The 60948-nt window shown below is 44.9% G+C and overlaps 3 protein-coding genes across 4 annotated transcripts in view; all 3 read left to right on the top strand.

Moving 5' to 3' along the window:
* Positions 1–12270: 12270 nt before the first annotated feature.
* SPO11 (SPO11 initiator of meiotic double strand breaks) lies at positions 12271–26621 on the top strand (the record flags this gene model as incomplete). 2 transcript variants are annotated; one of them, XM_081149231.1, is made up of 13 exons in its annotated part: positions 12271–12401; positions 14532–14645; positions 15886–15974; positions 16372–16438; positions 16671–16779; positions 17139–17222; positions 17891–17927; positions 18268–18377; positions 22084–22183; positions 22486–22523; positions 23672–23748; positions 25897–26008; positions 26502–26621. In XM_081149231.1, the coding sequence occupies 13 exons, from the start codon at positions 12271–12273 to the stop codon at positions 26619–26621; spliced, it is 1188 nt and encodes a 395-aa protein (XP_081005357.1). The 2 variants fall into 2 exon arrangements, with proteins under 2 accessions (XP_081005357.1, XP_081005358.1); XM_081149232.1 differs by lacking the exon at positions 14532–14645.
* A 6279-nt stretch (positions 26622–32900) lies between these two features.
* On the top strand, positions 32901–48403 carry RAE1 (ribonucleic acid export 1). Its single transcript, XM_081148634.1, has 12 exons — positions 32901–33105; positions 35630–35726; positions 36260–36364; positions 38133–38225; positions 41389–41475; positions 42418–42504; positions 42601–42672; positions 43646–43753; positions 45740–45846; positions 45929–46004; positions 46582–46776; positions 47286–48403. The coding sequence occupies exons 2-12, from the start codon at positions 35637–35639 to the stop codon at positions 47370–47372; spliced, it is 1107 nt and encodes a 368-aa protein (XP_081004760.1). The 5' UTR covers positions 32901–33105; positions 35630–35636; the 3' UTR covers positions 47373–48403.
* A 9594-nt stretch (positions 48404–57997) lies between these two features.
* RBM38 (RNA binding motif protein 38) overlaps positions 57998–60948 on the top strand; it is a 14069-nt gene continuing 11118 nt past the window's right edge. Inside the window, exons 1-3 of the mRNA XM_081149055.1 lie at positions 57998–58423; positions 59164–59287; positions 59747–59801. Coding sequence (XP_081005181.1) covers positions 58187–58423; positions 59164–59287; positions 59747–59801 — 416 coding nt within the window. The 5' untranslated portion in view covers positions 57998–58186. The remainder of the gene's footprint in view (positions 58424–59163; positions 59288–59746; positions 59802–60948) is intronic.

Below are 60948 nucleotides of genomic sequence, written 5' to 3'. Positions count from 1 at the left end.
GATGTCTCCCAGTAGGCTGTCCCAGTCAGGATCGGTATCCCTGATACCTCTTCAAGGACCCAGGCATCTTCTTCCTCCCCCATCTACTGCAGGCCAGCTTGTCCTTCATGGTCACAAGATGCTCCTGCAGCTCCAGGTGTCCCGCACAGATGTGACAACATCCTGGTGAACGGTGTTTGCTCCCGTCTGGCTCTATATTAGGGAGGGATGCCTTTAACCAAGATGACGGTGCACGGGCCCTTGGGTGTCATCTGCCAGGACTGGGGCATAAGCCCTCCACTGAGCCCCATGATTCCATAGCAAGAAATTAGCTGCAAGGTTCACCTTCCATGACGGGAGTTGGGCTTTGCCAACAGGGAGAATTGGGAGAGGGAGGCAGTCGATAGCACTTTCTAAAACGCTGACCCACCCTTTACGAGGAGCAAATTGAGGCACAGAGAGAAGCAGCAACATACCCAACATCACAGGTGGCAGACCTGGGATGACTCCAGACCCACAGCCTGCCACCCTACTATTTATTTTCTTTCCCGAATTTACCTTGTCTGGACAACATGTTAATGAGTTAACTGAGAAGGTCTGAATTGATGGTAGTGTTTCTTAATGAAATGCACTTGCTCATTAGTAAAGCAGGCACTGGTGAATAAACCTCAGTCCCAGGACAGGGCAGGGATGCTATGGCAATGAAATAATTCATTTCAAGGGGCTGTCCAGCCTCCAGCACCACCTCTATATGCAGGATTAACAAAACAGTTCCAGGGTATGTGGGCATGGTTTTCAAGGTCATCAGAAGAAAACAGGACATGAGGTAGGGAAGATACTGCTTCATCTGCTCCTACCTCCACACAGGGGCTGGAGGATGACTCCCACTTATGCCATGAAATAAGGTGGTAACGTTTAGCAGATAAAATGTGAATGGAAGTGATAGGTGTCACTTCCAAGTGGAACTGCAGAGCCACTAAGTAATTTACCACATCCCTTCCCACGGCCACCACTACTGCGATCATGAGAACACAGATAGAGATGGAGTCTCAGTCAGCCTGGGCCTCTTAGTATCGGAGGCCCGGCGATGACACAACACGTATCATGTGCGTGAGAGATGGACCTTTGTTGTGCCCAGACACAGAGAATTGGAGTTGTTTGTCACTGTAGCATAAATGAGCCTGATTCCAAAGTTCTTTGCCTCAGAGGTGCCAAGGAAGTGAGGGAGTAAGCCACAAGTTTCCATGTGTGGGAAGAGTGCTGCAGGCAGAGGAACAGCAGGTACAAAGACCCTGAGACAGGGGTGAGCATATTGGTGTATTTCAGTAACAGCAAGGAGGTCCGTGTGGCTGGAGCAGCCCCCACAGCAGGAGGGTGTTAAGAGATGTAGTTAGAGGAATTTGGTGGTGGTGGTGGGGGGGGCGACAAGACAGATAATATATCCCTGCAGACCATTGTAAGGCCAAGCACAATGATTATAGGAGTGCGGGGAGGGGAGGGTCTCCAAACCAACCAGCACACCTGTCCTCTCAGGCCTATATTGCCTTTAAAAAGTAACAGGGAGCCTGGCCAGTGTGACTCAGTGGTTGAGTGTTGACCCATGCACCAAGAGGTCACCAGTTCGATTCCTGGTCAGGGCACATGCCTGGGTCCCCGGTGGGGGCCGTGCAGGAGGCAGCCAATGGATGTTGATGTTTCTCGTTCATCGATGTTTCTCTCTCACTCCCTTCCTCTCTCTAAAATCAATAAAAAATATTAAAAAAAAGAAACAAAAGAAAGAAAAAGTAACAAGGAGAAGGTGCAGAGAAGGTGCAGCCAGTGGCACCCACCCCATCCTCTACACAAGCAGTAGGCTGAGCATTGTTCCACCCTCCCCCACCCCAGGGTGCTCCTCCTCCCTCGGTTAGGGACCTTCCAGCTGGCCTTGAATTTGGCTGCAGGTCTTCGTTTGTTTGGGGCTTGGAAAGACTTTCTAAGCTACTCTCGTCGGTGTCTGTCTGTTTATGAAGATGATTCTTGCATGAGCCTCCCAGGGCTGTTCTGCTGATCCAAGCATCTGTTCAGCTGAGTCTCTTTCTCTATTTATTTCTCCAGTAAACAACCAGGGCAGAGGCAGGGTTCTGTGGTATTTCCACAACTCCCACTGCCAGTGCCAAGATCTAATAGGATGCAGAGATGACAAGGGCAAAACAAGGGCCCGGGGTCTGAGAGGAACAGTGTCAGGCTCTGGAATCTCCAGGCAGAAGCTGTATCTTTGCTGCAGGCACCCATGGCACCAGAGGAATGGACAGAGCTGGCCACTCTAGTGGACATCTGCTGGCTTTGTCCCACCAGCATCTGTTTCCTCTTCTGCTGCTCACAGTATCCTAGTGACCCCCTTAGGGGCCCCAAAGGACCATCCTTCCCCTTTCTCAGTTCAAGGAGTTTCAAGGTAGGCCTGAAGCCACCTGCTCCCCAGCCCCCACCCCTGCATCCACAGCCAGGAACAGGTACATGGCTGAGCCCTGACAACTGAATTTATTCTACCTCCTCTGGCCTTTATGATTGGCTCTGCAGCAGTCATGTGACCCAAAGTGGACCAATGGGGGTCATCCCAGGACTTTTAGGGGAACAATGCAGAAAAAGTGAGGTCTCTTGGTTTAGATTGCTAAGATGGCAGGATGTGTGCTCACAGCTGCTGTTGACCATCTCAGCCACCATGTGGGGGAAGCCTGCATGAGAATAAAGACAATACAGAAGAAAGTAAAGTGGACAGATAGAAAGGCACAGATTTCTGAAAGTAATAGTTGAGCTCCAAGATCCAGCCAAGCCTGAAGTCCATGGATGTGGGGGTCAAGTAGTTTGTGTGGTTTCCTATCACTCACAATCAACAGCATCCCAACCTATTCACATACACACATCAGTAGATCGATATAAGGAAGTGGGGTGGGGTGGTGCAATAAACACTGGGCAGGATGGAGAATGAGAGAAGGCAAGTGTGTGAGCAGAGGGCAAGGAGGTCTGCAAGTCACATGCTTGTGGTGGTTTTGTGTCCCTCAGCATAAAAAGCAAAGTCTTCCCCACAGTCAACATGGTCCTGTGGGATCTGGCTCATGACCTCTTAGGCCTCATTTGCTCTTTCTCCCTCTTGCATCCTCTGTTCTAGTTACGTGGCCTCTATAGCCATATTCTATGCTGTATAATAAATTACCCAATTTAGCAGCTTAAAACGGCACCTATTTATTAGCTCACAGTTCTATAGGTTAGAGGTCCAGCACGGTGTGGCTGGCTTCTCTGCTCAGGCTAAAATCAAGGTGTTAATCAGCTGTGTTTTTATCCAGAGCTGAGGGCTCTCTTCTGAGCTCATTCCTGTAATGGGCAAAATCCAGTTCCTTGTGGTTGTAGGACCATAGTGCCCATTTCCTTAATGGCTTTCAGCCCAATGCAAGGGGAGGCAGCTCTCAGCTCCTTGAGACAACTTTGTCACATGGCTCCCTCTGTCTTCAACCAGCAAACAGCACATCAAATGTTTCTCATGCTTCCAGGCAGAAAAACTCTCTGCTCTTAAAGATCTCACCTGACTAGGTTAGGCACACCTGGCTCATTTCTGCATTGTAAGGTAAGCTCACTGGGGACTTCAATTACAAATGCAGAGTCCCTTCACAGCAGCACCTAGATTCATTTGGGAATAACCAAAGGATGAGCATCTTAGGGGCCAGCTTTAGGATTCTGCCTACTGCAACTTCCTTGTTCCGCAATCATGATCCCTCTCAAAGCCTGTACTTGCTGTTCCCTCCTCCAAGAAAGCTCTGGCTGCAGGTGGCCTCCTGAATCACCCCCTCACTTCATTCTGGTCTCCATACAAATGCCCTGCCCTGTCCTTGAGTAGCCTCCACTGACCACCCAACAGAAACATCGTCCCCAATGCTGTCCAGCCCCTTATGCTGGCTTTGTTTTTCTCCATAGAGTTTATGTGTTATTACAGATTAAATGAAGACAGCTCTGTCTCCCCTGCTGGACTGTAAGCCCCAGGGACAGGGACTTTATTTTGTTTGCAGAGCCTGGCACAGAGTAGATGCTCAATAAATATTTGTTGAATGAAAGGATGAACATGTTTCTTAAATTTCTTAATGGTCTTAAACAATCACCCTGAGGTCTTTCTCGTGTTTATCTGCCAGCCCTGGGCTCCATGGGAGGCAGAGTAAAGACTAAGAGTTCAGGCATCGAGCCAGATGACCCGAGTTCACGTCTTGTGGCCCTCCCCTTTACCTCTCAAAGCCTGGGTCTTCGGCTACAACACAGGGTGACTATTAGGACCTACCTCAAAGGGTGGCTGTAGGTGCTAAATGAAATAATCCAGATAAAGTGTCTGGCACCCAAATCAGAACCATAAGATGACACCGTTTCACACCCTCAGATAGTCAAAAAGTAAAAAACAGTGATATCAAGGGTGGGCAAGGATGGGTGCACTTCCCCTGGGAGTGCACATCACTGCAAACACTTTAGAGATTCCTTTGGCAAAATCTAGTGAATGAAGATGTGCCTGTCCTCTGTCCTGCCTAGGAGACAAGCACAGGAATCCCTGTCACACGCTGCTTGCAATTGGATACACCATGTCTACCAATATATAATGCTCTTATCAATAGGATCTTACAATACAGACTAACAGATACAACCAGCAATAACACAGCATCAATTGACTGACTGCCAGACACTAAAGTAAGCACTTTACATAAATAATTTCATCTCCTCTTTCTCCTCACTTTAGGGGTGAAAGTGAAGGCTCAGCATCATGCAAATTATTTGCTCAAGATCACACAGCTAGGAAGCAGCACAGTTCTCACCTGCGCCCTGGGCAGATGATAGGGTGGGGGGGAGGAAAAAGGAAAATGACAGAGCAGACAAAATGACATCAACACACCTTAAAGGGTCCTCTCTCCTGCAAAATGCTACATAGAGCTGCCACACATGACCCAGAATTCACTCCCAGGTACATACCCAAGAGAAGTAAAAACAGATATCCACCCAAAAATTGACACATGAATGTTCACAGCAGCATTATTTATAAAAGCGGAAACAACCTAAGTGTCCATCAACTAATGAATGGATAAATAAAATGCGATCTATCCATACAGTGGACAATTACATGGCCATAAAAAGGAATGAAGCAAAGATACATGCTACAATGTGGATGAAACTTGAAAACATGATGCTAACTGAAAGCAGTCAGCAGTCACAAAAGGTCACATGTCATATGATTTCATTTGTATGAATTGTCCACAGTAGGGAAATCTATAAAGACCGAAAGCAGATCAGTGGTTGACAGGTACTGAGGGAAGGAGAGAATGAGAAGTGAGTGCTAATAGGTACAGGGTTTCTTTGGGGGGATAGAAGTGTTCTAAGTTTAGATTGTGATGATAGTTGCATAACCCTGTGATCACTCTAAAAACCACTGAGTTGTATAATTTAAAAGGGTGAATTTTATATGTGCAATACATCTTAATAAAGCTGTTTTTAAAATATGTTCTAAGGATCTCTCGTTTTCTGAGTGGTTATGAGGAGTATTCATGAAAAAATAAGTTTGGCGAATGCAGGTTAAGCAAGTTCAAATCAGTAAGGAAATCAGTTTGCTGCAGGACTTCTCCAAGCCTTCAATTTGTAGCAATACGTAGTAATGATCCTAAAGGGAGCATGTTTTGATAATAACATTTACTAGGTATTCACAATGTGCCAGGCAGCACATATTAACTCATTTACTCTGCACACTAACACTATGAAGTATCCCCACTTCACAAACAAAGAAACTGAGGCATAGAGAGGTTGAGGATCTTGCCCAAAATGATACAGCCAGAACGTGGCAAATGCCAGGATTTGAACCCAGCTAGTCTTGCTCTAAGATTCACGCTTGATTCCTCATCTTGATGTAGTATACAGCATCTCCAAGACATGTCTGACCATGACTTACTTTAATAAAAAGAATCCTAAAATACGTGCCTTCTCTGCAGCTTTGAGGACAGTGCCCCAGTCCCTTGTCACCTAGACAAGTCCAATTCCTTTTCCCAGTCTCGCCTTCTCCATCCTCACTCCCTGCAATCCATTCTCCTTTCTTAGCACAGATTACATCATTTCCTTGCTTCAAACTCTCTGCTGCCTTCAGATCAGGCTTTCCCAGCCTCGGCACTGGAAACATTTGGGATTGGCTCACTCTGCTGTGGAGCTGCCCTGTGCACAGATAAGAGGTTTTAACAGTCATGGCCTCCACCCACTAGATGTCAGTAGCTCTTCCTGCCCCCAAGTTGTGACAGCCAAAAATGTCCCCAAATATTGCCAAGTGTCCCATGGGGACAAAATTGCCCCAGCTGGGACCACTGCCTTAGAAGACAGTCTCAATTCCCCACCCTGGCTGATAGGCCCTGGTGTGGCCCTTGCCCTCCTCCTCTCTGACCACCTTGTTGTACCCATGCCTTCTGCAGCACTGGCCTGCTCTTGGATCTTTAAACTCTCTAAGCATACCCTCCTCAGGACCTTTGCATGTGCTCTTGGCCCCATCCCATGGCTGGCCCTTCCTCATTATTCAGACTTCTGCCATCTTCTTTGCTGTTTCCTGTCCACTCACTCACTCTCCTAACACCGATTCGTTTCCCCTGTAACACATCCTTAAAAACACTGAATTCATGCTGTGTATTTAGTTTTTTCTTTATAATCTGACTTCTCCACCAAAACACCAGCAACATGTGTCTGGGCACTTGGTGATCTTGTTCTTTGTTGAATCTCCAGTGCCAAGAAGAGAGCCCTGGGCACCAGGGTGGCTCTGTGCACTGGATGAATCACAAATTTGTCACTAAGTAAATCGTAAAGCCCTGTGGTGTGTGCCTGTGCACAGTATAAAGATGGGGAAGTGGAGGGGGTAACACCTCAGGAGTTCTTATCACCTTGGCTTTGGGCACCAAACATGTCTTCTGGTCTTTTGTAAAAGGTCTCTTTCTATCAAAACCAGTTGCCAAGAAGTTTTTAAAATGGGAAACAAACAAAAGAGGAAAAAGAAGGGGGGTAGGAGGACAAGAATGACCTGCAATATATATATTTTACATATCTATATTGATTTCAGAGAGAGGAAAGGACAGGGAGAGAGAGATAGAAACACAAATGATGAGAGAGTAATTGGAGATCGAGCCCTCAACCCGGGCATGTGCCCTGACAGGGAATTGAACCTCGATCTTCTGGATCCTAGGTCGACCCTCAACCGCTGAGCCACGCCCAGCCAGACAATCTGCAATATTTTCAAGTCTCCATCAAATAAAGCAAGTCTCCTTTTAGTGTCCACTGATTTTTCAAATAAAGCAGAGACTAGACACTGGAGCAGGTATGGAAGACAGTTGTGAGTAGGGAGTCTCTAGACCATGGCTTTAGCAATTCCAAAGGGGGGGGCTGGAGGGGGACAATTAGCAGCCCAGTTGGGGTGTAAGGAAAAGAAAAAGCAAAGAGGCTGAGTAAGGCTGGTGGCAAGAAGCCACCCAGTGTGCTAGCAATCAGAGGGGGAACCTTCCCTGACCACTGTAAAGCTCTCCCCAGATTGCCTCCTCTGGGTTGGTCTTCTGTGCAGGGATTTTGCTGAGCATGACTGAACCACCCAGGCTTGGCTTCTCCTTCTGTTAATGAGAGGTTCAGGCTCACTTGAAACTTCTCAACCTGGAGGCCCCAGCCATAGAGGTCCCCTGGAAGGCTCCACTGGAGGTTGTAAATATTTCAAACCACCTATGAAATATTTTTACTAAAGGAAAAAAAAAATCAAATGAGAAACAGTCAAGATCCTAAATCTAACCACCAATTTACAGGAACTACCAGGCATGAAAAAACATGTTAAATGACACCACTGGGTTGCAATCCACAAACTCTTCATTGCACAAAGCATTCTGGGAAAATGAGCCAGTGTCTTCAACAAATAAGTTGCAAGGAAAGAAAAGAAGGGGAACCTATAGAATTAAAGACACTTAAGAGACTTATCAACTAACAGGCATGAATGGGTGGACCTTATCTGCACTTTGACAAGAACAACCTATAAAACAATTCATGAAATAATTGGTGACATTTCAACAGTGATGGAATATCTGGTGATATTAAAAGATGATTGTGGCCCCACTGGGCATGGCTCAGCAGTTGAGCATTGACCTAGGATCCAGGAGATTGTGGTTCAATTCCGGTCAGGGTACACATCTGGGTTTTGGCCTCTATCCCCAGTCTGGGCGTGCAGGAGGCAGCTGATCAATGACTCTCTCATCATTGATGTTTCTCTCTCTCTCTCTCTCTCAAATCAATAAAGATTTTTTTTTTTTTAAGATGATTGTGAACATGTTTTGATATGATAATGGGATGATGGTTATTTTTCAAAGAGTCTTTTTTAGAGATGCATGTTCAAATACTTATAGATGAAATAATAGGATGCCTAGGATTTGCTTCTAAATAATCTAAAGGGAGGGTTTAGCCTTGAGTTGACAGTCATGAAAGCTGGTGGTAGGGCCATAGTGATGCATCAAAGTACTTCTATGAAAACAAACAAATACACCTTCATCAATAAGATGACCCACAGGCTTACAAATATTTTGGTGATCTAATGAAATTCAATTTAACTTTCTTTTATTGATTTGCTTTATATCATATGTCCATCTATATAATCACTGGTTATGAAAAATGGGTAAATTCATCCATCAACACTAAATTATCCTAACTCTGAGGCAATACCACATGGCAGCTGATGGCAGAAAGGCTATTCCTGTAAGTACTTTTTTGTCTGCATCTCTCTGACACTCAGCAATTTTATTTCTACTTCTCAGAGCCTTAACTTTCTCACCTGTAGAATTGGGGGGGGGGGGTGTAAATAAGTGTGCAGCGCTTGGCCCAGTGTCTGTCAGCAAACTGCAGTTACTATTATGATAAGTGGCAGCAATACCAGAAGAACATAGAGTAAGGCATTATTCATATAAAAAATTATGCTTCTGTCCTGGCCCATGTGGCTCAGTTGGTTGGGCATCATCCCATGCACTGAAAGGTTGCCAGTTTGATTGCAGGTCAGGGCACATGCCCGTGTTTCAGGCTTGATCCCCAAGAGGGGCCATGTAATATGTAGCCAATTGATGTTTCATGCTCACATCAATGTTTCTCTCTCTTTCCCCCTTCCTCTCTAAAAATCAATTTTAAAATCTTTTATAAAGTTATGCTTTTTCAGGCATTGTAGAAAAATGCCTGGAATATGACAAATAGGTAACAAAAATAATCCCATGGGAGTCATTCATTAAATCAACAAACACAACTGAGTGCCCTCCGTGTACCAGGTGCAGTGGGCCTGCGGAGCAGAGGATGAGTCAGCCCCTGCTCTCCTGGGGCTGACAGGGTGGAAGAATGCAGGCATGCTGAGACAGGGGAGACCAGGGGTCAAGACTTCCTTAGGGGCAGTCCAGGGAGACATGTAGATCAAGATCTCAAGGATACAGGAGAATGAGCCAGGCTGGATGTGGGGAGGGAGGGCAGAGAGTAGGGAGAGAAAAAGGAGAAAGCATTCCAAGCTGCTAAGGAAAGAGCAAGTACAAAGGCCCTGGGGTAAAAAGGAATAATTCCAGGGTCTGAAGGATCGCCAAGTCCAGAAAGGACAAATCAAGGTGGAGTAGTGAGTGGCTACAGCGCCGGGGGGGGGGGGTCGGGTCTTTCACTTTTACTTCATGCCTTCTGAATTCTGTACTTCATGAAAAGTACGCATCATTCTTATAACTTTTTTTAAAAGCTAAAAACAAAAACAAAAACAAAACCCACCAAAGAAAAATACCTCATAAAGCCTCAAGAAGAAAAGAAAGTATTGTGGCATTTTCTCTCAAGCATCTATGTTAAAGTTCACTTACGTTTGCTAAGAAAACCACCTTGTTTAAATGTAACAAGCATGACATCCTCTCCTGTCTGGAGCTGCAAGGGCTCCCCATCCTTCCTTTCCTACCTCCTTTCCCTTTTTTGGTGAGTTAGACCTGGATACAAGAATTATGACTAATTTAACTGATGCTCTTTCCAACCTGCTCTGGCCCTCAGACAAGTTATAGGACACCAGGTTGAGTAAGAAGTGAGGGTGGGGGAAAAGCTTTTCATTTTCCTAACTGACTGCAACTTGAGCACCATCTCTGTGCCGAGCACAGCTGGCCCACAGGAAGAAAGAGCTCAGTATCATGCAAGGACTGCCCTGCAAGTTAGCATCTACCAGGTTCATCTGCAATCTGTTGCTAGGGGCAGAATATGTTTTTCTAGTTTCCTCTCAGCCCTGGGCTGCGGCTGACTTTGATGCGGAGGTGATGCACACATTGTATGTAAAGTTACCTGAGTGGGGCTGGATACCTGGAGGCAGAGCCACAGGTTTCTCCTGCAGGAATGCCAGGTTTATGATGCGTTTGTTCCCTTCACTGTTTTGATCCCTTCCCTGTATCCCCACCCAGCTCAGGACCTCTCATTTCACGTCAGATCTAGTGAGGCCACTGGCTCTTGGCTGAGTGTAGTGCCATGTGCTACAGAAGCGTCTGTCCTCATAAGAGACAGAGACAAGTGGATGAATGGTTCTGGTCCCAGAAGAGAGGCACCTCCCAGCGAACAAGTCTTATGGATGCCACTGACTTGGCCTCTCTCTTCAAAGGCCTTTATTTGTTCCTCGCTGATGATAATAAAGGAGAGCCCACCTGTTGCAAATCTGAAAGATGAGAAAACTGAGGCCAGAGGCATAATCCCATCACAAAAGACACCCCCCAGAATTATGACATGTTCCCAGCCAGACCATCAGCAGCGCCCCACATCCTAGTAGTAAGAGCTCAAATTTGGAGTCAAGGTTTGCCTCTTGACTCCATCACTTACTGTGGTACAATCTTGCACAAAGGACTCAACCTCTCCACGCCCCAGTTTCTTCATCTGTGAAATGGGGATAAAAATTTATACTGCTTAGGGTTGTTCCTTTAAATCCACTTCTGATCCTGCCACTTATTCCCGTGTTCGCCTACTAATCTCAGCTCCCCCCTCCCTCCTCCTGCCTTGCTCACAGCTGTGTCCTCAGTACCTTACACTTCCTCGGACAGGGTCGATGGTGAGCAAGTACCTGTGATAACAGCAATGAAGGCGGTCCGCCCAGTGCTTGGCACCGGCAGGCAGCCATCATTGTGAACGGAGGATGCCCACTATCACTGATGATGGGAAAGCAGGTTTCATTTCAAAACTATCCAATAACCAGGAGCTGTGGTAACAAAATAGTTTTTGCTGTCAGGTGGCTTTTCTGGGGCAAAGTCCCCAACCCCCACCAGGCAGGACCAGGCCCCTCAAGCCTGGGAGCCAAGCTGCTCCAGGGTCTCCCCTACCGTCCTCCCTCAAGGACATCGTCCCCCAGACTCAGGGCTCTTTCCCTGGGGCTTCAAACTCCCTCTCCTCTGCTCCGGGAGGCTGGCGGACGGCAGGGCGCACCCAGCCCGCCAGGGTCCGGTGGCAGCATTGCTAAAATACCTGACGCCAGCTAAATTCGAATTTCAGAACAACACGCCTTTCGTAAAAGTATGTTCCGGAGATTGCATGGGATCTTGCTGCCCTAAAAAAAAAAAAAAGAGAGAGAGAGAGAGAGAGAAAGGTATTAGGTATTAACCTGAAATTTGAAATTCACGGAGTGTCCTGCATTTTAATTTGCTAAATGTTCACCCAGGCCTGCCTGAACCTGGGGGCCTCACTGTCCTCTCACGCGCAAAACTGTGACGAGCACGCAAGGAACCTACGGGGCGGCTGGAGACCTAACAGAGGGGGGCCGAGCGCGCCGCTGACCCCGGACCCGCCTCAGCGTCGGCAGGGCAGGGGCGGGCTCGCTGCGCGCACAGCCCAGTCGCCATAACTATTTGTGCGAATGACAAATCTCCAGTACTACTTTCCCTAAACTGCCAATAACAACAAAACAACATGAAACCACTTCAATGAGATCTAGCGTCAGCACCCCAAGCATATGCCCGCTGGTCCCGTTGACGGCCAGACCGCGCTGCACGACGACCTCAACACAGGCCTCCAGGGTCTCCCGCCGGCGCCCTGCGGGTGCGTGCGCAGGCCGCTCCAAGGGCGGCGCTATGCGCATGCGGCTGCGCAGCCCCGCCTGGGTGGGGTGAGGGTGCGCATGCGCAGGACGCCTCGTCCAGGAAGCGCGGGAAAAGCCTGATCCGCGAGCGCTCGCGCTTCGAACTGCGAACGAACGAACGCGGGGAAGAGCGGTTCCGGGGCAAGTGGGATTCCTAAGCCGGGCGCTTTTCATCGCCACCTGTCTTCATGGCCTTTGCGCCTATGGGGCCTGAGGCCTCGTTCTTCCAGGTTTTGGACCAACACAGGGCTTCCCTGCTGGCTGCCCTGAGGAGAGGCGACGGGGAGCCTGTGGGTGGGGGGACGCACCTGGCCTCCAGGTATAAGGGCTCCTCCCGGGCTCCTGGGTGCGGAGGGGGAAAGAGAGAATGTTCCATGACCCGGCGGGGGCTGGAGGTGCTCTGTGGGGACATGTCCGGTTGCATCTTCTGGTCTTTACCGTTTAGAGGCCAAAGGCGGCCTCCCCGGTGTGGAGACCACCGGCGGGAACCCCTTGGCTGGCCAACCGTGAACCCCGAAGGCGCCTTCCTCAGCGCCCATTCTCTCTAATGCTTTTAATTCATAGTCTTAACTGCAAAAAGCCTAGTGACGTTTCCCACCCAGCCCCCACCTTCTAGAATGTTCCGCGTCTAGAATGTTCTGAGAGGATCCCCAAAGCTGGGCTCGCAGGTTTCCTGAGATCCTTACGGGCAGAGAATTTGGAAAAACAGTTAAGAAAAACAAAACAAAATTTTTTGGGTAAAAATTTTAATTTGAGTTTTCGGGATTTATTTTTTAAGAGAAAATGAATGTTGTGAGTTCTCAATTGTGTTTTATCGAAATGAACAAAGAAGTCAACACATTTTAAGTGGTTTTTAACAACAGTTTTCTTGACTTGGAAGTGCAGACAGTATATATTTTAAATGATTTCTTTAATATCAATAAAGTTCACAGTGTGGTGCTGATAAAATCAATTACAGCGATTCTGCAGCTACCCAACTTGGAAATAACTACAGAAAATATGTTTGTTATTGCCAACTTTTACTTCAAATGCTCTGTTGTTTTGTTTCCTTGATCTGCTTTTCTGGTTTATCACAAAGTTTTTCAGCCTAAGCAAATGTCTGTTTTTTATTTTTAAGCCAAACCAACTCTCAAAAAAAAAAGAAAGACCCGCAAACAAACAAATTTTTACATAAGGATTTAATGTGAGGGAGAATTTATGAGGATGAGGGGAAAATGGGGTGGAAGCCCCTTGTTTACATTTCAGACGTAAATGAACCTGACTGTACCTCAGAGCTGATCACAGTATTGCCCTGCAACTTTTTTTTCAAACTGGAAAAAAATGAATGAGATATTCGAGTCAGTTTTTACCTGTCACTATTAGAAAATATTAAATGTTTTAAAATTTATTCTCTGATGCATGTGTTTCCAAAGAAAGCAAATTCCTGTGGAAATTAGAAAAATCTACATATTGCCCATTGGCTAGATTTGATTTTCCATCCTAGGCAATGTGCTAACGGTGTTTATAACTGAACAGCATTTTTTGAAGCTGATGGCGTGTGAAATTAAAAGTCAGCTGACAGAAAACTGGGTTAAGTCTTAATAGTTTGCTGTAAAGTGGCGTAATAGTTGCCAAGTCTTTTCATGGTAGTGATTAAAACTTTTTTTTTGGTATCACTAAAATTCAAAAGGGCTGATTTAAAGCATGAGATCAATTAGAGAAATATGCTACAAAAAGAAGCGTGTTTTTTTTTTAACCCTCACCCGAGGATATTTTTTCCATTGCTTTTCAGAGAGAATGGAAAGGAGAGAGAGAGAAACATGGATGTGAAAGAGACACATTGATTGGTTGCCTCCTGCATGTGCCCCAACCTGGGCCAGGGACAACCTGGGCCAGGGATCGAGCCTGCAACTGAGGGCACATGCCTTTGGCCGGAATTGAACCCAGGACCCTTCAGTACACGGACTGATGCTCTAACCACTGAGCAAAACCAGCGAGGACAAAAAAAGTGTTTCTTTTGAAACACTTTTGCAAAGCAGTTTTGGGAAAGAAATTAAATTCAAAGCCAGTCTGACATCATTTTTAATTGAAACAGTATTTCAAGCCAATGAGTTTGTATTCAAGTAGGTTAATATGAAAAGTAGGCTAAAATATATTATAAATTGTATTGTCTAGTCATTAATCTAAAAGGGAGATATTACTTCAATGGGTAATTGTTTGAAAAGTAAAATTACAAGCAAATGAAATTTCTCATAAGTAACCACTATAAATACCGTTGTTTTAATGCAGTACTGATGTCAGAATTTAGTGAGATATCATTAGTGACATGAATTACCTAGTCTTAAAAAACAACCAATGAAACAAAAAGTTATTTCAGTGTTGATCTGGGGAAATGTTACATATTTACCTAATGTTACATAAAGACCTAATTTAGAAATAAGATGGAATCACAGTATGTTTATTGTTTCAGTTCTGAGGTTCTTGCATCTATAGAAAATATTATTCAAGACATAATCACAAGCTTGGCAAGAAACGAAGCACCTGCATTCACAGTAGACAAAAGATCAAGCTGGGAAAATATAAAGTGGGCATTTAAAAAATTTTAAGTACAGTATCTATGTCATAATTTGAATTTATTCAAGTTAAAGTTCTAGCCTGATTTCATCTTTTATTGCTTTTACCCTGTCAAACAGATTTAAGGAAGTTTGCAAATACTAGGTTATATAAACTAGAAGTAGGCGTGAAAGATAAGGCAAAAGGAAAAGAATGCTAGGAAGAAAGAATGGAGCTCTGAAAGAGATTTGAATTCAAAATGCATGTGATAAGGCCTTACAGTGCTGCTAAAAATATGCTACAAAGTTAGATCTAAGCTTTCTAGCACTCAAGGGGGGAAATTGTCATTTATACTGAGAAAGCAAACTACTTGTCCAGGGGACCTACAACCAGCCTGATACCAAGACCAAAATAAATGTGTCCTGAACATAGAGCACCTTTCAAAGGTTCTTTCTCCCAACAGAGCTTCCCCTGCTAAGTCATGTGTCCAAGAGGGTAAAATCAGTGAACAGCTTTATCAAAATCTTGGCACCTAGATACATAGTTTGTTTTTCTGAGATCCTCAGCCTATAGAATCTTTCCACTAAATAATGAAAAACACTACAAAAATAGTTCTCAGTGAGAGTTATAAAACAGAATAAAAGCAATTTCGAGGCTCAGAATCACTAAGTATTCTTTTATGATCAGTATAATTAATATAAAAAGGAAGTTTTTGAATCATATTTTGCAAGATGAGTATCTCAAAGCTGCTGACAGCTGGCCTATTTACCTGGTGCCTTCTGCCCCCTTTAGGACAGGCTTGGTAGTTCAATTTAACAGCAATATAAATGATTCTATTTAATGTAACTTTGGAGGTAAATTAGAAATTAAATGTTTCACAACTTACTAAATCGAGTAAAGTTATTAAATGAGTAAATTGTTAAAAATCACAAAATGCCAATAAAATTGTGAAATATTTGAAAATAGTTCACATACACTAAATGTCTTTCCAGGAAAGAAATACACAGACTCACACACATAATCAAAGGTCTGTAATCAATTTATTTTAAACACTTTTTTTTAGTGCTTCTATATGTCACAACACTAATTACCCAATTATCACTTGGAATTATCTAAGCTTATAACTGAGGTTATCCTAAAGCTTTAGTGCTTACATTACAAAGAAATATGGATTTAAATGATATGCGGACGAGGCCATTAAGTGTATATTGTTTGGTATTCAGAAATGAATTCTTTTTTATTTTATTCCCTCACTTTAAACAAAATTACAGGTTTGAAGAGTCTGTGGGTCTTCACATGGTACCTCACTGTACCACAAGGAAAATCAAAAGTGATTCACCAAAATCAGTTAAAAATTTTGGTAAGTTGATCTTTCTTAGCTTTTAGGGTTAAATTGATTTGGTTACCTTCCAGGTTTTCATTGTTCCCAATTAAGCAATTTTACATGTTTTTTAACAGACCACCCTTGTACTTGAAATAAATTTATAGAATTTTGCATTGTCATTAACCACGGAAGTAAATTGTAATTCCAAAATAAATTTTCAAGGTACATGATTCAATGGAAAAGCATTCTCTCAGTTTTGCTGTTCATTGAACAATTAATTTTATCTGATTCTTGAGGCAATTATATTCTATACTTAACACTTCTGTTTGGGAAATATTAATTCCTGTAATGTTATGGAAAGTAAGTGGGGACAGTTAAATGTTTTGAATTAGAGAAATGATGAGTAACTTGTTTATTGCATCTTATTTTCCAGCTCTAATTCTTAAAATATTGTCCATGATTTATAAATTAGTGCAGAGCAACACTTACGCAACTAAAAGGTAAATATATTATTCTGGTAAATCACTCTTTAAAATGAAATGTGAGATTTAGTTAGATTAACTTTCATTATATGTTTTGAAAATTTACATCAAACTAGACTATAGGTAATAGGTTACTTTGTTTACATGTGTGTTTCATCCAGTTAAAACTTTCTTCAAATAATACTCCAATACTTGTCATATTCAAAGAGAATATGGTTAATTAAAAAATATATTTTTAATATTTTCATAGAGACATATATTACACCGACAGCCAACTCTTTGGTAACCAGACTGTTGTAGACAACATTATCAATGACATTTCCTGTATGTTAAAGATGCCAAGGAGGTGTCTACATATAGTAAGTAGCACTTAATACAAAACGTCTTATTTTAAGACAAAATGTTGGTATAAAAATTGTAATAGAAGAATCAATTTGATCTGTGCCGCCTTTTGATAAATGTTGATACTATATTTTTCTCACTAAATTTAAATATCTATTCTCAATATTTTCCCTTGGATGAATGAACCCAAAAATAGATGAATTAACAAATACTTTTCATTTTTAAATACTCTTACATATTTTCTCTTTCACCTCTTAAAATATAATCTGAACTTAAAACATATTTTAGCAGGTGTACATGAAGAATGACTTTGCAGCATAAGATATATTTGTGAAAAAATTTTCAAATATGTCTTTTTTTTTTTTCTTTTTTTAAGCTATCTACATCAAAAGGTTTACTTGCTGGCAATTTAAGGTATATTGAGGAAGATGGCACCAAAGTGAATTGTAGCTGTGCAACAGTAAGTATCATTAATGTTTTTACATATTTTAACTCCCTTTCAGATTCCTTGTTTTAGAAATGTATTTTATTCCCTTGTTATGTAGTTTGTAGCTTGAGATTTTAAAATAAAACTGAAGAATGAATAGGTATATGAATAGGCATAGTTTTAAAATATGCCATTGTTAAATGTCTTTGAAATAAATGTACACATTTCTTTTTAAAATGTACTGTTGTTTTCAGATAGAGTGTGGCTTGATCCTTTTAGCATGGTTATTTAGGTAATCTTCATATAGTTTTCTGGTTCTGAAATTAACGTATAAACCTAAACTGTTATACTCGGCTCTGGTGTAGAGAAGGCCCATAGTAGTAAGCTAGCACAGCAGTTTGAAAAGGGCCAGCTCACCAATTTGAAAAGAAGGAAGCTGATGCCTATGAGGTCCTACATGACAAAGTCTTTCCTTCATCCATTTCTGCTCTTTAAGCCACATATCTGCAAAGTTTCCAAGAAATTCTCACCTGCCAGGAAGTAGTTCGGGTTGTGTGTGTATTTTCTTACTGAGGCGTAAACCTCTGATGATAGGTATATATTTTTTAATGCAAGTATATAGAGTTTTTGTGATAAATTTTGAAATGCGATTATACTTTCTTTTAATCTGAAATAAAAATTGTCTTGTTTTGTTAACTTAGGCTGTTGCTGTGCCATCTAATATTCAAGGAATTCAGAGTATCCTTTGGATGGGAAAACTATTTAAACTTCTAAAATGTTCATTCATTCATTACTTTGATAAATCAAACCTTCTGATGTGTAATCAACAAGCTAGACCCTATAGTGGTCAAGATGAACACTCCATAGTCCCTTCTGTAGGATTCTTTTAGGAGTTCATTATTTAGTAGGAGAGACAGGTAACTACATATATGAACAGAGATATCCATTACATATTTCCAGGTAAAAATGAAAATACTATATCTGTAGCTGCTTTTGAAAGGATCTGTAGGGCACCATTATTTGGCTGGTAGTTAAATTAAAATATTCTTGCTTTAATTTGTCTGCCTTAACTTCACAGATTTAATTACCGATGCGAAATTTCTATTAATTGTAGAAAAAGATGCCACATTTCAGCGACTGCTAGATGACAACTTTTGCAACAAAATGTCTCCAAGCATCATGGTTACGGTATATTATCCACCTTTAGTACTATTCCAAGATTAATGTAGTACTTTGGTAATGTCATCTGTACAGCTTGGACAGCATTCTCTTATCAATAGGATGCATCCTTTGGAGTCATAAAACAAAATTTCCAAGGTGTGCGTTTAAACATCCTCAGTTCTGACTAAAATGAAGGTGATGGTCCTGAATCATAAATATCAGTGATTTTCTAATACCATAGGGAGGGTACACAAGCTTCTGGTGTCACCCTCACACCATCCCCACAGGCGCTACTTGTCTGGACTATAGTATGGTAACAGCAGAGCTTTGGGCAGGGTTAAGTGGACAAGAGCTGCTCCTTGTTTTTGTCACACAGGTTTGTATACCAGATAATTTCATGAAGTCAGTCCAAAGGAACCTGCTTTTTTTTTTTTTTTTTTCCAGAATCTGAAGTGAACTTTTATTAAAGGTTATCATTGGAGGTATATTTAACTGCAGTGTTTGAAATGTACAGATTACATTTCTTTGGACATTTGCAGGAGAAATGCTGTGGCAGCATATACTTGTTTTGAAAATGTAAGTTAGAAGAACACACCAATAACGTTGAGCATATGGCACAGACTTTAACACACGGACACACAGATGCAAACCAAACTCCAAAATATCAGAAATACACATACAATTTGACATTCTACTTATTACTTAATACATCATCTCATTCTTCCTAGACACTATGAGAAACCAAAGTGTACAAAATTAAGGGTAGTCTCTAAAGCTGTTTATGATGTGTCAACTTGGTTAAGCTAGTTCTTTGGCCAAACACAAGTCTAGATGTTGTTATGAAGATAGCTTTTAGATGTGATTAACATTTACAATCAGTAGACTTGAATAAAGCAGATTACTCTTCAAATTTTGGGTGGGCCTTATCTAATCAGTTGAAGGCCTCAAGAACAAAGACTGAGGTTTCCTGAGGAAAAAACAATTCTGTCTCAAGACTGCAGTATCGACTTTTACTTGAATTTTCAGAGTGCTGGCCTGCCCCATGGATTTCAGACTTTCCAATCCCCACAATTGTGTGTGTAAATTCCTTAAAGTCTCAATTTCTTTCTTGATATAGATATAGATATGAATACAGATATAGATATTAGATACATAGTTATATTTTCTATTCAAAGGAACCTGCTTTTTAAAAAAATATATGTTTTTATTGATTTTAGAGATAGAGGAAGAGAGAGATAGAAACATTGATGAGAGAAACATTGATTGGCTGCCTCCTGTACAGCCCCTACTGGGGATCAAGCCTGAAACCTGCGCATGTGCCCTGGAATTGAACTAGTGACCTCCTGGTGCATGGGACCATGCTCAATCCACTGAGCCACACTGACCGGACAAAAGGAACATGCTTTTTAAAAAACCATAAGTGTTTAAAGAACAGCAAAGAACACAGGAGAATACATTTAGATAACACACAGGGCACTACTGGCATCAGTTAGCAAAGGGTAATAAGCTTCTTACTACAGGGTAATGTGGGAGGAGTTCATAAAACTGAAATGATGGATGACATGGGCTGGAGTAGGAAAGAAAGAGGTGGGAATAAAGGAAGCTTGGGGTGTGGGCAGGTGGAATGATGACAGAATAACAGAATGGATCAGGTTCCCCTCTTCTGCCCAGCTTTCTTTTACTTTTATAGATCTTTATAAAAACCTAGGATTATAAAGGAGAGAAGCTCATCTACTTTAAATTATTCTGGCTTATTTGGTCAACAATATCACTATAGTGTTTTTGAGCTGTGTTTGTGGGAACAGTGAGGAGAGCTGCCCTGGAGAGGAAGCAGGATGTTGGGCAGCTATAGGGAGTCTTGGAAGGCCTGGCCACGCCCAAGGAGGCATCCTGATTTAGTGCGGAACTATCAGGCACTAACAGAGGGTTTGGGGTTGGTGAGAAAGGAAATCACAAAGATCAGTGTGGCAGTGTCATCAGTTAGATGGAGAGGGAGAGCTCTGAAGTCAGGGAGCCTGTGGGGAGGCTGTTAGGTATCAAGATGAAAGAGGAACGGTTAAGGAGAAAGGACAGAAACAAAGGACATTTCCAAGGCCAATTCAAAAGGACTTGGTGACCACAAGATATAAGGAATGAGTCAAAATGACCCTGATGTGTGATGTATGGGACCCACAGTATCAGTTGACAGCGACAGGACAGATGGCAGGAATGCTCAGTTCTTCGTAGAAAGAAACACTTTGAGTGCAGTTTTAGAAATATGAGACGATAGCAGGGAGTCCTAGTGGCACCTAGTTGAAGTGGATGTGTAGAATGCAGACTAAGCCCTCATAAACAATAGAGGTTGTCTTTGAACCCCTGGAGTGATCTCTTGGCAGGGGTGTTCTGTGGCTCACTCTTTGGCCCAATCCTCTTCCTCTTTCACAACTTGCTGGGCTGACTGGAAGCCAATCTGTTGCAGACAGGGTCTCTGTTCAGCCCTTGGTGATTGAATTGTATCTGGTTCTACTGCTTAATAGATGTATGTAAATCCTAGCTCTCTGTCACATCTGGGTTGAAGAGAAGATCTAACAGTGGTTGTAGAACATATATTTAAAGAGGGAAAAATCACACACAATCCTCTTTTTCTACTTTGTCTTTCTTCGTGCAAGCTGCCTTCTAGTCCTTGCCTATCTACACATTGGTGCTGTCATGATGTCCATTGGTAAGTGCTGCTATTACTCCCAGGAAACACCCACAGGTGGACACCCATAGTGGTTGCCTCTGAAGCGGGGAGCTGAGAATGGGGGTCAAGCTAGGAAGGGGTCATTTTTCACTGGATCCCCTTTGGTAGTCTTTGACTCCTCCACCACATACCTGTGTTATCTTTTCCTAAAGGAAAAAATAAAAATACTCTACCATTTACTGAGTGATCCTGGTGGATCAGGAACTCTGCTAAGCACTTTACATAGAGTCCACATCTATCGCTATTTGTCACAGAGCAACTTGTAAAGTTTCTCAACCAATTTATGAGGTAGGTACTATCATCACTCCATTTTAATATTAGGGCACTGGGATGCAGGAAGGTATTTACCACAAGGCTATGGCTGGTCAAAACCAGGACTCGAGTTCAGACAGCCCAGCACCACTTTGATATAGTGCCATAAGTCTATGTGGCAGGCATATTTACCCCGATGTTATAAATAAAGCTACAGCCTAACGAGACTAAGAAACTGGCCCAGTGTCACCCAGCAATGATTGGCAGAGAGGGACTTCAAACTCAAAGCTGCCAATGGGAAGCCCATTCTTAATCTCTACTTGCTTCCTTCTCTGTCCCCTTTGGTTTTCTGCTTCTCTCTCTTAACAGTATTGTGATGCTTAGTAAGTTACTTTCCTACATAATTATTGTTTTAATGACTTCATAGTATTTTCCACCACTTAAGTTTATTAAATCCTAAATTTTAACCATGTTCTCTTCTAAGTGCCTTATGGTTACTAAATAATTTAATTCTTATAATAACCTTGTAAGGTGTTACAGAGCCCTCAACTGCACAGGTTTTGGGACTCATTTAGGTTCATGCTACTAAGAAGTGGCAGAGCCAACTTTGTGCCTTTTTTCACGGTCAACACCAGTCTTCCACCACCTGAAATTTAAGGTGAGGGAACCTAACATTTACATTATTAATAAGATAAGGATATTGTCTTATCTGTTTTATTCTACTGTAATTAAAATGCATAATTTTGCCCTTGCTTTTAGGGGAAGGGCGTGCCTGATCTGAACACCAGGCTTTTGGTCAAGAAGCTGTGGGATACATTTCACATCCCCATCTTCACCCTGGTAGATGCTGACCCGCATGGTAACTTAGCATTTACATTTCAAACAATCCTAATTAGATTATATCTGCAGTTTTGTGTTTCTCTGCTCTTAGAACACTTCCATAAATATTTTAAAAGAATAGATTATTAGAATAAAGTTAATGACTATCATCATTTGAGGTGATTTATTGTTGTTTTAGCCATATTAAACCGAACCATAAATTTTTCATTGGTAATGTCTGCAAAAATAAAATTTGCGGCTGTTAGACATAATTTAAGAGTGCAAATTATCTGACCTATAATATACAAGAAATCTAATTTTAAAGTTAACTCTTTTTAACAGGCATAGAAATAATGTGCATTTATAAATATGGATCTATGGTGAGTATAGAAAAGTATTTTTCTTTTTCCACTATTGAGATAGTTTAATTCTTTGGGGTTATTTCTGCATTCACTTATCAGCCCCTAGTAAATGGAGAGCCCTCAAAAGTTTCCAGGGAAGCTACCCTCCGAGTCTAGGGCCAGTCTGTTTCTGTGACTGTGATTCCAGCTTCCAGCATGACAAGTGTGACCACAGATGACAGAGTGGGGTTAGCTGTGGGGAGGAGGCATTAATATCCTCCACTCTCCTGGCTGCTGAAGTAACCTTGGGCCTCAGGGTAACAACATTGTCTGATCTCCAAATATACTCTGAACATTGTGTGTAGCCTTGAATGCTGACTTTGCCAATTCCCTTTTCTCCTACCGTAAGGAACAGTTTCACCACTCAAGATGCTATGGTCCTGGACCAGAGCATCAGTGTCACCTGGGAACTTGTTAGAAATGCAAATCTCAGTTCCTTTCCAGACCTAATGAATCTCTAGGGGTAGCTCCTCCAAGTGGTTCTGACGTATGGTCAAATTTGGGAGCCACTGGTATGCTCCTTGAGTGTCCCTGATGCTTGTGTTTGGAGCAGATGAAAAGGATGATGGTTGAGCAAGGTGTTGAGATATGGAATCACAGTACTACAGTAATAAGTGCAGGTCAGGGGGTCCCTTTGTAGTTTTACTTTGTAGAAAATCAACTGAGAAGTACTGCAGAGCAATTTGAAAACCTTCGCTTTAAGCCCTGCCGGTTTTGCTCAGTAGTTAGAGCATTGGCCCACAGGCTGAAGGGTCCTGGGTACAATTCCACCCAGGGGCATGTACCTGAGTTGCAGGCTCCATCCCTGGAGCCAGTCAGGGGGAGTGCACGAGGCAACCAATCGATGTGTCTGTTTCACATCCATGTTTCTGTCTCTCCCCCTACCACTCTCTCTGAAATGCAATGGAAAAAATATCCTCAGGTGAAGATTTTTTAAAAAGGAAATGAAAAGAAAACCTTCACTGAAAGTCCAGCTTAGCAAAGCTCTCGGTGACTTTCTTCTGTGGGCTCTGGGGGCATGAAGCCTTTAGTACTTATTCATAAGTAAAAAAAATCAGCTACAGAAACAAGTGTCCTATTTCTCTGCAATTTAGCTTTACCTAATATGCTTTTGCTCTTTATTTTAGTCTATGTCTTTTGAAGCCCATAATCTCACAGTTCCAGCTATTAGATGGCTTGGTCTCCTCCCTTCAGATATTAAAAGGTTAGACTGTTTAGTAGAATGGGGATACTTAAAATAATGAGTCATCGTAATATGTCACAAGCCTAAAAGTCACTGCAAGGGAAAGCTCTTAATGCGACTTATTTACATTGTTCACTGTGATTCAGGATTACATAGCTATGAATTAAATTCATCAGTGTTTCTGTTTCAACTACTAAAATACCTAAATGAATTTAGTTCATTGAACTTTTGTCTAGCTAGGAAACATTTTGTTTTACCTTTACCATTAAAATATTTTGAAATTTACTATACTTAGAAAGTATAATACATTGAATTTAGGTAAGTGGACATTATTGACAACATCATTTGACATATAAATCAATTTTATCATAGAATTAAAATTTTAATTTCATTTAAAAATCTCATTTTAACATTACATAAAGTTTGACATGTCTAATATATACATTCATTATAGAAAAATATTAAATAACAAGGTAAAATCACCTATAGATGAACAGCTTTACCCTTGTGGATTATTTTCTGTGCATAATCATAGCTTTTCACAAAAATGGGCTCATACTCTAATATAATTTTGTAATCTGTTCTCATACACCATGATGGGATCATTTTTTCATATCAATAAGTACATTTATCTTCTATAACTTCAGTTTAATGTCTTATATTAGTTCAAATTCTGGATGTGCCAGTGTTTGTTCAGCCAATCCCTCAAAGTCAGACATCTGGATGGCTTCCAAATCTCTGTTCTAATTGATAGCACTTTGATGGACCCTCTTGTAAGTGAGTCTTTGCCTGCAGCTTTAATTAGTCCTGTAGGCTGAATTCCCATGATGGCTGGGTCAAAGGGTGTGCACACTGTCCAGGCTTTCACTGCCCTATGGATAGGTTAATTATTTTGCTTTCCCTGGAGAGTAAGACCCCACCTGTGCATCAGCACAGAACATTACTTTTATTCACCTCTGCTATGGGATATTTAAAATATTATTGCTGCAATTGCCAGTGAGAATGAACTTTAACGTGGTGATTGGGTTATTTAAGCAGTGAGTGAACTTTGGTAATGGGTGCTTATTTCCTAAATATGGAATGTGAACAGGGTTTGGGTGATTGCCACTTCTTACAAGACGATGGCACAAGAAAAAACATTTAGTTTTTGATCTTTGAATATTTACTTTCTGATGAATCAAAGTTTTTGTTTAGTTTAGCGTTATGTTCATGGTTCAGATTCCTTAGGGGTGATGTAGTTGTGTGGATACCATTTCTAACACAAATTCAGGACAAATGATCTGATATGCATTAAGGTGTAGGGCTTGCAGAAACTCTCACTATGACTCATAATTCCATTAGTGCCCTCAAAAGCCACTCCAGATAAATGTACAATCAAAAAATAAAAACAACAGTGCGGTAGCTACACAAACATGGCTTCAAGGGAAATCCTTTAGGCCCCCCTTTCAATCAAATTGTCACCCTATCCAGGAGCTGCCACTGGCAAGTGGTCATAATTATAGGGACATTGGAAAAGACTGAAACTGGAGATCTCCTGAGAAATCCAGAATTTGTGATTTTAAAAAGTAGCCCACACCATAAATCCTGGACCTCTCATGTTATGTTCTATTTTTAAAACACATACCAAGATAAAATTACATTTTACTTTTTTTAAATTTAGAACTAGATAGGTGTGTGTGTATGTGCATGCACACATGTGCGTGTAAGTGAAAAGTGATAGACTAATTTCCATGGCCCAGAAAATTCTCAGTGAATACAAAGAATTAAGTACTCAATGGAACCTAAAATCCCACGATGGATCTCAATGTGGCTACACATACTGGACCTCGCTGCTTCAAGACTGTGGAGCTCTGGCACTGCCTTAGTATGGGTATATGTGATACTGGTGCTATCACCATTAGTTTTATAACCAATGTCTGTCTTCCTATCATCGTCCTATGAGTATGACGTGAAGAAAACCAACAACTTATAATAGGCTTCCACTAGCAACTTGATCACTTGTTGGTCTAGGACATGCCAGGTCCCCAAAATTCTGGACCTATACTAATTTTCTTATCTGTGACTTCTGAGTTTCTTTGAATAGTACAATAAATATGAATGAAACATATGTGACCTTCAAGTTATAGGAACACTGTTTTTACTAATTTTTTTTCATCTATTTTTTTCCAGGTTAAATATACCTAAAGATACTTTAATTCCACTGACAAAACGGGACCAAATGAAACTTGACAGTATTCTGAAGAGACCTTATGTTACTTGCCAACCATTTTGGAGAAAAGAAGTATGGTGTTTTTTTAAATTCAAGTGTTATATATTTGATTGCCTTTTACTTTAATAGCAGCTATTCACGTAATATTTTAAAAACATCCTCCTTGAAATTTTATGTAACCAACAACTAAGGTGGGTGTTGTTTGGTAGTACATGGTTGCTGACACATTGAATCATGGATACTAATAGATAAGATTACCTGGATGGAGCTGGTCTGTTTTTATCCTCATAGTTATATACCCATTGTCTAGGGCTGTATCATAGTTTATGATGGGAAAAAGAAGAGAAAGTAATTATAAAGACCCCAGACTATTCCTGGTTATTGAAGGCATCCAAACTGGGTAGTCCCCTGATATTCTTAGCTGTTGCAGCTCTAGAATGTTCTGGCTGAACCTAAAGACTATTGCCCATGGTTCTGGAGAATAAAACAAGTCTAGATTTACTAAATTGTTGACAGAACTGTAGCAGAGGACTCTGGTATGACTAAATTTTACTTTTATTGACAGATGGAAATAATGGCAGACTCTAAAATGAAGGCAGAAATTCAAGCTTTGAACTTTCTATCATCAGATTATCTTTCCAGAGTATACTTACCTAACAAATTAAAATTTGGAGGGTGGATATAAAAATATATCACGGCCTGACCAGCCTGGCTTAGTGGTTGAGCGTTGACCCATGAACCAGGAGGTCACAGTTTGATTCCAGGTTAGGGCACATGCCCAGGTTTTGGGCTCGATCCTCAGTCGGGGGCATGCAGGAGGCAGCTGATCAGGGACTGTCTCATCATTGATGTTTCTCTCTCTCTCCCCCTCTCCCTTCCTCTCTCTGAAATCAATAAAGACATATTATATATACACATAATTATATATCAGAATATATCTTGTGATTTCAAGAGGATCCTCAGGTGTTGCTTTTTTTTAGTAGAATACCGTTGTGAAAAAAACTTATATTCTTAATTTCATAGAGGTAAAATAATTTTTCATTAATTATATTTTCAGTCAAAACAAATGCTGTATTCTAATTTTTTTAGAAGCTTTATTTTACCCATTTCTAGAGAGTGATTTCTATCCTATGTTCTAAATTATAAAAGAATATGTTATTTCAACTTTTAAATTTTATTTGAAAAAATGTTATACATGTCATCAAAGTCTACAAAAATATTTTACTTTCTACAATACAAATATTAAAGCAGGAAATACCTTATTAGCAACAAAATTAATTATAACCTAAATTTGAGAGGTTGCAAAGGAATTATGGTGTCCAGCTGTTTCTTCTTAGTTACATTTCTCTTTGCCTTCATAGTATAGGGGTCACACCTCATTCATTCACTTGTGAAATTAGTACAGTTCATTGTGAATAAATTCTTGGGTGTGTGTAGTCTTCAGTGCATTTTTCTTTTGAGCATACTTTTATTAATAATATATTTATTTGAAAATGTTCTCAAGGGTTTTACCAATTCTTACCCAAATTCAAGTCAGCTGAATTCTTCTCTTGTCTAGGTTTATAGGAAAAATAATTTCTCCAGTTTTAATGTTTACAGAAGCCTCAAATTTTAATAAGTCCCTTCTGTAACAGTCAAGATGTGATCTTTCAACCTCGTAAACCCATCTTAATTTTTCCAGATGAGTTTTATGATTTTCTTCTGTACTTTCAATAAACTGTTAACTGCACTAAAAAGTATCATGTAATTGTGAGCAAGAATATGTATTTTTAGAAGTACAGAAATGTTGGGCTACTTATTTTATCAAGGTAAACGTTAATAATAATAATAGATACCATTTCTGAGAACTCATACATGCCAGTCACTGCTTATACATTACCCTACTTAACTTTCCCAAAAACCTTGTCTCCCAAGAACCTATTACACCTGTAGTTCACAGGTGAGAACACTGAGGATGCTGCTTGTCCAAAGCCACATAGACAGAACGTGGCTGAATGGGGATAATAACCCTATTTACCTCAAGAGAAGGACTAGCAATGGAATGTGCAAGGGCCCCCAATGCAAAATGTAGGCATAGGGCCCCTTGTTCAAAAGTTATTAAGAATTTCAAGATAAAATTAGCAGAGAATTAAACCAAGCATGAGGCCCTTCTTTGCATGAGGCCCTGTGAGACTGCACAGGTTGCACACCCATGGAGCTGGCCCTACTCCAGAGGTTCTAGTAACTATTAAATAAGATAATATAATAATACTAGAAAATACCTTCTATAACACATTCTGTGCCAGGTATTTTTCTAGTTGCTTTATAAACATTAATTTCATCATCACAGCAATCCTGTAAGCTAGGTAGTTTTCTTACTCTTATTTTACCAGTGAGACAACAAAGGTACAGAGAGATTAAGTAACTTTACCAAGGCCACATAACTGCTCAGCAATGGAACTGGGACTTAAACCCAGAGAGTCTGGCCTCAGGGCTCATGCTTTAGCCATGACACTGGGACACATAAAGTGCTCCACATGGCTGGGTGTGCACACTGCTCAGGAAAGGTCTACAATTCTTATCATTGGCTAGATGTTAAATCAAGGCCCCCCCATGCCAAGCCTGTGGTGTCAGCAATTGTTATATTCCCTGGTCACATTAGAACTAAATACTTCATTTTGATAACATTTTGGTATACTGTTAACTTGACTAACTTGAGACATCAAAATTTCTATAAAAAATTTTTATAAATCACAATTTTTTCTTTGAATTTATATCATACATCTTCTGCTAACATCTAATTATATCATTAAACTTTGACAAGTTTTGTAAAAAAGATTACTAACTTAGAAATATGTAGGTAAGTCTCAGAATCTCTGGATCAGGATGTACTGTCAAAATGGGGAGGAATGAAAAAGCTACACTAGTCATGAAAATTCTAAATTTGAAAAAGGCTTGCAGATACATTCAGTTAGGATAATTAAATTCATCTCAAGTTTATGATTGGAAATTTACTTAAAATAATCTTTATTGCCCTGATCAGGTGGCTCAGTTGGTTGGAGTGTCATCCCATACACCAAAAGTTTTCGGGTTCAATTCCTGGTCAGGGTGTTTGTACGGGAGGCAACCAATCAATGTTTCTCTCTCACATTGATGTTTCTCTCTCTCACACTCTCCCCTCCTCTCTAAAATCAATGAAAACATATCCTCCAGTGAGGATTAAAAATAATAATAGCCCAGGAGACGTGGCTCAGTAGTTGAGCATCGACCCATGAACCAGGAGATCATGGTTCAATTTCTAGTCAGGGCACATGCCTGGATTGTGGGTTCGATCCCCAGTAGGGAGGAGGCAGCCAATCAAAGACTCTCTCTCATCATTGATGTTCCTATTTCTCTTCCTCTCCCTTCCTCTCTCTGAAATCAATAAAAAAATAATAATGACCTTTATTGGGAAATGAAAATAGAAAGAGAAAAATACACTATAGTTTGGCATTACTGCCTATCTTTATTAGATGCAAATGAAAACTTAATGTTAGTAGCTATTTGGGAATCATCTAGAATTCTAATTCTTAAGATTTGTTTCCAAAAAGCATTATTATGCCCGGCTGGGCGTGGCTCAGCGGTTGAGCGTCGACCTAGGATCCAGGCGATCGGGGTTCGATTCCTGGTCAAGGCACATGCCCGGATTGTGGGCTCGATCAGTGACTCTCTCATCATTGATGTTTCTATCTCTCCCTCTCCTTTCCTCTCTCTCTGAAATCAATAAAGATATATTAAAAAACAAAAAAAAACAAAAAAACACACACACCAAAAAAGCATTATTATAAAATAGGCAGTTATTTAAAATGACAACTGAGCCCGGCCAGGCGTGGCTCAGCGGTTGAGCGTCGACCTGGGATCCAGGTGATCAGGGTTCGATTCCCAGTCAGGGCACATGCCCAGTTGTGGGCTTGATCAATGACCCTCTCATCATTGATGTTTCTGTCTCTCTCTCCGTCTCCTTTCCTCTCTCTGAAATCAATAAAGATATATTTTAAAAAATAAAATAAAATGACAACTGACATCTCTTCTACCATCATCTACTGTATTTATTTTAATATTTCCATAATTTAAATCAATAAAGAACATTTGAATTGGAATCTGTTTATAATTAAAGTAATAAAAACGCATGCAACAAAAAGATGTTCAGAGAATCTTTTTTCCTTAAAGGCTCATAATCACCCTAGTAAAATAAAAGCTCTTGTGTTATCCTCAAGTTTCTGGGGAGTTTAACTGTCATCATTGAGGATGCTAAGTGATTTCAGAAGTTATAATTTCATGGGGGGAAAAAAAATTGCACTTTCTACAAAATGGACAAAAAACACTCCAGGACTTCCATCTATGACTTCGTTTAATCAGAGTGTCTAATTGAGCTATTTGATGTAGATACCTGTTCAGTGATGCTGAAAAGAATTCTTTCAAAGCTAAGCCACATGTACATGAACGCTAAAAAATATTTTCAACGGAATGTTTTTGTAGGAAAGTATTGAGAAACATTACTTCTGTTCACCAGTAGAAGTATATATCCCAAAAAACAAACCGGTAAAAACAAGCCAAGGTCGCCCTCTGCTGGCAGAAGCTCTACTGTTCTCTCAAATCCTTCCACTGCTTGAGGTGGACATTTCTTTAAAACATTTTCAAGTTACTTGTTTTAAGGAATGGGGTGAAAGAGTCTGAGCCACAACAAAAGAGGCTGGGGAAAACTGTGAGGATTTGTGTGTGGGACTGAGTACTTGGCGGGGATCCATTTTGTACCTCCACTTTGGATGTCCCCATTTCCTGTAAAGCTACACTTAATGTGTGCCTCTGTGCAACTGAGCTACATTTATAAAACCTTAAACAACATATAAAAATGTTTTAATTAAAATTTAAGAAGTAAAGATCACTTCAAATGAAAAGAAACTGACACAAAATTATAAACATATTCAGTTTTTATTCACCTACCAATGGAATATAAACTGTGCAGTCATTTGTAATATCCAAGTGTAAAGGGTTTGTTTACCAGTGTGAATGGTAGCTATTACCAAAATTTAATTTTAATTCTTTTTTACTTTTAATAACTTTTCACCTATAATCTATGGCTCAATATCATACCCACAGATGCAGACTGTAGTGATCCCCTTTCTTATTTCTAAGAGGGAAAAGTGTGATGACTCACCACAATCTGCCATCTGTGGAGGTGTAGGGTCAGATTTGGGGGACAGGCTGCTTGCATCCCAAATCCAATTCTACTCACTCACTCTCTGGCTGACACGAGTTACCACCTGGCCTTGGTTTCAAAGAACTATAAAATGGGACAGCGATAATACCTCTCCTATTGAGTCATTGCAATGATAACTGAGGTAATTCATGAAAAGTGTGTGTTTGAATAATACCCAGGAAAGGTAGTTACTATTCTATTTCAGTGAGCATGCTTGCTGCTGCTATTGCCCCACTATGCAAAAGCAGCATGTCAAATAGAACCCTAAGTAGCAGAAAGATCTTTGAAAGTATGCTGAATCACCAGTATTATACAAGAATATGTACCATAATAGATGCTCTGGAAGATTCGTTGTGCATAGAACAATACCATTCAACAAATATTAACACTGAATATATGTAAGACCCTGTACTTGGTGCTGCAAAATATGTACATGGAAGTAAGATAGAACGTTTAAGGTCTAGGAAGCTAGACAACGCAAATATACTGTTTTATGAGGCCGAATATTACAAGCATTGAGAGCTTTGAGAAGGCGCTGTGAGTTTAAAGGACAGATGGTACAAGATGATCCATCTGGGAAAGAATGAGGACAGGTGTCGTTGAGGTCAGAGGACTTGTCAGAAAAGATTCTGAGGTTTCGTAGGTAGAAGAATTAGGCACAGGACAGACGTCATTGGCTCTACCGCTTAACAGCTGTGTCATCTCTGACAAGTCATGTCACCTCTCTCAGCTGCACTTTCCTTTTCTATAAAATGGATATTATTACAATAACGACCTTATAGGGCTGCTCGGGAAAGTACAGGAGAGGGGTCATCTAGTGCTCAAAAGAGCTATTATCATTATCTAGACCAGAGGTTCTCAATCTTGACTACATTTAGAATCACTTGGAGGCTTTTAAAAAATATGAATTCCCTCAGTTCCACTCTAGATCAACTAAATCAGAATATGAAGATGAGGCCCAGGCATTAGAGCTTTTTAAAGCTCCCTTAAGTGATTCTGATCTAGATCCTTAGTGCTCAACTGCGGTGCATGGGCATTTGCTAGAAATGTGGGTTCTCAGGGCCACCCTGAAAACTCCCTGCATGTGTCAAGGCTCTTGGTAGGCAGCCCACACTGAGTAGTAAAGAAATCCAGTGCATGTATCGCAACCTCAGGAGATCCCTCCCTCCACGCCCCCTCCTCCACCCCCTCCCCACCTCAGGACATTTCTGAAAGTGGAAAAAAGCGACCAGCTGAAAAATTCGCAGTTGGCACGAGTGTCATACAGTCCCTTAACAATTCTCATGGAGCTTTACCTTTACCAAGTCTCTCACGTATATTGCTTCACCTGAACCAATTTAAGAACAGCCCCGGAAGTTAGGCAGCATTATCTCCATTTTGCAGCTTGAAACTGAGGTCCAGAGAGCCCGGATGGCTCAGGACACGCTCTCGCAACCAGGGAAGTCATGGCAGGAACCCGCGCAGCGTCCAATCAGCTTCTCGGAGGACGGCTTTTGACTTCAGTCGGCTGCAATGAGAATTTTGCTTGACTCTTAACTCACAGGAGAAAACACTATCCTCCGCCACCTGGGGCTGCGGCTTAACCGTCGCGGTGGCTCTGCTGCCTGGGGTCGGCTGCAGGAACTTTCCACCAATCCGCAAACTGCTGGCACAAGGATCTCCTCTCAGCGTCAATAGCGCTTGTGCACATGAGCTGTCGCCCAGCGGGAGGAGGAGCTTTTTTTCTCACTTCCTTGCCTTCCGGCTGACACAGGAAGTGGCTTGGGGGCGCATGCGCTATGTCTCCACGGTAAGCGGGGCAGTTTCCTCCGCCGGCGTGGGGAGATCCCGAGCTCTCAGGATTCTCGTTCGCGCCATCGTGCCCTCGCCTCCTTCGCGCCGGAGCTGGGTCGCAAGTTCTCGAGTCCCCCCGGTCCCGGCAGCCAGCTTCTGGTCGCAGTGCGACTCTCAGGTAGCCCCCGCGCCGCGTCGCCGCCTTCCCCGCCTCGGAGGCCGGGTCCCCCTCCCCGGCGGAGTGCGCCCTCAGTGAGTCGGCCCGCGGAGAAGCTCCCTTAGTGGTCCCCGGGAGTGACGTCAGAGCAGGAAGGGGCCCTTGCGGCCACCGTGGGTCTAACCCCTTCGTTTCGCTTGTGGGGAAACTGAGGCACCTAGAAGGGTTCCAGAGTTGAAGGCAGCGCCTGTCGCCTCCGCCCTTCCCCGCATCATTCTGGCGTCTCGTCAGACGCGCGCCATCTCCTCGGAGACCTTGCCTGAACGTTCCTGTACCCAAGGCCATCCCCTCTTAGTGCTCCCACGTCAGCCTGCCTCTTCCCCCCGTTGCACTTACCACTCTCGGGAAACCAAGTCTACCTTTTTGTTTCTGTCTTTCTCCGCAAGGTGTTTATTAACACACACCCGCCGCCCCCGGGCCAGGCCCGTGCTGAGCGCCAGGTGTGTGTTAGGGAAGAACCCAGGCAGGGCTGCGTTTTTGCAGCTGGCATTGTCCTGGGAAAGAGGTTGACTGCAAAGAAGTTCCAGATCGTGACAGGTGCTATGAAGAAAACCGGGGGGGTGGGGGTGATCGGAGGTTGGATATGTTAAATTTAGGAGGCAGGGAGGCCTCCGAGGAGGTGACCTTTTTAAAAAGAAGATAGGTCTCAGAGCTTTGTTGTAAGTTATACCTTTGTGTACATTTCGATGTGTTTAGGGAGTTTCATACAGTTGTGCGAACATCACCACGTGCAGTTTTAGAACTGCATCTCCATCACCTCAAAAAGTTCTCAGGAGGCATCTTTTGATCCCCAACCTGAAGATTCAGACTGAGACAGCTGGAGGTTTGGGGGAGGGGGAGTTATCGCAGGAACAACTCGTAGGAATGCGTCTAGGCCGGGATGAGCTGCTGTGTTCGGGAGCAGAAAGGAAGCCTGCAGAGGTAGTGTGGCTGGAGAGCAGGGTGGGAGGAGATTGGGTAGGTGGGAGGCGGGTGGTGTCTTCTGAACTGAGGGTTCCCAGTGTCCTGCATACCATATGGTCCACAAAGGCGGGTAACTACTTGAATGACCTGTGCCCTTTCCTAATGGCAAAAATGCTCTCTCCCATCTTGATGACTGAAGAGGGAGAGGAATGGAAGTAAGACGTTTAAGGCACTGTGTGTGCTCACTTGGTTTTCATAACCTTATGAAGTGGATATTAATGACTATTTTTATAGTTGAGAAAATCAAGGCTAAATAACATGGCCAAAGCCATACAGCTAGTTCCCGGACCCTTATGGCAGAAGGCTGGCCATTGCTTTGTTTGTTCACTCATGCAGTTAACTGGTGTTCCAAGTACATTGCTAAGATTTAAGGCAGAAGTCGCTTTTTGAAATATTGCTACGCTCAGAGCTGTTGCTTTTACCTAGTGTGTCTGAACCTCCTTATTTTTCATGAAGCCTGGGAAACTCAAATGCCTTTCCGAAATTCCTAGCAGTTTCCCATTCTCTTGTCTTCTTTAGAGGTACTACCCTTGTTAGCGAGTATGCCACTCAGCTCCTAGGCTCCTTTGGGAGAGGTGACTGACATGGTAGACTTCTTGGTTTAAAAACTTGGTAGCTGGACAGAATTGAAAATGTGGCAACAGCATACGTATGCCACCAGGGAATTATAATACACAGACTTTCTCCTTGCAAAGGAAAGTTGTTTATTGTATCCACTATGTGCTTGACCCTGCACTTTCTACACATATAACCTGATTTGATCCTCAGAGTATCCCTGGAGAAAGTGTTAATATTTTTTTTTTGGTATTTACAGAGCAGGAAAGTAAGGCCTGGTGAGAACAGGGTCCCAGCTATGGTGAGGGGCAGAAGCACAGTCCAAACCCTGGCAGGCATAGTACGAACTCAGAATGGGGGAATTCTTTCTGTTAAATGTCCACACATAATGCGAGGCTGGTGCTCAAGCAGACCAAGGTAGATTACTTTTAAAATTTCTCCTACAAAGAAATTGCTGAATCACAGCCAGGACTGGTTGCTTTCCTAAGTAACTTCATGCGGACATATTGACCTGAACCAGCATGCAGAGATTAGTAAGAAGAAAGTGAACTCACACTAAGTGGGAACCTGGGAAGAGACCTGCCAGTTTGCTGTTGTATCCTGGTGCTCAGCTCCGTGTCTCTAATTGTAAAAAACGAGAGTTTAATTCTGGCTGGTGACTGAAAAGTACTCTGCTGTAATGTGTATCGGTTTATTCGTGGTGACGGATGTAAGGAGGAAACTGGGTGTGGGGTGTATGGGAACTTACCTATCTTTACATTGTTCTATAAATTCAAAACTGTTCTCAAATACAAAGTTTAGTTTTAAAAAGCACTCTGCTTATCACATATTTAGATCTTTTGACCTAGCATCAAGCCCTTTAGACTCTTTGTTTCCCTTCTGTGCCTTAATTACCTTTACATTGCCTCTCAGTGGTATTTATTACCTAAGAAAGGACTTGTCCTTAACATTTTCCATTAATTTTTAGGGCCAAAATGAGTCTGTTTGGAACAACCTCGGGTTTTGGAACTAGTGGGACCAGCATGTTCGGCAGCACAACCACAGATAACCACAACCCTATGAAGGTACCACATCGGGCTTCACGGGGTTTGTCCAAAGAGTGCAGGCCAGGGTTTCCCACAACAGTGACAACTGGAGAAACCGATAGCTTGGGAGCCTCCTTTGGGTGAAAGCTCTGAAAGTTTGTCTGGCTGCTTTCTCAGACATTGGAGCATAGGAACTGTGTATCCTGTCCCCTCACCTTTTTAATCACTAGAATTACCTGAGGCGCTTGTTAAAATGGCAGGTTCCCAGGGCCCAGCCCACACTGTTGCATCAGAATTCCTGAGGGGAGGGAGGGCACGTGGTAGCTGTGATCAGCACTTAGGGGCAGGAGTGAACTGGTGGGCCCTCATCTCCTCTGAAAGCGTGGTGGTGCTGCTACCCTCACTGGCTTCTTTGTCACCACCTTTTTTGAGCAGACTAAGACAAGTTTGATTCACTTAGTTCTTGAGCACAAGGGAAATCCACTGTGAGGTGTTCAGTGAGAAAGAGAGCACTTTTGGATAAAACTGATGATGCATGCATACATTTTAACGTTTACCTTTTCCCCCTGCAGGATATTGAAGTGACATCCTCTCCTGATGATAGCATTGGTTGTCTATCTTTTAGCCCGCCCACCTTGCCTGGGAACTTTCTTATTGCAGGATCATGGGCCCACGATGTAAGTGCTCCTTAAGTGCATCTTCTGTAAGTCCTGTCTCGGAATGGGCAGGATTAGCTTTCCTGTTGGCTCCATCCTCTCCCAAGTGAGTGAGACGGAGCTAAGAGTTATCCCTGGTGGCAAATATAAGAAGGGAAAAAGGAAATTGGATGTGAGGTGTATAGGAACTCTCCTATCTTTACAATTTTCTGTAAATCTAAAACCATTCTGAAATAGAAATATTTTAGTATATTTAAATAAGTAAGTTTTAAATAGACCAGTTAGAAGGTGTGAACCCTTCTGAGTGGGCACACGTCACATACATGGAGTTTTGTTAAGAAAGCATGATCGTGTGGGTGGCTCAGGTTCCTCCAAGTCAGTAAGTGTGTTCCCAGATCAGCTGTAGTGTTCGTTGGGAATACGTATTGTCCATGATGGACTACCCACATTTCCCTTCTAGGCTTCCTGAAAATGTTCTTCAGGCATATGGTAAACTTTTTCAACTTTAGATATAGCACAGGTTCTGCATAGACCTTCAACTTACCTGTTGTGTACAAAAAAGAAAGACAAAAAAGTCATAGTATACAAAAAAGAAAGAAAAATTCGGATAGAAAAATAAGCAAAGGGTGTCAAGAAGCCCATTAAACTGGAACCATCTGGCCACACTTATAATCAGGTGAACACACATTTACATGGTAGACCTTTTAAAATTCAAATTAACAAAAATAAAAAGTTTAGAAGAATTACACTTGGTGCTGAATCCTTACAGATATTGCTGCTGTTAGGTGTGTGTTGCTGGTACAGCTCTTCTGAAGGGTGATGGTGATATTCATCAGAAATCCCTGTCTCAGCGATTCCCCTCTGGGGCTTGGGGAGGACCTGTGCACAGACCCCTTAGCGTTTGTGCTCCTCGTACCACCTGATACTGCCTCATTTAAAAAGTCTTCATGCAGTAAAAGTTTGAAGATTGTACTATCTAATGATAATATATGATATGTCCAAATGATGGGATTGCATTTTTAAAGTTTTTGGCAAACTTTCTTGTAACAGAAGCAGCAGGTGATGAGGGATGAGGAGAGAACAGTGGGGGAGGAGGTGGTCAAGGTTGAGCAGGTCTGGCTTCTACATGGAGTTTCTAGAAAGACTTCAATTGATTCTCTGCCAAAAAATGTAAGAATGTTTATTGGCAACTAATACTGATGAGGGGAGTGCAATTACAAAAGTGAAGATACTGTGTAATCTTGTTTTTTGAAGAAAATATGTGTGCCTAGAAAGATTGAGAGCGCACAAGTGTCAGCTAGTTGTCTGGCGGGATGAAGGTGATTTGATTTTCTTGTCATGGTTATAAAATCCCTAAGTAAAATGCATTACTTTTGTAATCAGGGAAAAAAGGATCTAAAAGGTCAAGTAAAGCATTCAGAGAGGAGATAGAAACATCAGTGATGAGAGAGAGTCATTGATCAGTTGCCTCCTGCACTCCCCCCACTGGGGAGCCAGCCTAAAACCTGGGCATGTGCCCTGACCGGGAATCAAACCGTGACCTTCTGGTTCATAGGTTGATGCTCAACCACTGAGCTATGCTGGTGGGGCAAGAATTTGTGTGTTTTAATGGCTTAGAAATAGGAATAGGAAAACAGCTACTTGTGTATAGTTTTCAATTGCTTTATTCTTCGAGTTAAATAAGTAGATTGATACAAGTCCATATATATTTAAATTGTACTCCATTAGTTAAATGCATCTAATTTATTATAAATTGCTGTGTTTGCATTAATTTGTCTTATTACCATAGGTTCGCTGCTGGGAAGTTCAAGACAGTGGACAAACTATTCCTAAAGCCCAGCAGATGCACACTGGGCCTGTGCTCGATGTCTGCTGGAGTGATGTAAGTTTCACTCTATTTTTCATGTTTTTTTCTATATAAAGTGCAGTGTACTTGGGATGTTTGTATATTTCTGTTTTTATATAACCCAGAATACAAATAATATGTATGTATACACATTGAAGGAATTCTAGGTTTCTAAGTATAGATATAGTAACTTATTGATGTTCCTAATATCAGCATTGGCTTTCATCTCTGAAAGCGTCTCTTGCATAAAAAATCCAGTATTTTGCCAGGCTGATGTGGCTCAGTGGTTCAATGTTGACCTGTGAACCAAGAGATCATGGTTCGATTCCTGGTTGGGGCACATGCCCATGTTTTGAGCTTGGTCCCCAGTGGGCGCATGCAGGAGACAGCCAATCAATGATTCTCTCTCATTATTTGTTTATTTATTTTAAATATATCTTTATTGATTTCAGAGAGAGAAAAGGAGAGGGAGAGAGAGAGATAGAAGCATCAGTGTTGAGAGAGTCATTGATTGGCTGCCTCCTGCATGCCCCTGACCGGGGATCAAGCCCACAACCCGGGCCTGTGCCCTGATCGGGAATCGAACCCCAATTGCCTGGATCCTGGGTCAGTGCTCAACCGCTGAGCCACACCTGGCTGGGCTCTCTCATTATTGATGTTTCTGTCTTTCCCTCTCCCTGAATTTCTGAAATGAATAACATTTTTTTTTAAATCCAGTATTTTATTGACGTTACCTTGAACAAAGAATTTTTCCTGAAGCCTTTTCTACTTATAAATGTTCCATGAGCTTATGTTGTTTTATTTTTTATTTTAATTTTTTTATTTTTAATATATCTTTATTGATTTCAGACAGAGGAAGGGAGAGGGGGAGAGAGAGAGAGAAATATCAATGATGAGAGAGTCGTCACTGATTGGCTGCCTCTTGCATGCCTCCAACTAGAGATCAAGCCTGCATCTTGGGCATGTGCCCTGACCAGGAATTGAACTGAAAGCTCCTGGATCCTAAGTTGACACTCAACCTCTGAGCCATGCCCAGCTGGGCTTCTGTTGTTTTAAAATTATAAATGTACTATCTCAGAAAATAAATCGGGGGGTGTGGGGGAGATCCTTTTATTAGACATTTGAAGACATTTGGGTTTTTGGAATTCCCTTTTCCCTCCCAGATCCTGACCATCAGCTACATAAGCAAATATATTCAAGGTTTTTGTTGTTGTTTTGCTTTTGTTATTGATTGAGAAGAATTTACTAAAGGATGGGTGGCAAGGCACAGAGAGAGCTGCAGCTGTGGAGGGCCTGCTCCCTGGGTAAAGGAGGAGCCTGGGGATTGACAGCTAGCCCTTCTCCCCCCTGTCCTGCATGGTGGCTGAACCAGTACAAAGAAAACAAAGGGCTTGGCGCACAGTCAGAAGTTGATAGTTGTACCAAGAGGTAGATGCAAACAGTCTGAAAAGTGATGCATTTCTTACAGATATAACTTCCTTTTAATTTACATGTGGGAAATTTAATTTCTAAATTAATTTGCATGTCTTTCTTTACTGATCAGGTAATGGGTCAGAATTTTAAACTTTCTTATAAAGTGTGGTAAGAAGTAGAGGTTACTGATAGAGGAATTCTGCTGCCCCAGTGTTATTGATGGCTGTTGGCATTTACCAAGTGAGTGCAGCTTGTTGTTCCATTTCCCCAAGTTGTGCCTCATCTCGTGGAGGACTCAAACCTAGGAGTGAGGTGTTCTAGAGGCAGGATATACTGGTCTGGGTGGGGACGAACACAGGGAGCCCATTAAGTTTGGGAAGGACACCATGAATGTGTCACTAAAGAAGCAAGAATTGAGTTGAATTTTAAAGGAAAAGTAGGCCGTGTTCCTGTGGCTTCTTGAGCATTGTTTTGTCCAGGCTTAGGTTCAGATTTCACCTCTATCTCCTCCAGCTTTTAATTTGGCAAGTTACTTAGTCTCTCTGTGTCTATTTCCTCACATATCAAATGAAAATAATAATAATTACAACAGAGAATAGAATTTAATTCAGCAAATAGTTACCAGGCACCTCTAGTAGCTGAAGCACTGGGATGTAGTGCAAATCAGAGTAGGCAAGGTCCTGTGCTCGTAGGACTCGTGATCTCTTAGGACAGACATAGAAACAAGTAAGAATTTCAGGTAGTGGAAGTTTCTGGCAGCTTCATTAACTCTACATAAAGCGACTAGCATGGTATTTGCATATCAAATGAAGATAGTAGTTACAACAGAGAATAGCTGATTACGGCTCACAGGCCAAATGGGGCCGGTGCCTGTATTTGTCCAGTTGTATCGGAATGCGGCCACACTTATTCACTTACATAACGTGGTGGCTGCTTTCACGCCGAAGTGGCAGAGTTAAGGAGTTGCAACAGAGAGCTGTAAAGATGTGTTTAATAAGTGAAAAGCCCTTAAAGAAGAAATTTGCTAACCACTGGTCTAGACTTTCCATTTAGTACTTTCTCCTTTTAATAAAAGTTATCTTGTGCTTTTTCATATTTGACTGGCCTCCTTTGAGTTCTGTATGTGAATATTTAAAAACCGTTACACAAGGACTTCTATTTTTTAAGCTGTTCTGTAGTTGATGTAGGATCACTGGTTATTGGAAATTAGTGTGGTTTTATTACATGCCCTTTGGAATGCTGTTAGATACGGAACTGAACAAAGGTGGTAATGAGTATAGATGTATAGGTGTATAGAGAGAGAAAGTAAATATGGCAAATGTTTATAATTGGTGGATCTAAGTGGAGGGTTTATGGGTGTTTGTTTTATTCTTGCAACTTTTGTGAAGGCTTGAAATTGATCAAAATAAGAAAAAAAAAATGTAAGTGGCCCCAGGTGATGTACATAGATACCTGATACGCAGTCTATTCCTGGAGGACACGTCATGGCCCTGACTGTCTCTGAGAGGAGAGCTGGCGTCAGGTAGGAGGGGCCAAGTTCTCACCATATAACTAAGTACCCTTTGAATTTGTTTATCCTGTTTACATATTCTAGAAAAATGGATCAATAAGAAAAATGGAGCTGAAAATGTGTTTTGTATATGACAGTATAGTATAGTGGCCCCAGATAATTGGAAGAATAAAAATTGCAGAACAAAACCTGCCTGAATATATTCTCATCCAAGTATATATAGAGGCAGAGATTTTCTTTTTCTTAGCACAACAGATTCTCTCTATTTTATTTTAGGATGGGAGCAAAGTTTTTACAGCTTCGTGTGATAAAACTGCCAAAATGTGGGACCTTAATAGCAATCAGGCGATACAGATCGCACAGGTAAGAAGAACTTGCCTTTGCAAACTGGGTGCTGCTTATAATTCTCTTAGAGAAAAATTCAGTTTGCGCCATCTCACATAGTCTCAAGTATACAGAAACCCCTCTTCAGCACAGCAGAACACAGGTTTATGACCACTCTCATCCTTACTAGTGCCTCACAGATTGCTCTGTCACAGGTCTTCCATGTACGTGTAGGTGAGGACAGCGTCTTGAGGAGTTAGTGATGTTAAATCTATAAAAGACAAATGTGACAGATGGCCCTCAACGTTCACTTGCTTGACACTCAGTACCTGTCAGTGGCTTGTCTTTTATTAGCTACATTTGGTCACTCGTTCATTGGACCAGTACTTATCAAATGCCCGCTGTATGCCATATGCTGTCATCAGGACGGTGCATCGGTGAGGGGGGCACTGTCACACACCCCTGGAGCTTTGTAGTCCACTCAGGGACAGAGGCAGATTCTTGTGAGAAGTCTGCTAAGAAAGGCAGAAGCAACGAAGATGAGAGAACCTAGAGCCAGGGCCTGAGCTGGTGAGGACACTGAGCATTGTCAAGAAGGAGTTCCACACTCAGGTCACAGTGCTGTGTGCGAGAAGCAGCTCCGATCTCTTAGTTTATGTCACCTAAGTAAGTAAATAAAACCATGGTGGAGTCTCCTACTAGTTATTTCCTATTATCTCCCAGGAGGGGCTTACTCTCACTCTCATATACTAGTTAATTGTGGGTTAAATCCAACTAAGTTCCTGAGTTCAGAGGGGAGATGTGGGCTCTTATGTTACATTGGACCTTTTGGTCATGGTGAAGGGCTAAAACGCCCTTTGGCTTTTGTTCAATGTGACCTCAATATTCAGATTAATTCCTTCTCTTTGGATTTTCAGAACTAAAGCTCTTTAGCACTAGTTATATTTACCTTCATCTGTTTTGGTTTTGTCTTACTGAAAGCACGATGCTCCTGTTAAAACCATACATTGGATCAAAGCCCCGAACTACAGCTGTGTGATGACCGGGAGCTGGGATAAGACTTTGAAGGTACCCAAGCCACTGAGGGGTTGCGGGGCCCACCAGGCTGTTCTTACACTGTTTGGGCTTTAGCTCTGAATGGTCGCTTCCTGGCTTTTTTTTTAGTTTTGGGATACGCGATCATCAAATCCCATGATGGTTTTGCCACTCCCTGAGAGGTGTTACTGTGCTGACATGGTAAGAAGTTTCTAACTTAATATATATTTCCTTTAAAAAAAATAATAGCATTTCTTACCTCAGGACATCTGGCAGTTGGAGGGGGATATAGTCCAGACTGCCTCAGTCTCCTTAAATCAGGCTTCTGTGCTGCGTTTGTTCCAGAATTACTGAATGAAGACTGGTGTCAAGGCTTTGATCACTTGTCATTTGAATGTATGCAAATAGCTACATGCCATCAGCGTATGACATTTATGATGTGGGAAAATGGCTGTAGGAAAACAGGCAGTAACTGTGTATTAGATCTGTGGGTACTGTCTCAGTGGACGAGAAAATGAAGAACTTCCTCCATTTAGTCACCAGTTTTCAAGATTTGGACCAACTGCTCCAGTAATTCCACTTTTAGAAATTTGTCATGAGAAAAATAAGGATGCAAGTGGCCTTTGTTGCATAATATTGTGAAACATTGGACGTGATCGAATAAGCTGGCAAGACAGACATGGTTAAGCGACCTGGTGGCAGGCTATTTGAGGGAGTGTTGGACAGTCACCAGTATTCTTAGAATACACCCTTTGTGAGTTAATGATACAGTTGATACAGAAACATACATACACACGTATACCTGTAAAGAAGAAAAAGGACTGGAGTAAAACATACCATAATGTTAGTAACTGTTCTCATTTGAAGGGGTGGTGTAGGCAATTTTCATTTCTTCTCTATTCCTGAGTATATTTTCTAAGTATTCATATATTTTATAGTTTTAAAGAAACAAGTCTTTTAAAAATATATGAATCTTCAAACATGATTTTATGTTTTCATGAACATGTTGATATCATTGGGTTTTAAACTTAGAAAAAATTGAGACTTGTTTTTATGACTCTAAAAAGATTGATCTACTATTTTGATATAAAAACAGCACACCCCTGAGGGGTGGAAAGTTTTAAAAGCACAGCCCTTTATTTGAGGCATGTCTCTGCCCCCCATCATCCCCTAGATATATCCCATGGCCGTGGTGGCAACTGCAGAGAGGGGGCTGATTGTCTATCAGCTAGAGAACCAGCCCTCGGAATTCAGAAGGATAGAGTCTCCGCTGAAGCACCAGGTGAGCTGGGAGTGAGACCAGGAAGGTGGGCTTCGCACCGTCCTGTGCCCACCTGAGGAACGCCTCATGTGTACTGTAAACACGAGTATGTATTTTCAAAGGGAGGGAATTGGAGGAGACAGGCACAAATGTCTAGGGAGTGAAAACTCCATCCCTGGATGAGCGCAGCTTCCCTGTCGCCAAGCTTCCCCCGATAGCTGGACGCTACTGCACATCCCAGTGGACTGGCTCCCCCCTTGAGCTGTGCCTTCATCACGCCCAGACATCGCCTAGGTTTTTGTCCCCAGCTCTGTCTTCACCTTTGTCTCAGCAGCTCAGATCAGCTTCTACGTAGAAAACAAGCTAGTGGTTGGGAGCTTCCCGTCTTGCTCCTGTGAGCGGAGAAGCCCGCCTGCGCCTGCCCTTTGCCTGCCTCGCCACCTGTCAGGTGGAGGCAGTGTGCTTCCAGGGCCGGTTTCAGGTGGGGCCCGTGCCCTCCGCCTTCTCAGGAAGCTCGTGCCACTGACCAGCCAGCTCTCCTGTATCTTCGGCCTCCCCTTCTTAGTGCTTTCTGTGCACCCTGCAACATGCCGGATCTTACTCATCCTAGAAAACAAACCTGGGTTTCACCCCATGTCCTCTTCCAGCACCACCCGGGCCGCTCTCCCCTGTCGAATGACAGGAAATGTTTAGGTCCTTCAGTCCATTCTCCATGCCAGAATGCGCAGGCTCCTGCCACGGACATGTGACCCTGCCACGGCCCAGCTTCAAACCCAGCACTGACCCCCTTGCCCTTTGAGTAAACCCCAGACTCTTTGATAAAACCTGGCCTGGTCTGGCTTCACTTCCTGCCACCCATGCCCAGTGCCCTGGCCTTCTGCTTGTTGAGGGATGCCACCCGTCTTCCCTGGTCACTGCGCAGCTATGTTCCTGTAACTTGTACCCCCAAGTTGTGTAGTCGCTGGTCTGTGTGTGGGCGTTAGAGCCTGTGCCAAGCTGGGGGTGCAGGTGGGGGTACAGCTTAATCAGCTGTGGTTCCTCCTGTCCTCTGAGCACTTACAGACTTTTGTCTCTTTTCATTAATTTTTTTTAATTCACAGAAGTAATGGGCTTTCTGTTTTTTGTGTGTGTTTTTTAAAGGGCAGATGGCACCAAAAGGGAACCAGCATACACTTTCCGCTTCCTTAGGACGTTTGCATGCTGTGCCTTATCACGATAACAAACTGCTCCTTCCTTCATCGGGCGGCTCAGCCTCGGCCTGAGAATGCCCCCCCCCACCTCCTGAACTCTGCAGTTCTAAACTGTCCAGCTTGGGCAGGGTGGGTGGTCCTCTGGGTTAGACCAGAATGTCACAAGTAGGAGGAGGAAGGGAGAACCCCAAGGCGCCCAGCCCCTGCTTCTCTGTCTAGGAGGCTGGGCCATGGGCTCTTTCTGTGGGATCTTCAGTGGAGTCCAGCAGGCCCTCCTTTGGGCCCCCATACTCAGTGTTGGGTCAAGTGCAGTGTCTCACTTCTGCATGGCACATTTGTGATTTGAAAGGTGCTGGCTCAGGCACTGTCCCTCTTGACCCGTTGATGGCTGGGCAGACACTACTTCCCTTTTCCTCTGGGGGTCAGAGGCACAAAACACTGAGTGGCAGTGAAGGGCGCCCACCTAGTCATTGCTGAGCTAAGAATCAAACCGACATGTCTTTCTCCCTCCTCATGAGGGGTCAGCCCCAGAGTGGGGCAGATGGGGTTCTGAGGTCGGGAGCACTGCTGGAGTGATGGCCAGGCCTTCAGCGTGGTAGGGCAGGAGCAACTGGATCGAAGCACATGGCCGGCTGTTTCTTCACAAGGAAGGCAGAAAATGGTGTGTCCTGGAGGAATAGAAATATCTTAACATATTTTAGTAATACGTTCCGGTTCTTCTAAAATCAAAAATGGGGTAGAAATAACTTCCAGTTCATTATGAAATGTTTTATTTTACACTGTGAGAATGTCCTCCTCTTGTTTTTTCAAACCACAGCACCGCTGTGTGGCCATCTTTAAAGACAAGCAGAACAAGCCCACGGGCTTCGCCCTGGGGAGTATCGAGGGCAGAGTGGCCATCCACTACATCAACCCGCCAAACCCGTGAGTGTGCTCGGGCAGTGGGCGGGTTTTCACTCGAGGCTTTTTTTTAAAAAGAAAACTTACCTGCATCTTTGTTTTTCAGGGCCAAAGATAACTTTACCTTTAAATGTCACCGATCTAACGGAACCAACACTTCAGCTCCTCAGGACATCTACGCGGTACGTTTTTAGAAACTTAGCCTTGGGAATGGAATGCATTAGAAACCAGACTCGGGGGTGGGTGGCTGAGTCATTGTGGGACCAGAGACGATGACGGGCATCGTGGTGCTCATGTCAGGAGGTAAACGGCTCATGCCGTAGGTTGCAGTTTTCTGTTTTGGCGAACGTGCTGACTGTCTTTGTCCTCTGAGTGTTTGTTTCTGAGTGCAAGCTCAGGGCTTTTGGCGAAAAGTGTCCCCTCCTTCAGGGTCCCTTCCCTTATGGTAGATGGTTTATACACTTAGCTTACACTGAGAAATTGCTGTTTGCTCAGGAAGAGGGGCATTTTCCTGAGGTCATGCCTTAGTGTCACTAGCTACGCATTTGTTAACTTCTGCTGACTTGTGTTGGTAACGAGACACGATTCGGTCCTGGGCTGGCTGTCGCTCAGGGAGCATGGCTAGTTGTTTCTGTGACAGGCGCAGCGGCTCAGTGCAGACAGTCGGGGCACCTGTTTTAACTAAAGCAGGAAGTGCGCTGGTGGAAGTAGGTTTCTCCTCTCTCTGTCTGCCTCTCATCTTGCATGTCAACCCCGCAGGTCAATGGAATCTCGTTCCATCCTGTTCACGGCACCCTTGCCACCGTGGGATCTGATGGTAGATTCAGCTTTTGGGACAAAGATGCTAGAACAAAACTGAAAACTTCGGAACAGTTAGATCAACCCATATCAGCCTGCTGCTTCAATCACAATGGAAACATATTTGCTTATGCTTCCAGCTATGACTGGTCCAAGGTGAGAGTTCCCGGCCCGCCACACTCCTCCTCGCACACATGGCAGGCACACTAACCCCCACTCCTACTTCCCTTCTCTCTGGGTCTGGGGACAGCTCCCCCTGGGCATGCCCTTGTCCCTGGGAGGTCATGGATCAGAGGTCTCCTCTTTCATGAAACCAAAGGTCAGAGCTGATCGCCGCCCTCCCTGGGGCCTTGCTCTCTAAGGGTGGTCGTCTTGGCTTATCAAAGGGGTGGTGGATTAAAGAGGCTTGGCACCTAAAAGACGAACATGTAAAAGGTGGTTCCTCCAAGTGAGACATGGAAGGCAGACTCCCACCAAGTCCCCAGCCTTCTGTCTGAGGACTGACGTTACTGTCCAGCGGCTGGCTTTTCTCTTCATTACCTGTTTGTTCTCCAGAGAGATTATGCTTCATGCATGTAGTACAGGACGTGGCATGTGAAACATGCCCACAAAGTGCTAACTTTTGCTTTTTCATAATAAGATTGTTGTGTGTGTTTTCCCCCTAGGGCCATGAATTTTATAATCCCCAAAAGAAAAATTACATTTTCCTGCGAAACGCAGCCGAGGAGTTAAAACCAAGGAACAAGAAGTAGTGGCGGAGAACTCTGTTGTCCAGAGTTGTTTTCTCTGCACTCTGCCTGTCTGTGTATGAATCTGGGTCCCAGCTTTTGGTGGGTTCTGAACCATGGATGTGGATTTCAACCCGTGGGGAAAACAATGTCATTATTCAGCAATTGGGCCCCGCGGGCACGGTGACTGTTGGTCTCTCCATTCCACTGCCTGTTACACATGTCCTCTAATTCTACAGGGATTGAGGTCATCAAAGTTAGAGTCAGGTGGGCCCCTAGTTTGCAGTGCTCAGTTCAGCAGTGTGTTCCAGAGACACTGGGAAACATTTTATGAACGCTGTACTGTACTTTGTAATAAAACATTTTAAAGATTGACTACTAAGCTCCCTTTGTCCATCTCCCCCCTGCCCGCCTGCCCACTCAGAAAGCTCTGAAGTAATCATTCCTGTCTGCATCATCATTGGGTTTTGATTTGTGACTCTGATGCCCATTGGGAAATGCAAGGATCTTGCAGCTTAGGAAAGGTGGGAATCCTGGGCTGTGAATGACTCTTTCTACTAAATGGAATGTCCAGCAACAGCCTCCAAGCATGGACCGGCAGAGTTGGAATGCGTTTTTCTTGTCCTTCCTTCATTCCCATCTTTAACATCCCCAGTGCTTTTCGGCTCTGCTGGGCAGCTGTCCTGGGACTGAAACGGGGAGTGTTCCTTATGCTGAGGCACGGGCCTTCTTGGGCAAGGTCTTCAAGTCAGAGCCTGGTTCCCTGCATGGGAAGTGTTCTTTACTCGTGCCCCCAGTAGTGATAGTTTTGGGGTGCTGCTTTTTTATTTCATGTAATTTTAAATTCCTGATTGGTAAGTATCAAATGAAGTTCAACTTGATGTTTGACTTTGGAGTCTGTTGTGTTTTTATCCTGTGATCCCAAATGCTTCTATGCTTACTATTTGGGGCTGGTGTGTAAACTAACTTGTTGAGTGTGGAAATCTGGTGTCATGTTGTAAGGTGTGTTTGCCTACTCAAAAAGCAATGAAAATAAAATTTTCAACTGGAAGAGACTGCCTGCACTCAGTGATGTAAATTCTTTGGTACTTGGAGCACAGATGAATTCAGACCCATTAACTCTTTGGCTCTGTCTTGGCCTGAAAAGTTTTTTGTTTTTTTTTTTTTAAGAGAAAAAGTCACATGCACTGGAAAAAGAAACCTGAATTTTCAAGTTAATCTTTTACATCTCGTCTCCTTTTATGACTTGGCCCTGTGGCTTTATAATGTGTACAGACAGGGAGATACAGAGGTAGAAAAGAGGGTTCTTTTCCAAGACCGGGCCTTGCCACATTACCAAGGGGATGGTTTTTGTAACTGGCTACTAGACGTGTAATTGGTAAATTGGAAATATTCGCTTAAGTCTAAGATTGAAGTTGGGCTGCCGGGAACCAGGAGTGAGGTCACTGCTTGTTGCCCAGCAGGAGCATAAAAGACTGCCACATGTTTGCTGATGATGAACCAGAAAGTACTTGTTGAAATCATTAAACTTCTCAAGATACTTGTTTTCACGTTTCCTAAAAGGCACAGGGATTCTCGAACCCTTCCATCTTAAACCTCCCATCCCTGCAAGCACCAGTATGTTGCATATGGTAGGTGTGCAGTAGGTATTGGTAAATTTGATGGCATTTCTAGTTCAAAAAGATACAAGTGTAGTCTTGACTTAATAAATGGCAAGTCATTCTGCATTAATGTACTGTACACCTAGTTAAAAAATAGAAAGTGGCATCTATAAACCACGGAGAAGACATGTTAGTGTTCCCCACATTCCCCCCTCCGCGCACATCTTGTTAGCAGTTTCAAGCACACGGGAGAGTTGAGAAAGTTAGACGTAAAGGCAGTCCTGGACTCTGCAGTTCACACTCGGCTTTTCTGTCCGGTTCTCCCAGGCTTTTCCCCTCCGTTGGTAACACCGCTTTCTTGGTTACTGAGTGTAGACGAGAACTGGTGGGGTAGAGGGCATACTGAGACGAGGCTGAAACAAGGTGTCAATAGGGATTTAGAAGTTGTCTACAGGAGGGTGCACGTCTAACCCTGTGTTCAGGGGGCAGATACTGGAAACAACACGGAAACGGTGCTCTGCATGCGAGCATGCCTCTTTCGGGGGCCTGCTGAACTCTGCCCGCTGACCCCTGACCCCATCGGCCTGGCCCTACGTGAGAGTGCGCTGGCTGGCTGCAGTGAGTCACCTCTGTCCCCAAACGGACTCCACCAACAGAGAAGCCCCTCAGGGGCAGTGTCTGGAGTATTCCCTCAGGGGGATGCTGTGTTTCAGTGCAGCCAGCAGATGGTGCCAGTGACTCCAATGCCACCGTAGGGGGACAAGTTCTGTATTCAACTTCTGGGACTTCAGTTTATTAGAGGAAATGAGTGTGGGCTCCCCGTCTGCTGTCGTTACTGAGCTTGTAAGACACTTGGAAAGTGGAATCAATCAGTTATCCTGTGAGAGGAATATTCTTTAAAATAATACACATCTTTAGAAAAATTGATGGCCTCCCTAGGATACACAAAAAGCAACCATTTTTCAGAGTCCTGGTTTTTCTTGTTAATAATTTAATGTTCCCCGTTGGTTTCCCTCTGGGGCCTTGAGGGCTGGTTGCCTGTGATACAGGGGACTCTGACCGTTCACCCTTTAGCATGATTCCTGCCCTGGTTCGGAAAGGAAAGATGAAACCCAAATCTCCATCTCAGATGGGCATTGGTGGCAAACAGGGCTATTTTAAGGCAAGTTTTAGTAACTTGGACGCTCTAGGCCTATGTGTGGCTAGTGGGAATTGAGGTGTAAATAAATGTAAAATGCACAGCAGATTTCAAAGATTTGGTACAAAAAAGTATAAATATCCCATTTTTCATGTCGATTGCATGTTGAGATGATAGTATTTTGCATAATAAAATTAATTTCACCTGCTTGTACTTTTGTAACTGGCTACTGGACATGCACCTGCACTGGCTGGCAGGATCTCTCCTTAGGACTTTGCTGCCCTGCTGCCCTCGGCCCTGACATTGGGTTTCCCCATCCATCACATCAGATATTAACTTGCACCCCATCCCACCTTAAATGCACTTTCTCTCACTGCAGATTTTTTGAAGTGTTTTTCACTTATTTTGAAATTATTTGGCAATTTCTACACTTGGCAATGATTTCTTAATGACCACCTTAAATACTAGGGAATTTCTCAAACAAAGTGTTTCCTGACAGATTGTTGTCCAATGTATTGAATGTGTTGGAACACTAGTAAGGTCTGCAGTATTGCGTTTGTAGACATTTTATGAAACTGATCTATTTGGGATTGTTATTTTTATATTTTGAAGCCAATTTCCTCTCTCTCTTTCTTACCCTCAAACATTTTTGGACATCTCTGGACAAGCTCTCTCTATATAAGTCCCAGACCATGGGTCTAGAGTGCCTGGAGGGAGTCTGTCCTGGCTGCAGTGCTTAGAAAGGCAGTTCGACACAAGCCTCCTGTTTCCTGGAGAGGTGCTGGGGTGACAGCCAGAGGCTGCCAGTGTGTCACAGCTCTGCGGGACTTCCTGCTAAGTGAGGTTCCCCAGTTCACAGAGCTGGGCAACAGAAGGCGGGAGAACCCTGTGGCTGCAGTTATGAGAGTTTTTATCATAATAGGTGTTGTTACCACAAGGCAAATACAAGCAGAGTAAATTATTCTATAGCCTGTTGTTTGTAAGTCTATTGTGAATTTCGCATCAATATATTGAGAAATACTTTTTAAGGTGAGGGCTGTTTACAAAGCAAATAAAAACCTCTTGCATACTTGCTTAAAGTAAGTTGGTCCCTTAAAAAATAACTGGCACGCATTCTTATTCCTGTAGGTTCTTCCCGTGGGTGTGGGCAGGGGAGGGAGTGGAGAGAGGAAGCTGACAAAGTCCTAAAGAAACTGTCAATCACCAGCTTCCCATGAGTCCAAGTCAATGCTGTCCTTTGGGTCACCCTGGCCATGGCAGTGCCGGGCACATCTTTCTCTTCTCTGCCACCAGACAAAAGTGTGGGCCTCTTCCTCTGTGTACGAGTCTCGTTCAGTGATCAGATGTGGCCGATGTCCTGTCACGCAGTGTCCGCATCACTCCAGGTGAGTTGTGGATCTTGGTCCCCGACCAGATTCCACTGGGCTGCTTGGGCACCAGGCGAGGCTGGCTTTTCTTACTCACTCTGACCTGAACTCCTGGTCACCACTGGCCGCCTTCCTCTGCAGGTCGAGCCCTGGCACTCCGACCTTGGGCGCCTCCTCATGCACTGAATTTGCCATAATTTCCCTTCCTATGTGGATCTTCCTGGCTCTCAGGGGTTGGCCTTTGAAACAAGTGCAGTGGAGGCTGATCTTTTCTGAGGAAGAAGACCCTGACGACCAGTACTTCCCACCACTAGGTTCATGGCTACTGGTGTGGAGGGCCCAGGGAATCTGTCAGGCTCTTCACCCACTGGGATTTCATGTAACATGACTCAGTCCTCAGGCCACATCAGGGGACTTTGCATAAGGGCCCTGCGGCCAGTGTGGAAGGCCCCACACACGACTCTGTTCAACAACTGAGAGTTGCCTGCAAAGCAAAATAGGTATTTGTTATGGACTGAATTACCCCGCCCCCCCCCAATTCACATGTTGCTGCCTTAACCCCCAGTGCCTCAGAATGTGACTGTATTTCGAGACAGGGTCTTCAAACAGGTGATTAGTTAAATGAGGTCACTCGGGCAGGCTCCAATCCAATATGACTGGTGTCCTTATAAGAGATTAAGACACAGGCACACACAGAGACAGACCATGTGAGGACACACAGAGAAGATAGCTGTCTGCAAGCCACCGAGAGAGGCCTCCCCAAAACCCACCCCTCCTGACACCTTGATCTTGGACTTCTGGCCTCCAGAACTGTGAGGATATAAATTCTGTCATGTAAGCTGCGGAATCTGGGTTTTAGCAGCCCGAACTGACGAAGACAGTATTCCCAGGTGTGAAGTGGTGTCCCCCTCACCGTCCTGGGGATAGACTCCATGCCCACGCTGCACCTACAGGAGCCCTCACAAATACACCTGGGCTCCCAGGACGGGTGGTCTCATTCACCTGCCAGCTGCACCTGCTAAGGCAGGGTCACCTGGCCAGCGAAGCAGGTGGTCACCCTCACTCCAACACAGGGACAGGCTTTGGGTCACAGACTTCTCGCAGCCTGGGTATTAGCCATATATGTACTGGGCAAAGGGGCTTCCATTTGCACGACGGGGCTTCCCAGCACACCTGCCTCCCTGTGCAGTGCCCGAAACTGAAAAACTATAATCCTTGTTCCCTATCAGCACTGGCCACTTTCCTAAGGGTGGTGGAGCTGGGCCCTTCAGCCCTGGGTTGGGGAGGTAGGGAGGGTGTCTTGAAGAAAGGGATTTTGGACTTTGTCCCCCAGGCAATGGGGAGCCACTGAACCCCTGACAGCATGCGTGGGAGGGCTGACGAGGCTGCCCCCTCCCCACCTGCCGCAGGCTGCTGTGCAGGCTGGAAACTGATGCGCGCCCAGTAAAAACATGAAAACTGCAGGGCTCTGCATTACCGAGCTCCCATTCAGCACGGGACGAGCTCAGCACTTTCTGTGTACTATCTAGTTTCATTCCCATAAAAGCCCTATGACGAAGTGACTGTCATTATGCCCATTTTATAGCTGAGGCAGCTGAGGCCCAGAGAGTTTGTCTCGAGCACGTGAGTGACCTGTGCAGGTCACAAACACAGGGCTGTCTGGCCTGCCCTCTGCTCTCTCAGCCAGGGCCCAGTGCTGCCTGCACAGAAGGGACAGTGACTTTAACCTCTTGAGGAGGAGCAGAAAGTTCCCTTTGCCCAGGGCCCTGTCTTTCTCTCCCCCTCCCCCCAGCCCCAGACAGCGTCAGCCTCCTAGGTCTAACACAGCAAATGACCACAACCTGGGTGGCTTGACATGAAATTGGTTCTGTCACAGTTCTGGAGACCAGAAGTCCAAACTCAAGGTGTCGTCAAGGCTGTGCTCCCTGTGAGGCTCGAGCAGGGAAGAACCCGCCCCACGCCTGTCTTTCTCTCAGCTCCTGGTCAGGACCTTCCTTGGCTCGTAGCTGCATCACTCCAACCTCTGCCTCTGTTGTCTCATGGCATTCTCCCTGTGTGTCTCTGTGTCTTCATGTGGCCTTCTTATAAGGACAATAGTCCTTGGATTAGGCCCATACTAATCCAATATGGCTTTGTCTTAAATTGATTATATTACAAAAACTGTCTCCAAATAAGATCACATCCATGGGTACCAGGGGTTAGGACTTGAACATATTTTTTGGGAAACACAATTCAACCCATGACAAATGCTCACATTCCTCAGGCACCATCTCAGACAAAGCCCAACCTTCCAGAGCAGGGTCCTGAGTGTAGGCTTTCCCTGTGGGGACAGTGACAAAGACTCTGAGGTGGGACTCTGTCAGACATCTCCTGAGTGAGCTGTGTGGATGGAGGGCAGGGGAATGGGGTCTGTTCCACCTGCCACACCAGAAATGGGAGCCTGGGACACCATCCTCAGGGGACATGAGGCAGTACGTGTGCTGGGCAGCAGCAATTACTGGGCACCAGCCCGAGCAGCCTGGCCAGAGTGGCCACATCTATGCTTTTCCCTTCTACCTCCCAACCCCCCAGTGCAGAAGGCTCTGCGGTCATCCCCTTGTGATGAAGGAAGGGGTTGGAGCTTTAGAGGGAGGAGCCCCAGTCCAAGGTCACAAATGATGGGACCAAGATCAATCTCTGGGCTGACTTCCTGTACTACAGTGCCATGTGGACTGAGGGGAGTGGACTCCTCAGGGGTTTCTTCTTACATAACAAGGAGCCTGATTGTTGGCATTAGTTTAGCACAACCTTCCTCAATCTCAGCATTATTGACATTTTGGGCCAGATAGTTCTTTGTGGTGGGGGCATCCTGTGCACTGTAGTATATTTAGCAGCTTCCCTGGCCTCCATATCCTAGATGCCAGTAGCATTCCTTCCCTCAAGTCATGACAACCAAAAATGTCTCCAGGGGTTGCCAAGTGTCCCCTGGGTTTAGTGGTATCAGGACTGGTATCTGTGTCTCTTGGACTTTGCCTCACGGTCACAATATGGCTGCCACCACTCCAGACATCCCGCCCATGTTCAGAGCAGAAAGAATGATGAGGGGCTAATACCAGCTGCAACTGTTTCTTTTAGCAGAAAAGTGGAAGCTTTCACAGAAGCCAAACAGCTTTCCACCTAGGTCTCACTTCACTTAACCGCTCTGAGGTACCACCAGCCCAGCCATCAAAGTGGGGAGACAAAGCCTCCTAAAAGGCTGTGGGCAGGACAAAATGGGGTCATGGATTAGCTAGTCTGTTACTGCCCTTGGTGACCTTGGGGAAGCCACTCTGAGCCTCAGTCCCCTCCCTGTTAAAACTATGTTAATAGTACCACCTATGACAAAAGCTATTTTGCAGTTAAATCGCCTAATCCAAGTAAGTAACCCAGTCAAGGACCTGGCGCAAAACGGGCACTCCAAGGCAAGTGGCCTTTATTATTATTTGTGGTGTGTGAGGATTAACCACATAAGAGTGCCTGCACTCAAAAAATATTCGATACATGTTGGTGGCTGTATCTCCCACTTCAGCCTTCATCTTTTCTGTTCCCTCTGCTGTTCCCTTTACTCACATGTCTCTGGCTCTCACCCTCTGCTTTCCCCGTGGCTAAAGTACACCTGTCACTCTTAGCCCCCTCCCTCGGTCCCTCTTTGCTCCCTTCTCAGCAACTGCCTGGAAAATTTACCTAAATATAACATTTATTGTCTTTCTACTCCTAAAATGTAAGGTCGCTGCGGGAAGCGGGGAGGCACGTTTGTTTCCCACTTGCACCACCCCTGGGGCCTAGAACCCCGCCTGGCCTGCGGGCTGACGGGCAGTTACTTTAAGTTGAATAAATGACTCTCGAGCACAAGCGGGTGACACGTGGGGCCGCGGGGCAACCCGAAGGTCGCAGAGGTTGACCTTCAGAAACTTAGGGGTCAGGGGATGAACGAGTGAACGAAGCCGTACCTGGGCGTCCGCCTTTTAAGACACTGCTGCCCCCACCCGCTCCCCCCGCCCGCGGCCTTCCGGGCGGGGCAGGCGGCGAGATGCTCGCTCCGGGGTGAACCCGCGCCCCGCCCGAGCCCCCGCTTCCCGCCTTCCCGCCCCTGGGAGCCCGCCTTGGGTGGCCGCCAGCGTCAGGACCCTTCCGGACCCCGCGGGACCCCGCGGCGCCAGCACGTGCTCCGCGGCGCTCGCCCGCCGGCAGCTGCGCTTCCCGCGGGCGCCCCTCCCCCCGCCGCTGCTCCGCGGGGTGGGGGAGGGTGGGGCCGGCGCAGGCGGCGCTGGGATTTGTAGTTCCCGAGCCTCCGCCCCCCGCAACCCTACCCCCCAGCCCAGGGCGTGTGCCAAGGGCGCGGCCGACCCTGGCCCCAGCCCCTCCTGGCCAGGGCTGCCAGGCCCTGTCCGTCCAAAAAGGGGAAACTGAGACCCAGCGAAAGAACCGAGCTTGCAGAAAACCACGTGGCCGAGCAGTGGCGCCTCCCCTGGCACAACCGAGTGTAGGTCACACTTTATTTTATTTTTGAAAGTTCTTAGTTTATGAATTCGCTCGTGAAATATCTGCACAGTCGCCACAGATAAAGTCACTGAAGAACCTTTACTACTTCTTTACTTGACTTATTTATTTTCTTGCCGGCACCAACATTGGCGCTTGCAGCCCCGACTTTCTTCATCCTTGCAGTCCTTTCTGTTTTCCTGCGGTCTTCTTTTCACCCTGGCCGTGTCTTGCGAGTCTATGTTTGGGTTCATTTTTCTTTGCATCATCCAAGGAATCATTAAGCCAGTTTGACTTGCCACCACCAAAATGGGTTCTGAATCCAAACACAAAGATGACCTCTGGTGCGATTGACAGTACATTTGGGCTAGTTTCCCCCGAATTCCTGGCTTAGGTGCTGTTGCCTTCCCAAGGAGAAGGTTGTCAATGATCATTTGTTTTTGCTGAATTCCTCTGTTGGTCATGAACTTCCTGGTCCAGTAGTTACTGTGTCGTTCACGATCTTGGCCGATCTTTGAGCGGTCAGGGAGGAAAAGAGCTAGGTCACACTTTAATCAAAGTTTTCAAAGGTTCCTTTTCTGGTTGAGAGCTCTCCTCACTGCATCATGCATTCACTCAACAAACGTTTCCCACGAGCCCTCTGCCTGCCAGGTGACAGGGCAAATGCCTGGAGGCAGGGTTGTGCGTCTGGCAAGTTGGAGAGACAGTGAGTGACAAGAGAAGGGGGAAATTAGTTGAGACAGAAACGTGTGTTCCCAGTAGGCTCTTTGAAGACTTGGGGTTTAATACCCAGCATGAGGGGGCTAGGGTGAGGGTGCTTGGGGAAGGAGGGGTCAGGCTTCAGTGGCTGCAGGGTGGATCTTAGGGTCAGGGAGTCCAGGGCCTTGGGACAGGTTTGTCTGGAACTGGGGTCAAACACAGCCTGCATGACTAGCGAACACTTGACCTGCATCCCTGTCCTCCCCCGCCCACCTGGTGCCACCGGCATCCCCACAGACCCCAGCCTGTGTCCCACTATCCAGAGAGGTGCCAGGAGTGACCCTACTTTAGAGTTACAGTTCCCAACTGTACAGGGCATCAAGGGTGTCATGGTGGTGGTGTCTGGACATGCAGAGGGTTTGAGGCCCCCAGAGCTGGTCTGGTACAGTGGTGTAACCCACTGGTGAGGGACATTAGTGCCAGGGCCAGCTTTGAGGGCAGTGACCTGTGCAGTCACATGGCTGGACGCTCAGAAAGGCCCCACATTTGGTTCCGTGCTCTCGCATCGGACGTGAAATTCCTGATAACTTTGAACTCTGAAAATTCTGTAGCCAGTCCAGCCAAGTGTGACATTCAGAGGGCTGGAAATGGGCCTGTTTCCGTGGCTGGGGACAGGAACAAAGGAAAGGTGGACGGCCCTCTGCTTGCTTTCCTCCAAGGGCAGTCCACACAGAGGGAGGAATCTCTGACAGCAGCAGTGGTTGTAGAGGGCTTCTGAAGAGGCCAGAATTACCTCCCCTGTTCCATCACCTTCTCTGGGGGGCTCCGGGACCACTCGGGCCCCTCCTGGATGGCAGCACCCTGACTTATTTCTTTCCGGATTATACATTATGTATTTACTTGTTGAACTGTTTGTTTATTCATAGTGTGTTCTGTGCATCCCTGCAGCCCCCACGCCCTGATTAATATTCATCGAACGAGTTATATCTATAAATAAAACAAAAATCATTTCTCCTTTAATATATGTCGCCGTACCCTAGTAGCAATGGGATAAATATTCACTCAATAAACACGATCTAATAATCGCTTACATCTGATTTATTAGATTCTGTGCCCCACAAGGACAGCGGCCTGGAGCTCCGCCGGGACGTTAGGGGTACCGCGGGAAACGTCAGGATGCTCAGCCTCCCGCCTCGGACCCCACGCCCACGCCTCCCCCTCCCCCAGCACGCCGGGCGCGGCGGGGCGGGGCCCGGACTACACTTCCCGGCGGCCCCCGCGCGCCAAGGGCGGGGCGGGGGCGGGCCCGAGGCTGTCTGGGGGCGGAGCCGGCTACAAAGCCCGGGGGCGGGCGCCGGGGCGCAGAGTGCCCGCAGCGCCGGCAGGAGCGCAGCGCAGCTTAGCGCGGTGTTCAGCGCGGGAGCGGCCCGCGAGCGGACGGGCCTGGAGGCGCCGCTGCTGCCCAGCTCGCTCCCCGCCGCCGCCCATGAGCGTGTCCCCACGCGGCCGGGGTCCGTAGGCCGCGGGGCGCCCCCCATGCTGCTGCAGCCCGCGCCGTGCGCCCCGAGCGCGGACTTCCCGCGGCCCCCGGCCGCCCCCGGCGCCATGCACGGCTCGCAGAAGGACACCACGTTCACCAAGATCTTCGTGGGCGGCCTGCCCTACCACACCACCGACGCCTCGCTCAGGAAGTACTTCGAGGGCTTCGGGGACATCGAGGAGGCCGTGGTCATCACCGACCGCCAGACGGGCAAGTCCCGCGGCTACGGCTTCGTAAGTGGCCCCGCGGCCGGGCGCGCACCCCAGCCTGCACTTATCTTGGCCCTGGGCGCTGAGTCAACCGGCGGGCGCACGCCCCGCCGGCGGGCGGCCTCCCGGGGCGCCTTTGGCCGGCGCCGGCACCTGCTGCCGGGTCTTGGGCTCCGGGGCGGTGGCTCACGCTCCAGCCGGTTCCGCCCCCTCTGTGGGGCAGAACCTCGGCCTGGTCTGCCTGCCCCCACCCGCGTTTAAAAGGGAGATCCGCTGTGTTCAGCTAGAACTTGTAAGTTCGTGGAGAGGTTTGGGGGTCCGATGACTATTCTCAGGACTTTTTGGAGCAACTAGCTAGCGAGGAGCGGAGCCTTCAACCCAGGCGCTTTGGGGCCCTTTAGCGCCCCTCCCCCCACATTTTTCCAACAGTCCGTTTTGCTGCCACAAATAAATATCAACTTAAGCAAAACGGCTTGAAAACAGCCTCTTTCGTTGTAATTACAGTGTCCCGAAACCCCTCGCTTGAGGAAATTCACAGGCCCCTGCCTCTCTAAGGGGGTGCCCCCTCTCACCTGGAAATTGTTTCTATGCTTGAAGGCAAAGCTTCCCTGCACTTGAACTTGGAGGGAGGAGCTGGAATCCAGGGGGCAGCTTTGTGGTAGGGCCCCAGACTGGGGTCAGAGGGGGTGGGGAGTAGAGCACCTGGGGCCAGGGCACAGCCCTGCACCCTACAAGGGAAGCCTCTGACGCGTCTGCTCCTGCAGGTGACTATGGCCGACCGGGCAGCAGCTGAGAGGGCTTGCAAAGACCCTAACCCCAACATCGATGGCCGCAAGGCCAACGTGAACCTGGCCTATCTGGGCGCGAAGCCGAGGAGCCTCCATTCCGGTGAGAGGCTGTTTCCCTTCCCTGGCTCTTCTTGTCTGCTATATTCAGCATTGGTATCTGTCTAGTGGAACTCCCCCCCACCCCCACCCCCACCCCAGGAGTGGCAATTGGCTGTCATGTGCTTGCAGAGCCATCACAGGGCAGTCATCCCCTAGCTTGGGAGCTGGACCCCTTCCTCTAGCTGGTCTAGCTGCGTGTGCCGGTGGGACAGGCTGAGGAGAGTGCGTCACCTAGTTGTCAGCTGTCCTCACGGGAGGGAGGAAGTTGGCCTCCCAGACACAAAAGCCTAGAGGCTACTGCCCCCAAGGTCCCTTGCCTGCTCTGCTGGGAGTTTTGGGGTTTACATGAGGGTGGCCTGGGAGGGGGGAGGAAGCAGATTATCCCTTTTGGTTAGACTTGTGTGTCTGGGTAGCTTTACTTCCCCAGTGAGGCCCGGCCCCTAACTGTCTCTCCTTGTAGGCTTTGCCATCGGTGTACAGCAGCTGCACCCCACCTTGATCCAGCGGACATATGGGTGAGTGGAGTGGCTGGCCGGGGATGGGTGTGGGGGGGCTTCCTGGGTCTCCCAGTGTGGGTGCACATTTCACCCCAGGACCGCCATCCCCACTGCCTTGGTTGTGCCATTAGTAGCCACTTTTCTGTGTCCGGAGAACCATCAGTCACCTCCAACTTTTCAGAAACATGATTCTGTTTTTAAGGGTGGGAGGGGATGGGGACAAGCTGGGAGAACTGAGGGAAGGCAGATTGGGTTTCTCCACTCCTTGCAGAGGCCACACCCCAGAGAGATGGGGAGCATGGGCTCTGGGTTCAAATTTTGGCTTCCCCCTTGCTAGCTGTGTGACCTCCAGCAGCTGTCACAAGCATCTCTGCCTCTGTTTCCTCACCTGCAAAGTGGGGACAGTAACAGCCTTAGGACGATTTCTGTAGGTCTAGTAGGCCTTAGGACGGGTGTGGCTCGGATAGGTGAGTACTCTGAAAGTGTTGCCAACATTCTTAGGAACTGGTGAGCTGGGTTCTTCTCAGGGAGCCCCTCTGACCTGCTCCAGTGCCCAACAGATGGTGGCAGCAGGTCACTGCCAGCCGGGGTCTGACGTTTGTGAAAGCTGGAGCAGGTGAACCAGGATCGGGGCCAGATGTCTCTGGCCTGAGTGGGCTGGCCTATGGGCCTTTTGTCTGATGTGCTTTGGCGCAGCGTGTCCCACCCTCCTCCATCCAAAAAAGGCCCCCCTCCCCTTGCCTTTTTTTAAAAAGAACATCTAATAAGGCCTGGCAGCTGCTTGGGGAAGGACATGCACACTTCAGGGGCACAAAGGAGCCTGCCATGCGGTCTGACTTCCCAGCCCTGTGATTGATGTAGGCTGTGCGCCCCAGTGCAGGGAGCTTGCTGTTGGGGGTTGGGAGGTTGTTTCTTGTGGGGGGTGAGGAGGACAGTTATAAAACAGGCAGCCGTTTTTAGAACATTAGCACTTCTTAAGCTATTAAAGACCAGTCCTGGGCTCTGGATTCAAGGTGTGTATATGTGTGTGGGTGGGTATACTCACGTGCCCCTGCCCTGGAGAAAGGCACAGTTTAAGAAGCATCCAGGCTCACTGGGGCAGTGTGGACCAAGGACCAGAGCAGGGATAAGGCTCCAGTGGACTGGGCAGGTCAGCCACATGCCC

Source organism: Miniopterus schreibersii (genome assembly GCF_964146895.1).
Source record: "Miniopterus schreibersii genome assembly, chromosome: 10".
Classification (NCBI taxonomy): Eukaryota; Metazoa; Chordata; class Mammalia; order Chiroptera; family Miniopteridae; genus Miniopterus; species Miniopterus schreibersii.
Note: the sequence above shows the minus strand (reverse complement) of the source record. Positions and strands in the feature narration are given on the sequence as shown.

Excerpts from the sequence above, each read along its gene's own strand:
- RAE1 (XM_081148634.1), top strand. The coding sequence starts at position 35,637 with ATGAGTCTGTTTGGAACAACCTCGGGTTTTGGAACTAGTGGGACCAGC. Across the intron at positions 42,505-42,600 it reads GCTGGGATAAGACTTTGAAG|TTTTGGGATACGCGATCATC; the intron begins GTACCCAAGCCA and ends CTTTTTTTTTAG. Across the intron at positions 45,847-45,928 it reads TACATCAACCCGCCAAACCC|GGCCAAAGATAACTTTACCT; the intron begins GTGAGTGTGCTC and ends TTTGTTTTTCAG.